At 36.9% G+C, this 72089-nt stretch overlaps 1 protein-coding gene and 1 non-coding gene across 2 annotated transcripts; both read left to right on the top strand.

Moving 5' to 3' along the window:
* The first annotated feature begins 6278 nt into the window (after positions 1-6278).
* On the top strand, positions 6279-6384 carry LOC145618810 (small nucleolar RNA R71). The gene has a single exon (XR_014108050.1). It is a non-coding gene; the product is annotated as a small nucleolar RNA R71 (small nucleolar RNA).
* Positions 6385-30497: 24113 nt separating this feature from the next.
* Positions 30498-51081, top strand: LOC145618133 (thioredoxin O1, mitochondrial-like). The gene is made up of 7 exons (XM_081672926.1): positions 30498-30779; positions 33880-33948; positions 34039-34089; positions 38925-39004; positions 42099-42143; positions 46269-46363; positions 50652-51081. Exons 1-7 carry the CDS (start codon positions 30554-30556, stop codon positions 50659-50661), a joined length of 576 nt encoding a protein of 191 aa, XP_081529052.1. The 5' UTR covers positions 30498-30553; the 3' UTR covers positions 50662-51081.
* Positions 51082-72089: the final 21008 nt, after the last annotated feature.

The raw sequence follows: 72089 nt of genomic DNA on the forward strand, positions 1-72089 counted from the left end.
AACTTGTTTTGAGACGTTTTTGCATATTAATTTTTGTTAAACTTTGTAATCAAGAGACTTTCTCTCTCTACCATAATCTTTGTGATTATCTTGCTTTCTTTGTGATTGCATCTCTTGTAATCTTTGTGGTTACACCTTAATCTTAGCTTTACTTGGTGTTGGCTTTGATTAAGACTCCTATCTCATCTATCTTTGTGAATTTGAGATAGGTTATCTTGGTTTGTTGGTTTGAACTTGTTGTTACTTGATTTCTCCTCCCTTTTACTTGTCTTTTCCTTGGTTATTTCATATCAGGAACTAGACATCACAATCCACGTTCATCCCAAACGATCTTACCGCGTTCTCTCCACTAGTCTCAAATCTCCCCTTAGTGAGCATCCCAATGATTCCTCGAAGGAACCGAAAAAAGAGATTTATTTAGGCTACTTGATAATCTTGACTATGCATCCCCTTTCCTTAGGTAATGACCCATGATTCCCTCCCCCGAATAGTGACTCAACTTTCTAGGTCGAAAGGTCTTTCCCCAAGGTTGTAACGTAAGGCATAAGGGGTGAAGGTAGGCTAAAATTTAAAATTTGGCGCTTTTCCTAAAAAAATGAAGCAAAAGGGTGATCAATCCTTGACAACACGATCAAGAAATCACCAAACAAAATCAACACCCCCAAGCTTATTTGAAGCTATACTCACAAGAAATATATACAAAAAGCGTAAACGCTTCTCCCCCAAGCTAAAATGAAGCATTGTCCTCAATGCTTAGAAGGAGAAAAGAATACATTAAAATATTTTTGAATTTTCACTTTTTCAATTTTATCCTTTTTTTATTTTCTGCTTAAACTTGCAATGTCCTTGCCTTTTTCTAAATCCAGAAGGCTTTTTCAATAATGCAATTTATTTCTCCATGCCTTTTATGATATAGGACTGCTTTTACTCAAACACTTGCCATTATTCACAAAGAAAACATAACACAATCTTGCATTCATAAAAAACCAAACATTCCACTTCTCCACCACAAACTCCATAAAAAATGATCAATTTACTTCACAAAAACCAAGAAAAGAAAGAAAATGAAACTAAAGGCCAAAGAACTAAAGATGTGGTTTGAAAAGAAGGTATAAGGCTCAAATGGTTGCAAGAAAGCAAATGCAAACCTAAAAATAAAGATGAAACAAACTATCTTAAAAATGAAAAAAACCACCCCGAAAAAGGTGCCTTTGTCCTCCCTAGATAGCTCGGTCTCGGGTTTAAGAATCATACATCAAGCTTTATAGATTAGGTTTGCATAGTCAAGGATCCACGCCGCTCATACAAAATAGGTTGAAGGCTTGAAAAACGTGGAACCTCACATGGATGTAGCAAAAACTCACTAGTGGTGTCAAATCGACTATAGGGAGCAACTACCAACCATGCCACAAACAAGTAGAATCCGGCTTCATGATTCTCCTAGTTCAAACCAACTACCCTAGCATACACCTATCCTAGAGTCAACCGAACATAGTCTCAAACCGTGCATACCTTTACCACCTAGGAAAAAATCATGCAAAAGACAAAGTCTAATGTACAAAGTCCAACTCATAAAGAAACAAAAATGAATAATAAGCCTCATAATGAAACCACAAACAAGAATGAAAATAAAAGGAAAAGAAAAATAAAAGAAAAGAAAAGAAAAGGAAACATAGATAAAGGAGAATAGGAGAAAAGGACTAGAATACAAGTTAAACACATATATCCCAATCGACAAACAAGTGATCAAATGACAACATCGTCATCGATCCCAAACACATTACGTGTTAACAAGCATTCATCCTCGAACCATTCAACTTCCCCTAAACTAGTCCTAATCTATGCAACTAAAGAAAAATAAAGAGAAAATTAAAAAGGTCTCACCAGGCTATCCATGCTTAGCATAATAAACGAAAGCAATATAGAAACCACCTCCATCGCGTTCCAAGATCGTAAGCATCTTCAAAAAAACCAAGTGAGAAAAGGAAAAATAAAAGAAGCTATAAACAAAGAAAATGGTTAGTAACTTCAAAACAAATAAAAGAAACTACAAAATAAAGGAAAACTAAGCTAATAAAAAACTATAAAGAACTAATCAAAACTAGAACTAAACTATCAAAGAATAAAAGAAAGAAAGAAAAGAAAAACTAAGAAAGCAAGTAACCAACTATCTAACTAAAGAAACTAAACTAAACTACAAGATTTGGATTCAAGGAATTTAGAGTAAAGGGTTTTGGATCAAAGGGATTTGGATACAAGGGAGCTAAAGCACAACAACATCATCATAATCAAATCATCACAACAACAACAGCAAATCAAGCATACCGGGCAAGCAAACAAGCAACAAGAGGACAAGAGATCAAGAAAATAAAACTAACCAAACAAGAAGTGCATAAAAACCATACAAGCAAACAAAATATGTAAACAAAAACAAGTATTGGCAACTGAGTCATGAAATTAGTTCCCCCAAGCTAAACAATGATACATCTCAACATCCCAACAATACAAACCAAGCACATAAACATAAGGGATGGAGGCAAAAAGCACAAAAAATAGGGAACTAATGACCACTACCCACCACTACCACTCGGCCTGGCCCCATTGGGGTCATTGTTGCCCATGTGGTCATCAAAGGTTGGGGGTCTTGTCTTCGACCTAGCTTAGGCATATAATTGGAAGCACTTAGGCATTACCGTTCCTTTGGGTTCGACCCTTGACTTACCTCTATACTTGTATTTAGGTTTGTTGAGTGTTTATAAATTTTGTTTGGCTTATGGAGAATTAGCCCAACGACCTAGTTTTCCCCACGTCATTATCTCCTCACACTTTTTCTCATCATCCTTCTTTTTCTCTTGCTCTTCCTCACAACTAACACCTTTAGACATAACTCTCTCATCTTCCTTCCTCAAAATACTCCTCTCCTCATCTTCCTCAATGGACCTAGAAACTCCCTCATTAAGAACTCTTCCACTCCTAGTGGTGACGGAATAAACGGGTTTCTTAGGTTCCACTCCTTGAGAAGGCAAAGAGGAAGGACTAGCATAATCCTTAAGAGTGTTTGCAAGTTGGGTTATTTGTGTCTCAAGCATTTTGTTATGAGTCATCATCTCATTAAATTTCTTATCACTAACAGCCATATAGGTGTTAATGATCTTGGTTTGATTATCAATCAACTCTTCCAAATTTGACTTAAATGATGATGGTTGGGAATAAGAATTATCACCAATAGCTTGGCGCTTTGGAGCAAAACCGGAAGGGTGTAGGGAATATTTCAAGCATTATGACCCCAAACTTGAACCCCACTGTGATCATACACTAAAGTATGGTGGCGTTCCAAAGGGAAGAAAAAGAGAGCAAAAGAGTCGCTAACAAGTTTTAGGAACTTGTAAACCCAAAAGACAATCCAAAAGGACCATCAACTCCATAAGGTCTTGAACCAAACAGGGTTCGGGGATGAGGGTACGAATCCAATCTACAAAAGAAAGGACCCGCCCTATAAAATAGGCCTCTACTTTGTTCTGCTCGTATTCATGTGCGCTTTTCGAATAACATGCAAACATTATATTAAACCTAACTTGTTTATCTATGTTGGTTGAATATTAATGTGCAAATAAAACTATTATTGGCGATCACTTGAATTAAAATCACATTAGACTAAACCAAATTAATAATTATCTTATTAAGCGTGATTTCAAGTACCAATTCCCTTTAACATGCATAAAAGGTATTATCAAGCAATAACAATAAAAATATAAATCAAGCAACATAATAATAAGCAATAATATTATCATAATAACAATAATTATAATCATGATAAGGCATAATAAATCTTAATAATAATAGCAAGATCCTAGGCATGATACTAACAAGATTTATAACAAACCCTAGCATGTCACTAAGCAATAAAGATCAAAGCTTTAAACCTAACATGGCACTAACATGATATTACAAATAATAAAGGCACCAGAAATCATTAAAAAGATCCTAACATGGTACTAGGAATTAAACATCCTAACATGATACTAGGAATCATAAAACAATAATAAACATGCTTTATACATTGTGAAAGAAATAGGGAGTAAGCTAATCTACTTACTTTGAAGCCTCGTACCTCTTTCTAATAACAAAATACACAAGTTAGTAAACTTCAATGAAAATAATAAAGAATAATTAAAGAATTAAACCAAAATCAAATTAAATAAAGTTTTGACTAGATTTGGACCAAACCCTCAGAAAATATTAAACCTTGCACGTCTAGGGCGAAGGCAACTTCGAACTTGGCTAGGTGACTCTAAGTCTTGTGAATGCGGAATATTGTATTTGATAAAAAGGTTGGTTTAGAAAGAGAGAGAGAGAGATTAAGAAAGAAAGAAAGAATTAAGAGAATTAAGTAATTCTTGAGAGAGAATCGAGAGAATTGATGAGAGTTGATAGTAAGAATTGATTATTGATTGAGAGTTAATGAATAAAAACAGAGGTCGAGGACCCTATTTATAGGAAAATAGTCCGGAAAATCATAGAATTTGATAAGGAATAAACTCCACTCTGTCGCCAGAAAACAAGACCTATCGCCAGAAATTTATCTTGTCGCCAGGCGACAGAGTCTGTCGAGAGGCGACAAACTTGTCGTTTGGCGACATAAACAGTTTTTGTGGATTTTTTTTATCATATCTTTTGATCTAGAAGTCCAAATAAGTCATATAATATGTCGTTGGAAATCTCTTGAAGTTTAATTTCTAATGCAATTAGAATCAGATTAAAATCTTTTGTAGATAAAAAGATATGGCCGAAATAGTGAAAGGGTGTCAGTTTTGGATAGAGTTTTGTATATCTTTATATCTTTTTCGTTATAGCTCGGATTAAATATTATAAATATCATTGGAAAGATAATTTCAAGATCTATCCAACTATATTAAATTTGGATAAAAAATATGAGGCACGAAAATAATATCTGACTATCTTTGAACATCTTTAAATCCGAATAGAATTAGGAAAGTTTTTAAATCCTTGATCTTATCTTTTCAAAAAAGGATAATTAAGATATTTTAGAAACTTATAGAAGATTCTTATCAATCCTAATTAGTTTCGAAATAGGATTAAACCTTTGGACCCTCCTCATGATCATTGGGTCGTAGGTAAAATCCAGTTTGGGCCTAGTTTAGTGTTTTGGCCATAACTTCCTCATTATTCATCGGAATTGGGCTTATAATATATCGTTGAAAAGGTCTTTTAAAACCCCATACAAATACACCATTATTGGACCCTTATCATGGACCAAACTAAAGTGGAATGGATGTTTTCATAAAATAGAGTGGGTTTTCAAAAACAAAAAGAAGGATTTTAATAAAAACTAACCGCATCACTAGAATTTTCACACTTTCACCTTATTCGATTATGGTTTGACGTGACAGGTATACATCACTGGGTTTGGTTTTGGGGAGACACAAATGGGTGTCTACAGAGGGGGTCCCCTTTGATTGTTGTTATGAAAATTTCCCCTATTTTGGTTATTGTTCCAATTCCCTCGGCCTTGACTATTGCCACCATTATGGTAATGGTTACCAAAACCTTGAGATTGGCCTTGATTTCCATACCCATGGATTGAGTTTTTATTATTATAACCTTGGTTGTTATAGTTCCCTCAGAATCCTTAGTTTCCTTGGTTCTTATATCCTCCATTGTTATAATTATCGAAACCACCTTGAGGGTGAGAATTCCTATTACCAAAGTTCTTAGGTCCTTCAAACCTTTGACCACCATTAGCATTAGACACAAAGTTCACATGTTCACATTCATTATTTTCAACATCATCACATCCATCAACAAAAGCTTGTGAACACATGGAAGAATCATGATCATAAGAACCACATGAATCACAAAATAGACAACCACTTGGCATGTTATTAGAAGTAGAAGGAGAAGAGTTAGAGATTGTACCTCTCCCTTTGGGTTAGGAGGAAAGACTCAAAGAATTCGTAGACACACTCTCAAGCTTCGCTTTGATTGATGTCATCTCTTTCCCTAGGTTTGAAATTTGGGATGACAAGTTGTTGATTGCGTTGTGATGATCCACGGAATAGACCGTTGAGCCACTCTTGCTCGTAGACTCTCTCTCTCCTTCTTGCCAATCTCTATAGTATCTCACAACATCCTCAATTATGGCAACTACCTCTTCTTCCGTCCTATTCATTATAGGACCACCGGCTACTCCATCTAGGCATGACTTGCCTTGAGCACTCAAGCCTCCATAGAAAATTTGGATCACTTGATAAGTAGGAATCCCATGATGTGGACATTCTCTTTGGTACTCCTTGTACCTCTCCCATGCTTCATAGAGATTTTCATTGGGTCTTTGCTTGAATCCTTGGATTAATTCCCTAGCCTCCGCCGTCTTCTTTTGAGGGTAAAAGCGAGACAAAAAAGCTCTAGTAACATTATCCCATGTTCTAAGCGAATTGGGCTTAACCTCTTTATCCAACCACTCTAAAGCACGACCAATGAGAGAAAAGGGAAACAAATTTAGCCGAATGAACTCTTGAGAAATGTCGTTCACCTTAATGGTATTACAATACTTCTCAAATTCCTTTAAGTGATTCAACGGACTCTCACTCTTGGCTCCACTAAATTGTCTCTATTCTATCAAAGTAATCATGACCGGTCTTTTCTCGAAATCATTCGCCGATGTTGTAGGTGGAGCAATGCCACTCTCAAACATATAAGCACCGGGAATGCCCAACTCCTTCAAAGCTACCCTTGGATTCTCTCCCATTCCTCCTTCTTGCATCTCTTCCTCAAACTCTTCTTCACTTGAAGAACTATACTCCAAGGATCGATTAGCTATTCTTCTCCTTGAGTGTCCTTTCGATTTCCGGGTCAAAAGGCACAGTAGATCGATCACGAGCGCTATGCATGCAAAATCTCAAAAGAAATTGTTAGTAACACGGCTACAAGTGTAGCCTAAAAGAAAGAAATAAAATCTTTTTGTGTTTTTTTTTTCAAATTAATGGAATAGACTCAACAACAATACACAATCACGACACCATTCCCCGGCAACGGCGCCATTTTGATCGATGGTGAAATGGTAGGTCGTCGTCCACCCTCCCCAACCGGTCAAACAAAATTTATAACACTTAACCAAACCTTATACAAGTATAGAGGTAAATCAAGGGTCGAACCCAAAAGAATGGTGAGTAATGGTCTATTGTCTAAGGCTAAGCTATCTCGAAATCAATAGGTAGGGTTGTAAATGCTAAGACTAGACGAACACAACAAATAAACTTGTAGAAATCAAATATGATAAACACTAGGGCTAGGATCCATATGCATTCATAATGGAATTAGCTAATTGGGAGGTTGTAGACACCTAAAAATGTCTCCCCAAAACCAAACCCGATGATGAACAACCTTTCACTGCCACTATTGGTCGGGTTTAGTATTTAATCCCGAGGGTGCTTAAAAATCATATTCATATTTAATTAAATTCGTATTTTTGAATAGCCCGTGGATCAGTCTTGATGTTTGGTAAAAGCATAGTTTTAATTTTGGCCCAAACCTTTTATTTATCTCTTTTGTAATTATTTATTATTTTAGCCCAATTTTAATAAATCAGAAAAATGGCCCGAAATTATCAATCGGCACCTAAAAATGCTGATTAAAATTAGGGTTAAAAATGAATTTAGATGGAAAACGGACAAAACTGTCCCGTGTCACGGCATGGAATCCCGCGCCACGGGAATCTTTCCCGTCTGACGGCAAAGAATCCCGTGTCACGGGAGACCTGATGTGACACGGGTACAGTACGTGTTCCTTCCGCGTAAACCCTAACGCGTTTTCTTCCCCCGTGTGTTAAATATATCCCGTGTCACACAAAAGTGTACCGTGTCACGGGAATTTCTCCTGTCTGACGGTATTATGTACCGTGTCACGGTACAGTTTGCCGTGTCACGGGATACAGTTTTAGGGTTTCTGTCATTTTAGGGTTCCGTGTGCTCCCTCAGCACATTTTCCCTATAAATAACCCCTCATTTCTGATGTACGGGGCATCAAATAATCTCTCATTTTCTCTTCTATGCTCTAGCCTAAACACTAGCCTACCCTTCTCTTTCAAAATACCTTCCTTAAGCACTCCCAGGAGTCCGTACTTTACCCGAGGTTCTGTCCTTAAGCCACGGTGTGAAAGGTAGAACTGTTTGAGGGTTTGGCCCCAAATCAACTCTCATTTACTTTAATTTAATTTCATTTTAATTATTGTTTATTTATTTTCCTTGAAGTTACTAACGCGTTTATTGTTTTTATAGTAGCAAGCAAGCAAAATCAAAGTAAGAATCATGTTCCTTTTATTTCTATTATTATTCTGACGGTTTTATTTTGTTGGAATTATTGTTATATTGCTTCCAATATTAATGTTTATTCTATTATTATTATGATCACCATATTGCATGTTTAAAGGGAATATGTATTTGAAAATCACGACTAATAAGATAATTTGGACAACCGGTTTAGGTTCCTTTTTAATCTTGTTGTTTAATCGAAGTGATCACTAATAATTAGAATTATGTGTTGCATTAATATTAAACCAATTTAGCATAATAATAGTTTGGAGCGAATTTGAATTTTGTTTGTATGCCTTTGAGATCACAGGAATGCTTTTCACAATAAGAATCGAGTAGAGGCCAATACGGGCGAATGTGACTCCATGACTCACTTCGTACCATCATCCCCGATCCTCCTTTCGTGGTTCCGAACCATATGGAGTTAGTAATCTCATGGATTATGAATGGGGTGTAACCTTCACGGGTCAATCGTTGTTGCCTATCGTTGTCCCTTAATCGTGGTTGCCTTTTATGATCCGTGAACGGTTTACAAGTTCCTTAAAAACTTGTTGGCGGCTCCCTACTTTCCTTGTCCCTAATCGTGTCCCTAATCGTTATGTCAATTCCCACTTCCTATGAGTGCCAAGCATATTCACAACATGCTTTAACGTAGGCGCACTTCGAGCGACGCCTACAATTTGGCGACTCCACTGGGGAGGATTCTCGGTTATTTATCGATTTGAGTGATCGGTATTTAATCGAGATGAGTGGATGAGACTTGAAAGATTCTTGAAAAATATTCCTGTGATTAATTTGGCATTTTTGCATAAGCATCGACGTTTTAACGTCGAATTTGGATCTGTCCCGTAGGAAAAAATTGAATAACTTGATTGCGTACGAAGAAAAATAGGGCACCAGTCAGATTTTCTGACTGCCGTGTCACGGCAGAGTCTGCCGTGCCACGGTACAATGTACCGTCTGACGGTGCACTGTGCCGTGACACGGGAAATTTTGCCGTGTCACGGCAGTTCTAAAATCAGTCCGGTGGCTTATTTTCTCTTCTCACAGTTGACTTCCTTCGATTTTTCTGAAAAACCGTATGTGTTCTACATACGTCTTAGCCCCGGGGGATTTAAGCTCTATCAACCCAAAAACGCTCATGGCAATAAGGGTTCATCCGAGTTATTAAATCCACCCAAACCATGGAGTCGAGTTCGATTTCATCACGAACTCGCGGAGCCGCCCGTTGGCATACACCCTCAAGGGAGGCTGCCTTGCTAACGCGTCCAAACTCTTAACCATGGTACCCTGTTGACACCCAAAGCTTGACCATAGTCGAACGTAGAACTTGACTTTAGGTTGAGAACTTGACCATAGGCTTGCATCATCGTGACTAAATGCTACGTGGTTTATTTGATACTAACCCACATGTGTTTGTTCATTTTGTTTTTGGACTAATCTATGACCGAGGGTTTTTATTTCCACTTAGTAATTAGAACGGACTATAAAATCAATTAAAATCTGGAAAAATAAGCCTGGAACTGAGAACCGTGTCATGGCCAGTCTGCCATGACACGGTGAACAGTGCCGTGGCACGGTACCTTCTGCCGTCTGACGGTAGACTGTACCGTGTCACGACAGTCAATACCATGACACGGTGCCCAGGAAAATGTCCCGTCTGTCTTTTTTTTGGTTCTGTGTGCGTACGTATCGAGTTTGGTATCAAGTATAGTTGTACGGTCATAACACGTGTCCATAACCTCACATAATCACTCACGAGTCGTGTCGAGTTCACACACCTTTTCCTCGAGTCTTTCACTATTTTGTTTGTGACCGTACATTAGGAAAGTCTTGCGTCTTTTTTTTCCGTTTTTTTAGGAGTAAGTCGGATGGTATCCTCCCATACATACTTTCTTTGTTTTTTTTTAAAACTCTTTTTCTTTCCCTTTTTATTTTCCGGATGGGTCAAGGATAAGTCTAGTCATTAAATGTGCGTTCATTTCAATGTCACAGCACTTGGTCAAGAAGCAGGGGTAGACTGTTACGATTTGAGTCGCTACCTCAACAACCTAAGAGGGGTGCAAGAAAACCACCACAAGCATCTCCAAGAAATCCATCTCCCATTTACTTTCAACCAATGGCCACCAAAGAAGATATGGAAAACCTTAACCATGCCATTGACAGGTTATCTGTTATGATGGAAGCGCTCACTACCAGGGTTCACACGGTAGAACAGAACAATCAAAGCAATACCGCTGCAGCTGCGATAGACAAAATCAGAGAACAAATGAGTAAGATTTCTGAGGAGTTCACCTATGTAGAACAACCTGCCACTTCTCTGAACATAAGGGACAAGCTTCCTGAGAAGTTTTCCACTGCTGACATTCCTAAGTTCAAGCCTACTGATAACCCTATGTTTCACTTGAAGGCCTTTTCTGCAACTATGGCTCTTAAGGGGTTAGATGTAACACTCTTCCCTACTGTGTTCCCTCTTTCCCTGGAGCATGCCTGTCAACAATGGTTCTACTCTTTGGAATCCAAGCATGTTGCAACTTGGGAGGACGTTACTGAAAGTTTCATGAACCGCTACAGGTGTAACATCCAAACCAAAACTTCTGAACGTGAACTCTCCATTCTCAAACAAAAAGAGAATGAAGGCTTCACGTACTACTTATCTAAGCAGGTGGAGGGAAACAGCTGCACTCTTGGTGGATCCTCCTAAAGAGAAAGAGATGGTTCGCCTGTTTATTGCGAATCTGACTCACAAGTATAAGCAACATTTGAAATTCCTGCCGCTGAACACTTTTGAAGCTGTATACGATATTGGAATCAATATCGAAGATGAACTGATGAAGACTGCTAGAAACAACAACAATAACAACAACAATACTTGGAAAAACAAGAAGAACGACAGTCCTTCTTCTTCGTCTTCCAAGCCCAATAATGCTACCAACAATGTCAACATCAATGATGTGCTGGCTCTTAATGCTCCCCTCAGAGATTCCAAAGGCCAAGGAGGGTTTACACGCCTTTGGGAATGACTTATGATGCGGCTTTCGATCGCTTGCATAGTCAAGGATTGATTATGCCAATTGGACCTTTTCCAGAACCTCGACCAGAGAACAGAACTGCTAGCTATGACCCCAATGCTCATTGCAAATTCCATCAAGGCAAAGGTCATACTACTGAAAAATGTTGGAAGTTGAAGGATGCGATCCAGGACTTGATTGATGCTAACCAACTTCTTGTCCCTCCAGGGGGCAAGAAGCCTAATATTCAAACAGGTCCTCTTTCTAATGCTTTGGCTATCATGGGAGATGAAGTCTCCTTTGATCCGTCAACACTCATCCAACCTGTGGATGAACCCTTACCCAAAGTTATTTACATTTCAAGCTGTGAAGAAGTTAACGGAATTTGGGATAGTGATGATGAGGACGTCTATCTCAAAGACATAGTTTGTTCATCTCTCGGCGTTGTCAGTTTGAAAGATAGCGAAGATGTTTGGGGAGATCCTGAAGTCAAGGTTCTCACCAGAACTGGAAGGTTACAGCAACCTACCCCATCCACACCTCCACCGCAAGCACAACCAACAGTTGATCGCATCGACCCTGTAAGCAACGATGTGATCAAACAATTGCAGAAAACCAAGGTGGAAATGAATGTTTGGAAGCTGTTGGCTACGTCTCATGAGCATCGGAAGGCTGTGATGAATGCTCTTGTGAAGATAGGAGTTGATAGTGACATGACTCCTCAAGGACTAGTCAGCTTTCTCACTACTGAGTTGCCAAGTCCTAGCAACTTGATTTCCTTTTCTGACAAGGATTTGCCCCCGGAAGGGGATCAACATAACAAAGCCCTACATCTTACTGTGGTATGTAGGCAAATGAATATTCCCATGAGCCTAGTCGATAATGGCTCAGCAATCAATGTATGCCCGTTGCGCACTGCAAGGAAGTTGGGCATAAAAGATGAAGAATTAATTCCCTCCACTCAGGGAATCCGAGCTTATGATAATACTCGCCGTCAAGCCGTGGGTACTATCATGTTGAATATCACTATTGGAGCCATTGAACGTCGCACCAAGTTTCAGGTGGTGGACATCAAGGCTTCTTTCAATCTACTGTTAGGTCGCCCTTGGCTTCATGAGTTGAAGGCGATCCCATCATCACTGCACCAGAAAGTCAAGGCCATAGTTGGAGGAGTTCCAATCACCATTGATGCTTCTCCCATGCGTATCCAAGTCATTGATACCCCTATTGTTCATGTCGAGCATGATGAGGAAGATGAGGACCTCTGGGGATCTTCTTTGTGCTTATGATCGAGGAAGACGAAAAGTGCCACCTCGAGTTTGACCCTTATTCTAAAGATAATATCAATGCAATCATGAAGAAACAAGGGCACTTCCCTGGAATGACCCTTGGCATCAAGAAAAAGATAGCTGAACTATGGGGGCATCAAGGCTCGTTGAAGAAAGACACCTTTGGCCTGGGATTCATACCAACAAAGGAAGATGTAAAGCAAACTGTGATCAAGATGGTTGCTCGGAACGCAGCTCGAAAAGAGAATAGGGAGATGGCTATAAATCCCTATCCCCTTACGCTCAATGGTCAATTCGTCAAGGAAGGAGAGAACTTCCCGTGCTATGAATTTCCTGAACCTTTCGTCTACAAGGGGAAGCGTGAACCAGGTTTTGAGATGTTCATGGATTGTGACTTCATTGACGAAGGTGATATCTCCTCAACAGCTGAAGAGCCAACCAGCCCAGGTTCTGATGATATGAGCATTAGTCTTCTTTTCGGGTTGGAAAAGAATAAATCTAGGCCCACCAACAATGATGATTCTGCGCTCATTCAAGCGGTCATGTCAAGCAAGGATTTTGATCCTTCGGAGTTAATTGCCCCAGCTGATGGTGCTTTGAAAGGATGGAGCAAGACGGTGAAGGTCACTATGCCAAATGGAGGAAAACTTGAAGTAACCGCTGGCGAAGGCCCCATGTTTGATGAACCTGAATCGTCTGAGTCCGAGTTCGAGTTTGAGTTTGTTAATGAAGCCTTAGGATCTAAGGTCAACCCCCTTTCTGCTATTGAGTCTTTAGTTTCCTCTAGTGCTGAGCCTCTTGTTGAGTTTTCTCTTTCTTTCGCAAATAATTCTGGCGAGGTCGCAGCTGACCTTGCCCTCCTTGATGTAACAACCGATGAGTTCAATAAAATGAGTACCTTTGCTTACGATGTGTGTCATTCCCCTAACCCTGATCAATATTGCTTTGCTAATGATAAAAATGACAAAGAAATAATAAAAGCAATGGAAGAACATGATAATAAAACAGCAATTATCGAAGATACAGAAACAATCAATATTTCCAATGATACGACTACCAAAGAAGTAAAAATTGGATTAACACTAAGTCAAGAAGAACGCAAAGAGTTAATTAACTTACTTAGTGAATTTGTTGATGTATTTGCTTGGTCTTACCAAGACATGCCAGGTATTGACAGGGATATTGCACAACATACTATACCACTCATTCCAGGTATGAAGCCCGTCAAGCAAAAGTTGCGTCGTATGAAACCAGATGTAGCTCTTAAGATCAAAGAAGAAATCAGAAAACAATTAGCTGCAGGTTTCATCAAAGTGTCCAAGTATCCGGAATGGATAGCTAACGTGGTTCCAGTCCCAAAAAAGGATGGAAGGGTCCGAATGTGTGTTGATTACAGGGATCTCAATAAAGCAAGTCCAAAAGATGGGTTCCCTCTACCTCACATTGACATTCTGGTTGACAACACAGCAAACCATGCACTCCTTTCCTTCATGGATGGTTACGCTGGATATAACCAAGTGCTCATGGCCGAGGAAGACATGGAGAAAACCACATTTATCACACAATGGGGAACATACTTGCTATACGGTAATGCCATTCGGGTTGAAAAACGCGGGTGCCACCTACCAAAGAGCAGCCACAGCATTGTTACATGATATGATGCATAAGGAGGTGGAAGTCTATGTTGATGATATGATCGTCAAATCAAAAGATCGCCCAGGCCACATCATTGCGCTTCGCAAGTTCTTTGAAAGACTTCGCAAGTACAATATGAGGTTAAATCCAGCAAAGTGTGCATTCGGAGTTACATCAGGCAAGTTGCTTGGCTATGTGATCAGTTCTCGAGGGATTGAAATAGATCCCACGAAAGTCAAAGCAATCATGGCCATGCCACCACCCAAGACTGAGAAGGAGATTCGAGGCTTTATTGGAAGATTGCAATACATAAGTAGGTTCATATCCAAACTCACAGCGATATGCGAACCTATATTCAAAAAGCTCAAGAAGAATGTTCCAGTGACATGGGATGATGATTGCCAAAAAGCTTTTGATAAAATCAAAGAGTACCTGTCGAACCCACCTGTGCTAGCACCAGCAATGCCTGACTTTCCTCTTCGACTCTACCTTACGGTCACAAGAGAAACGATGGGGGCAATGCTAGCGCAAGAGATTGAAAGCAAAGAGAATGCAATCTACTATTTGAGCAAGAAGCTTCAAAGGATATGAGACACGATACACATTACTTGAGAAGTTGTGCCTCGCACTTGTGTGGGCTGCACAGGAATTAAGACATTATATGCTTACTCATACAGTACATGTTGTGTCCAAGATGGATCCTCTCAAATATTTGTTCGAAAAAGCAACACTCAATGGTAGGTTGTCAAGATGGATAGTCAATCTTGCTCAGTTTGACTTAAAATTCGTACCACAAAAGGCCATCAAAGGTTCTGCGGTTTCTGACTTCCTAGCAGACTTTCCACTGGAAGAAGTTGAGAAAGAAGAAGATGAATATGATTTCCCTGACGAGGATCTACTTATGACTGAAGATGATAGATGGACGCTCTACTTCGATGGAGCTTCAAACCAAAGAGGGTGTGGTGTAGGGGTTTTGTTGGTATCACCCAGTGAAGAACACATCCCAATTTCCATGAAACTCGACTTTGATGTCACCAACAATGCCACAGAATATGAAGCATGCATTTTCGGATTAGAAACAGCGGTGGCCTTAGGAATTAAGAAGCTCAGAATTTACGGTGATTCATCACTAATCATTAACCAGATCTCTAAGAGATTAAAGGTGAGAAGTGAAAGCCTCGCTACGTATCAAGCTCATCTGGAAACTCTCATGGAGCAACTAGATGAAGTGGAATATACGTATTTTCCTAGAGAAGAAAACCAATTTGCTGACGCACTGGCAAAGTTAGCATCAATGGTGCGCATTCCGACAGATACGATTAGGATGCCGTTAACTATAGAGCGAAGATATGAGCCAGCCTATGTTCACGCACTTGATGATGAACAAGAGTCACAAGAAGAAGACGAAGAACCATGGTATATGGATATCCTTAATTACGTGACCAAGGGTGAATATCCTTCTAATACTGATAAAAGGGCACGCCGTGCTTTGAGGCTCCTGGCCTCACAGTATGTGCTCATCAGGGGAGAACTCCACAAAAGGACTGCACTAGGGAGAAATCTCTTATGCATAGCCGGGAAAGAAACATATAAGACCATGGAGAACCTTCATGCTAGAATATGTGGAACATATATGAATGCTAAGATGTTAGTCCAAAAGATTCAACGACAAGGATATTATTGGACTACTATGGAAAGAGATTGTCACGAATACGTCAGGAAATGTATGAAGTGTCAAGTCTACGCAAACCTACAGCACGTTCCACCTTCGCTTCTTTACACATACACTTCCCCATGGCCTTTCTCTACTTGGGGTATCGACATCATTGGCAAAATAACGCCACCAGGGCAAGGAGGACACGAATTCATCCTCGTAGCAATCGATTATTTCACTAAATGGGTCGAAGCTGCCTCATATGCTAAGTTAACGGCAAAACATGTAGCTCAGTTCATTGAGAAAAATATCATATGCCGCTATGGGGTACCTCACGAAATGATCAGTGACAATGGGACACACTTCCAAGCCGAGTGTGCAGAATTGCTACAAAAATATCATATCAAACATCACAGATCGTCACCCTACAGACCACAAACAAATGGTGCAGTCGAATCGGCTAACAAAAATGTGAAAACCATCATCGAAAAGATGACGGAAAACTATAAGGATTGGCCGAGCAAGCTACATTTCGCCCTTTGGGGTTATCGAACTTCTGTTCGTACATCAACGGGGGCTACCCCATTCTCTTTGGTCTATGGAGTTGAAGCCGTACAACCAATAGAGCTTGAAATCCCTTTTCTACGCATTGCACTGGAAAGCCAATTAGATGAAGTCGACTGGATTAGAGCAAGATATGACGAACTAGTCTTACTTGACGAAAAACGCTTGGCAGCTTTGCATCACGTCCAAACCTACCAACAGCGTATGGCACGACATTTCAATAAAAAAGTCAAGACTAGGAATATCAAGGAAGGTGATTTGGTGCTTAAAGTGCTTCGCAAAAACGTGCTTGATCCAAGAGGAAAATTTAGACCGAACTGGTCAGGTCCATACATCGTTAAATCTATTTTGTCTGGTGGAGCGGCACAATTAGTAGACATGGATGGTAACGAGTTCCACAACTTAACCAATTTGGATCAACTCAAGAAGTTTTATGCCTAATTGCATGGGTTCATGACCCAATAGAGCTACGTCTGGCCTGATTCCTTTTTAAGGATACGTAGGCAACCCCTCAAGGGGGCCCGGCCACTTTAAAAACAAAAATCCCTTCTTCGTCGACTAAATATGGCACATAAGGCAGAAAAACGCAACAAATTTACAACGGAAAGTCAACCGTGACACGGTAGAAGCCACCGCACCACGGTAAAATCCACCGTGACACGGCAGACCTCACCGTGACACGGCAGATGTCAGCGTGTCACGGCAGAAATTGCCGCGTCACGGCAGACCTGTTCTTTGTTCATTAACTCAAACTGATTCCGCGGCGCACCATATTTCATCGTGACACGTTATTTTTAACCGTGACTCGTCAGATTTCTCCGTGACACGGCAATTCATATACTGTAATTTTAATTGTTTTTTCGGATATTCGGTAATTATTATTATTCTTCCATTGCGTCCGACTTCTAGACTCGGATTAAAAAAAAAAAAAAAAAAAAAAAAAAAAAAAAAAAAAAAAAAAAAGAGGTCATTGTAATTTTTAATTAAGGCAAAAATAAACATGCTATTATTATTGAAATAAATGTGCCTACACTTATTGGCATCATGCGCCTTATTTAAAAATTAAACGTAAAACAGCCAAGCAATATTGATCTAATCCTTCTTCACCTTCGAAGCTTCATCTTTCTTGTCCACCAAGTCGGCCTTCACCATTAGTGTGTCCCTAGTAGCCCGAACCGTCACACCCCTTGTCGAACTCTCCCCCCTTTCATCCCTCTTATAGTTCTTAGGTTGCTTTTCCCTATAAACCATCTTTTCTTTACCCTTTCCTTTCACATAAGTCTTCTTCTTAGGCATTATAGGAGTTTTAAATTCAATTCCTTGTGTTCTCGGACCAAGACGATCTTTAGGGGGCGCCTTCTTACTTCCAAGTCGTTCTTTCATATCAAATTTACGGGATCCAAACCTCTCCCTTCTACTTCGGGGATTCAACCATGCCTTGTATGCACTAGATAAGGAGGGAGGAGCATGATCACTCGCAGAAACGGTCCACATCGGTCTTGCAATCCAATAGAACTCGTACTTGTGAACATTACTTTCATGCAATGATACTTCACGAGGACTATCATTATAGCGCGGAATTACTTGTTCAAGTCCATATTGTCGCATCACTCGAGAAGGACAATAAAAAGTCAGCTTTGAAGTACTAGGAATACGACAATACGGTGTATCATGTGTCCCAACCATCCTAGTAAGTCTCCACCACGGTACCACCCATCGAATGGAAAATTCCCTCTTTGCAAAGAACACCTTCCAATCATCATACGACATGTTTGCAGAGTAATTTTTCTTCCTTCGGACTAGATCATTGAGACCATATTTTTCAATATCGTCGGGGGCTTTAAAGAGTTCTAAACGCTCCATCAACCAAATCTGCAAAAAAAAAAAAAAAAAAAAAAAAAGAAAAAAAAGAAAAAGGAAGTCAGTTCCGTAAAAAAAAAAAAAAAAAAAAAAAAAAAAGAGCAGATTTCCCACCGTGACACGGCAGGTTGTACCGTGTCACGGGAGAGCTTTACCGTGACACGGTGCCTGCCAGGTGTCACGGGAATTAATCCGAAGCCATCTTTACCTGCAACAGTACTAGAGAGCCCTTCCTGATGGCTTTCCGGTCAGATTTTGCTTCGTCAAGGCCGCGCAAAGTTTCTCCAAGGCAAGTAGGCATAGGGGATCTTTCAGATTCACAATGTTCAAGCACAGACGCTAAACAAGCATGTCCTACCCTACCGTTTGCAAATAAAAGCTTGCTAAACATACAAAAAATATACGCCCTCCTACGGTATACGTGATATGACTCAGAGACAGGGCGATTAAAATATAAATTTGCAAACTTTTTTAGATCTACTTCATTACCGCACACAATCCTATTCAAATCAGGATCTCTCAAATTCAGATAACGTTCAAAATCCTGGTAATAATATTCGCGCAGAGTAGGCATGGCAACGAGATTCCTAGCAGGAAAGCCAAAGATGGCACCAAATTCCTCCGGCAGAGGACATAGTTCATCATAATCAAACTTAAAGCAATGGGTTTCTGGACTCCAGTAATCTAGGGCCGCCCTCAGAAAATCATGCTCAATCGCGACATGTCTCAGGGCTAATAAACCTCTCACATAAAACGACTCCAATTCTCTTTTGTCAGCAGCGGTCAAAGAATACGACCAATCACGCAACACGTTATCAAAATTCTGAGACATTATTATCGAAATATAAAATTCTTTTTATTTTGTATTTTGTAATTATGCATATCATGAATTATTGGTCATATTTATAGGCGAAAAGGAGCAGAACGTGTAAAAATTTATCAAGTTACACGCGTATCAAATACGGCTACAATTTATTGTCCCCGTGCCACGGGAGTCTGCACCGTGACACGGGACATTCCGCCGTGACACGGGAATTCCCACCGTGTCACGGGACATTTTACCGTGACACGGTACAATATTACGTGTCACGGTGCGCACACGCTTTCCATTTTTTATCCCTGACCTATTTTTCCGGATAATTTTGTTTACCGTTTATCTTCCGCTCTTATTCCGAGAATTTTATTCCCAATAAAATTCCCTTTATTTTATTTCTTTGGGGAAGTTTTTTATCTCCTTTTTATTTTTATTTTCTTTGCTTTATTTGCTCTTTTTTATTTTATTTTGTTTTATTTTGAGGAAGTTGCTAAACTTGCTCTATTTTTTTCATTTTATTTTGGGGAAGTTATTAGACTCGCTCCATTTTTATTCTGGGAAAGTTGTTTTATTTAGCCTTTGCATTCTTTCGTTTTTTTTGTTTTTTTTCTTTTGGGAGAAGGTCGGTACCCTCCACTTACGAAAAATAACGGTATTTTTTTTGCGTCGTTAATAAACACACAGCACACACAGTTAGTCTCAAGCACACACTAACATACACATTGAATAAAATAAAAAGAGTGGGAATAAAATATACAAAGTAAGTCATAGTACATAAATAGTGTCAAGTGTCATCCAACAAAGTACAAATATAAACCCTCGGTCAAAAGTCTCTAGAACTACTCTCAGTATCATCTCTAGCCTTTGTATCCTGAGTATACGGGGGCTGAGAACCAAAGAGTCCCTCCATCATCCGAGTACGAGGAGTAGTATCCCTACTAGTCCCAACAACTCCAGTAGAAGACATGGTCAGAGCAGGGCCCGTCCAACTGATAAACGGTGAAGACTGACTCCATGAAGTAGGAAGTGTCGGTGAAGGCATCGTCCCAGACAGTGGAACTGAAAACAAGCTAGACACAAGTGGAGGTATCCCCCCTGATAACGGAGCTGAATATAGGCCCCGATCCACAGGAGTGATGACTGGAGTAAACTGAGGCTGTGAAGGCTGTGAAAATGAATGCTGCTGCCACTGACCCGGAAAATGCTGAAAAGGCTGGGAAGGCGGAGGCGGATGCCATTGAGCCTCACGAGACGACTGAGAAAGCGGCGTCTCTCGCTGAGACTGAGAATGCTGACGAACCTGTGGAGACCGTCTGCCACGACTAGGCTCCCCCTCGTCCGAGTCTCTATGCCTCGAGCGCGATCGGGACCTCCGTCGCTCCTGAAAAGACATGTAATCAAAGATGTCAATGGTGCAAGATAAAACAAATGGCAAAAATAAAAAAGGTGAATATACCTCAAGGACGTCACTAGAACCGCCTCGACAACTCGCGCCACGCTGAAGCTTGATGATGCAATACTTCAAGGCGTCAACCAGCTTCATGAACCCCATCATCTCCGGGTGGTTAGGCTGAGAACAAAGCAAAGGAAAATCAGTAATAAGAGGTCTTAAAAAGGACGAACAATATATCAAAAAGCTTACCGGCTGAAACACGTCAGGCAAAGACTCCTGTGCCTGTCTGTAACCCTCTGGAGCGTCAGCAATGTGGTCCTCAGTGATACCAATAGGCCCCGGGTAACGGACAGACTGAGGAGGTATCTCAATCCTCCCCACAGGGAGAACAGTCGTCTGAAAATACGATCGAATAATCAGGTTATTCGACTATTTAAACAGAGACTAGTGATAAAATGCTCAAAAGAAAATCATACCTCGGGAAGACGGGGTGGAGGAGCCAAAAGGGGAAGCACGTCCCGCGAATAATCACCCCCCATGTGCACGAGACCCTGCCAAGGGAAAGTGAACTGCTCTCCACTGTTTATCAAGTCCCTAAGCAGACGTGAGTCCAACATCGACTCTAGTGGAGGCAAAGGCACCACGAAGCGATCATCGCTGTGTTGGCGAACGACACGCTCTCCAAGATACCAAACAAAGCGACCAGTACCAACAAAAACAGTACGGCGCGCTGAAAGCTGCAGGGCCTCAAGAAGGTCAGTCATCCTAGCCCAAGGCCGATACTGGACGTCAATAGCCACCTGAAAACCATAAAAAGTTGCGATGAGATGATGAAAATGACGTCAAGATGAAGAAGGGTAGGCTACAAAAATTAACTCTTACACCAACAGAAGTAGTGCCTCGGCGTAACAACCCACGCAACGTGGAGACAGACTCCACTCGTGACTCGCCTCGGTCACGCCAGCTATCTCCAACAGGAAAGTCGTGAACCGCTCCACGACGCCGACGTGGGGCCAACCCTGGGAAATACTCATAGAACCAAAGCTGCAATAAAAAGGTAATATCTGAGCGCATGAATCGAAAAGATTCGAATAAAACAAACAAAGAAAAAATCATTACCTCCATGACTCTCCATAAGCCGTAAACAGTCACCGGGGACTGGTCATTCAGCTGCCTGGAGCCATGACGCAACGATAGAAGAAGATCCGCATATCCAATGCCAGCCCAGTTAAGAGATCCTATCTCATTGATCCTAACTAAAGAAGGGAGATAGCAGACGAGCGCGCGTGAACTCCTATCAGGAGAAAGTGTCATAGAAATCAGAATCAGAATGAAGATCCGCACCCGCTGCTCAAGAGACGTCTCCTCCATGTCAAAACCCTGGGCCAGAACGGAGGCCAGCTCCGATCGCCCGCTTCTCGGACCACCTCGAGATACCGGTCGAGTCCTAATGTACTGAACGACCGGACCTAATAGATCCGCTACCTCAGCTGCCCCCCAAGTAAGGTTAGGAAGCTGTCGTACGGCCTATTCGGTGAAACGCAGACCGGTGATCATGCTAAAGTCCAAAGGGGTCACTGTCATCTCCCCCCAAGAAAAATGAAAAGTGTTGGTAGTATCCCAGAAATACTCCAACAATGCACGAACAACTGTCGGGCCACAACCCCGGGGGCTGCGAAACCCTACGACCGCATAATAGAAATCCACTAAACCAGCAGAAATCCACAAGGCATTCGTAACAGGATCACCCGCGATGATCTCATGCAGACGAGGGATAAGATCTCCAGCTCCAGATCCATGATGGCGAAGCGTGCCATCGACTATGCCGGCCAGCGGACGGTGAGAAACGTGGTTCTCACGACAGAAAACCAACTGATCAGGCGTCCAGGGAGGCGGAACCCACCTACCTCTACTCGAAGAAGCGCGCGGCTCGGTATCTAGGGCGTCGTCCTCCGCACCCTCGGGAACCGTGGGAGTATCCTCCCGAAAAGCCTGACGCCGACCACGTGTGGAAAGATCGCAATCTCGCCGTCTAGGCATGCTATTTCAAAAATAAAAATCTAAAGGCTTAGCATCATTTCCTAAGTTATTTAGTTATTTATTATCAATTATCTCCAGTTGCATTTGCTATTATACGCTAAATTTTACCTCAAGGCTAAAAATTAGCAAAATAATAGAATTATTCCTAATATTAAGTTTCTCCATGACAAACTAATACTACAGTTCTCCTAGCCGCATGATACTATGTTCTCCATGACAATATAGTACATACACAAAAATAAATTGTGCAAAAACAATGGATCAACACATCATGGCATATTCTGCATGATCTACCATCATTTCAAGTGCAAAAAAACAACATGAGCAACAACAACATTATTTCATAAAAAGTAGTACTCAAAAATGGTGTTTTGTTCAATTCTCCACCAAATCATGCAATTTTGTCTCTAGTTTTTCACAAAAACATACACATACATACCCAAGTAAATTCATGGCAAAAAAAAAAATGTGAACATAAAAAACTCAAAATTAAAAACCCCCAAATTGATTTTTAAGGGTTTTTACATCACTCATTTGAAATTCGAGGCAAAGTAAGAGGAACTTACATAGATCCTTGATGGAGAATCGCAAATGAGGAAAGTAGCAAAAATTAGAGCAAAATTGATGGAGATTTGAGCTCCAAAAGCTCGGAAAAAACCGTGAAGACCGCAGCTCTTCACCGCGGCTCGGAGCAGCAGCGCCGCGACACGATGGCGCAAAACCGTGTCACGGTTCTTTCCAGATTCGACGGCGAACCTGGGGCCCTGGTGGCGAAACTCTGGCGAAGTGCAGGCAGCGGAGACAAAAGACCTCGCGCAGCCGCAACAGCAACACAGCAGCAGTACAACACAGCAAAAAGGAAAAGAGGACCACCGTTACACGGCTACCTTACCTGTGTCACGGTGACGGTGGATGTGCACCGGTGATTTTAACCGAGGCTCGGGATTTTTGTGAGGACGAAAATGAAAAAAATCGAGAAGTATGAGCTGCAGAAAAATGAAAATGGCGACATATGAGCTTGAATTTGAATTTAAAGTGAAAATAAATTTAGCCGTTATGCCTCGTTCACCGTGCCATGGAGACAGTTACCTCGTAACGGCACCTTTCTTACGTGGCGCGTCATTTCTGGCAGTCAAAGGTACAGAAATCCGAGCCAATTTGACCAATTCTGCAACAGCCAAAATCCCGCGACACGGGAATTAATCCCGTCTGACGGGATGAGTTACCGTGCCGCGGCATGCTGCCACGTGGCATGGTGACTCTTAGTCTGCGCTGCACTTTTTTCGAAGCGTCGGCGAATATTCCTGGCATTTTTCACCAGTTTGAACAACTTTTTCCGAGGTTTCTGGACAGTTATTTTCTCACGGAAAAAGCGCGAAGGCTCTAACTGATATTTAAAAGGGACCAAAATTACTATTTTACCCCTAGCAAGCGTCAAAGTCAATTCTTCGATATTTTTAATACCTAATATGGTCGAAAAGTCGACTTGAAGGTAAATCATCTACGACCCACGGACAATCAAACCGCTATTATTTCAGCACAAGGTTCTCGATACACAGAGACTTGTAATTTTAATAGACAAGTTTTTCCTCAAGCATGGAAAATTGTCGGTCGTTGCCACCTCTCAACACGAAGAAGTCAACGATTATTTCATTCGTCACATCGGCTTTCCTCAAGCGTGGAAAGTATTCAATCATCGGCTTTCCTCAAGCGTGGAAAGTATTCAATCATCGGCTTTCCTCAAGCGTGGAAAGTATCCCTTCAATCGACTTTCCTCAAGCATGGAAAGTATTCATTTGTCGGTTTTCCTCAAGCATGGAAAATATTCTCGCTGGATTTCTTCAAGCATAGAAAACCGCCAAAATCATCTGTCGATTTTCCTCAAGCATGGAAAATGTTCTCCGGTAGATTTCTTCAAGCATAGAAAGCTACCAAATTCATCAGTCGGCTTTCCTCAGGCATGGAAAGCATTTCAGCGAAACATGATCCGGTGGATTCCTTCAAGCATAGGAAGCTGCCGAATTTATTTGTCACCGATACACTGGTGTCAGATACGTATTCTATCCCTTTACTCTTTTATCTGTGGAACTAATGTTTTTCTGCAGGTATCGGCGTATACAGAGTGATTTAGGATCGCAGAACATCTTAAATCATTCTCCGTCCCTATCGAATACTTTGACTATCGTTTTCGAAACTTACGTTTCTACAAACTCAGTCAAAGTGGGGGCTTCTGTAGACACCTAAAAATGTCTCCCCAAAACCAAACCCGATGATGAACAACCTTTCACTGCCACTATTGGTCGGGTTTAGTATTTAATCCCGAGAGTGCTTAAAAATCATATTCATATTTAATTAAATTTGTATTTTTGAATAGCCCGTGGATCAGTCTTGATGTTTGGTAAAAGCATAGTTTTAATTTTGGCCCAAACCTTTTATTTATCTCTTTTGTAATTATTTATTATTTTAGCCCAATTTTAATAAATCAGAAAAATGGCCCGAAATTATCAATCGGCACCTAAAAATGCTGATTAAAATTAGGGTTAAAAATGAATTTAGACGGAAAACGGACAAAACTGTCCCGTGTCACGGCATGGAATCCCGCGCCACGGGAATCTTTCCTATCTGACGGCAAAGAATCCCGTGTCACGGGAGACCTGATGTGACACGGGTACAGTACGTGTTCCTTCCGCGTAAACCCTAACGCGTTTTCTTCCCCCGTGTGTTAAATATATCCCGTGTCACACAAAAGTGTACCGTGTCACGGGAATTTCTCCCGTCTGACGGTATTATGTACCGTGTCACGGTACAGTTTGCCGTGTCACGGGATACAGTTTTAGGGTTTCTGTCATTTTAGGGTTCCGTGTGCTCCCTCAGCACATTTTCCCTATAAATAACCCCTCATTTCTGATGTACGGGGCATCAAATAATCTCTCATTTTCTCTTCTATGCTCTAGCCTAAACACTAGCCTACCCTTCTCTTTCAAAATACCTTCCTTAAGCACTCCCAGGAGTCCGTACTTTACCCGAGGTTCTGTCCTTAAGCCACGGTGTGAAAGGTAGAACTGTTTGAGGGTTTGGCCCCAAATCAATTCTCATTTACTTTAATTTAATTTCATTTTAATTATTGTTTATTTATTTTCCTTGAAGTTACTAACGCGTTTATTGTTTTTATAGTAGCAAGCAAGCAAAATCAAAGTAAGAATCATGTTCCTTTTATTTCTATTATTATTCTGACGGTTTTATTTTGTTGGAATTATTGTTATATTGCTTCCAATATTAATGTTTATTCTATTATTATTATGATCACCATATTGCATGTTTAAAGGGAATATGTATTTGAAAATCACGACTAATAAGATAATTTGGACAACCGGTTTAGGTTCCTTTTTAATCTTGTTGTTTAATCGAAGTGATCACTAATAATTAGAATTATGTGTTGCATTAATATTAAACCAATTTAGCATAATAATAGTTTGGAGCGAATTTGAATTTTGTTTGTATGCCTTTGAGATCACAGGAATGCTTTTCACAATAAGAATCGAGTAGAGGCCAATACGGGCGAATGTGACTCCATGACTCACTTCGTACCATCATCCCCGATCCTCCTTTCGTGGTTCCGAACCATATGGAGTTAGTAATCTCATGGATTATGAATGGGGTGTAACCTTCACGGGTCAATCGTTGTTGCCTATCGTTGTCCCTTAATCGTGGTTGCCTTTTATGATCCGTGAACGGTTTACAAGTTCCTTAAAAACTTGTTGGCGGCTCCCTACTTTCCTTGTCCCTAATCGTGTCCCTAATCGTTATGTCAATTCCCACTTCCTATGAGTGCCAAGCATATTCACAACATGCTTTAACGTAGGCGCACTTCGAGCGACGCCTACAGAGGTCAAATTGGCTAAGTCAAACAATGTGAGGGAAAATCAATCATGCAACCAATAAAGCATATCAAACTATTCTCCTAGAGGTCTAACTAGCGTCAACTATGATAAACTCTAGCTAGGAAACATCACAAGACACCTCAATCGTGTAAATGCAAGCCACAAATCAATGGTCCGTATCAATGTGAACTTATTACAATGCAATCTAGTGCAACAATCAAAGTTGGCCAATCTTCAATTAATCACACACATGCACATGATTCATCAACCAACTTTAATCACACTATCAACTCCATCAATTATCCCCAATTAGCACTAATCCATTACTTATTGCCTCACCATTGCCCTAGCAAGTAAATTACTCACTAATCATGGTAATTAAGATCAAAACACGACTAATCAACACATTCATCATGTTCATATTAAGAAATCTAAAATCAATACAAAAGTCAATCAAACTTCAATCAAACCCAAACAATCAACAAGCATATGAAAACCAAATGAAATCAACTAAAATCAAACTATATATTGAATCAAAGAAGAGTAAACCTTACAATACTTGATCAAAGATCAATTGAAATGAAGAAATCTTGAGTCATCAACAATTCACCATGAATTTCTCTCCCTAAAAAGTATGATCAAAAGTTCTCATTCTATTCTCTAATGATTTATCTAATTACTTTCTCTCTCTAAAAATAGAAAGAAAAACTATATATAGCAAAGATACAAAGGAAAAGTCGGTTAGATCGTCCAAAAATAGACCTCGGGAGGCGCGAGCGCACGGAGAAGGGTACGGACAGGGCACCCAGGTAGGTGCGGCCGCACCTAGCAGGTGCGCGGCCGCACCACAGCCGTGCGCGCCCGCACCTGGCAGGGTCTCCCTTCTCCTCTTCTTCGACCTTGCTCACCCTTGTGCGCATGTCTAGGTGATGGCGATGAACATCAAAGTATGCAGTCTTGAAATGAGTATTTTGGTGGGTTTGTGGCAAAGACGACACCCCCATCGCATACGTGCACCGGTCTCTAGACTTGCCCCTTGAGTTCCTTCCAACTTGAAGCTCCAAAGCTAACACAAGGCATCCATCATGATGAGAAATGTAGGAGGAAAGCTCGGAAATTTTTGGAAACTCGATCGCAACCTAAAAACAAACGAAAACAAACAAATAAAAGAGAAAAATAACAAATAAACAAAGAAATGCACAAAATAAAGAAACTAACTACGAAAAGCACAAACTAACAAAATAAAGAGCAAAACTAAGAAAAACAAAGGTAAAGAGCTATAAAATGAAATGAAAATCATCCTAAAAGAGATCAAATGAGTGCCATAAATGTCACTCATCAATTTCTCAATTAAAAAAATTAAGGTTTATGGTTAAAAATTAAACTAAGGGCTTTAAAAAATTGAGGGATTTGAAGCAATTGAAGTGTATTATTTAATTTAGAGTTAATGTAGAGCAATGTTGTCATTTAATTTGGGTTTTTAAAAGGAAATTTTATAAAATATGCCCCAAAAACGGAGATTCTTGCCGGAAACAACTAATGTGGTAGGTAGTGCTACTCGAATTTTTTGTGTTTTTGTTGTAGTTTTTTCAAAAAACTTTTTTGAATGCTAGTTTTTCTCAAAAGTGGTCCTTTAAATGGTAGTTGTTGGAAAAATTTCCCAATTAATATAAATAATTGAAGTAGAGATTTGGGACCAAACCCTCAGTACCTCAACCTTTCACATCTAGGGTGAAGGCAATTTCGAGCTTGGCTAGGTTTCTCCAAGTTCCATTCGGCTTTTTCACAAGAACTACATTGGCTACCCAATCAAGGTAGTAACATTTCGAATGAAACCGACGTCCAGCAGCTTTTTGACTTTAGTTGCGGCCTCCTAATTCCTCTCTTCTCCATGATTTCTCTTTTTTTTTGGCAAACGGTTTTTATAGCCGGATTCACGACCGACTTATGAACGGCCATGAGATTGTTACCCCGCATCTCATGAACTTCAAAAGCAAACACATCTCCGAATTCTTTCAATAGATTTACATAGTCATCTCCAAGCAAGCCTATGTTGTTGTTGGAAAATCAAAATGGGTAGTGCAAGTCATACTTTTTAACTTTAGTGGGTAGTTTTTTTGATAAAAAATTTAAGCGAACAGTTGTTGACAAAATGACTTATTAGGCGCGTAATTCCCGACAAATTTTCCTTTTTTTAATCGAAATTTCCAAAAAAAAACCGATTGTCAAACAAGATATTAGTACGAAGTAGTTTTTAGACTAGTATTAAAGATGGGCACGGACCGAGCCGGCTCAGGCCCGACACGACTCCGGCACAGCACGGCCACCAGCATGGCGGCCCACTTGTGGGCCGCGGGCCGTGGCGTGAACAAAAAATCCGGCACGGGCACGACATGGTCATGGCGGGCGGCATGTCGACCCGTGGGTCGGCACGCCGGCACGGCCCATGCCCAATTATATAAACTTATTTAATTAAGTTTATTTATATAAACTTATTTAATTAAATAAACTTATTTAATAAATAAATAATTAAGTTTATTTATATAAACTTATTTAATTAAGTTTATATAAATAATTTATGTTTTAGTTTATATAAACTTAAACATAAATTATTTGTATAAACTTAATTAAATTAAAGTTGTTCAAAAAAAAAATTTATATATATATTTATATTAACATTAACATAAACATAATTAATAACATTATTTATATAAATTTAATTTGTTTAAAAAAAAATACATATCGATATTTTTTATATTCATATATATTTATATTAAAAAAAGGGAAATTCTCAATGGTGCTCATAAACTTTTTATTCTTCTCAATGTTAAACACTAGAATTTTCAATTATCTTTGGTAATCATAAATTCTTAATATATATTAACAATAGCATTAATGATATATTTTAGGATATAATATTTAACTAGGGTTAGTTTTATATTAATAATTAAATAATTTTTTTTTTTGTAAAAAAAACACCACCTATCCCCTTCCAACCAATACTCCACCGGCGCCATCCCTCGACCCACCACCCAATACTCCACCGGCGCACCCATACCCCTTTTCCTCGGCGCCGTCGCCGTTCTAAACCCCCTCCCCAATCGCATCTCCCTTCTTGAAACCTCCCTCCCTCCCCTACGAATTCTCCTAAAACCATCACACCATCCCTTACAAACCTTAACCGGACCTTCCCAGCCATGGCTAGGGTTCCGATTGGGGATTTTTCGAGGGATGGAGATGGTTTTTGGAGTATTTCGCGGGGATTGGAGGCCGTGCTGATGGGCTTCAAGGTTTGGACTGACCGGCGTTGGGGGTTCAGCGCGACCGACGCTAAGGGAGACGAATCGGGGCTGGCTGTCTGAGCGTAGGTGGAGGCGGTGGGTTGGAGCGGTTGGGGTTATGAATTGGGGGAAGGGTTTCAATGGGTTTCGGTGAGAGAGAGGGGGTTTGGGGGGTGGGGCGGTGGTTTAGGGGAGGGACGACTAGTGGGAAGGCCGGCGCGTCGGCGAGGGTGGAGTTAAGGTTTGGGTGTCGGTAGATGTGGCGTCAGTGGTGCCGAGGGTGGCACCATGGCAGGGAGGAAGGTTGGCAATTGGTGGTGGCTGACTTTTGTTTGTTTCTTTTTTTTTTTTTTTCTATTTTTTTTTTTAATTTTTAAACTCTTATTTAATTGTAAAAAATTAAAATAAACCTAACCATAGTTAACTTTTAATACAAAACTATCATTAATGTTATAAATAACTTTATGTAATAATTTCATGATTACCAAGGATAATTTGTTTTTTTGCTGTTAACCATGAGAAAAAGAAAAACCTCAAGAGCACCATTGAGAATTTCCCAAAAAAAAAATATTTACAAGTTGGCCCGCAACCCAGCCCGACACAGCTCGCTAGATACGTGGGCCGTGCCGTGGGCTAGGGTGTGCCAAAATTTGGTACGGCACGAGCCCCACTTAGGACGGCCAGGCACGGCCTGCGACGGCTCGGCACGGCACAATGCCCACCTTAACTATTAAGTCTTCCAAAAACTAATAACCCCAAAAGAAGAAAAATAAAAGCAAAACGAAACACCTATAGAGGAAGATGGCAGCGAGATTATCTGCTCTTCGGTCATCGGTGCTGCGGCCATTGCTACGCCGGCAACAGCTTCAGTCATTGACATCTCTAATTGCTCCTCAGAATTCACTCTCTTCAATTTCTCAGTTCACTCTTCCCATCCCCATCCCACTCTCCAACCTCACCATTCCTTCCGCTGCCTGTGTCTTCTCATCCTTCTCTTTGGGCTCTAGAACCTACTCTTCCGACTCAGGTACTCCTCTTTCTCATCATTATGCATATATTAGAACAAATGATTTATTGTTTATGTTGTAAATTTGTGTATTTGTTGCCTAAATATAATACGGGTATTGAGAGATTTAAATAATAGTTAAAGATTTACACCATTGAGGAGAAAAATGTGGATGTCCATGGATTGGGTCGGTTTGGTGCTGAATTGGGGTTTTGTGGGATGAGTCGTGGGTTGCTGCAGTTCTTGCGGCTGCTTGTGAGCCAAATTGGTTGTGCTGGTGTTTAATTCAGCGTGGGAGGTGCTGCAGGTGAAGGAGGGTGCAATTGGTGCTGAATGGAAAGGTGCGCTGCTATGGGTGTTGTGTGGTGGGCGAGTGGGTGTTGTGTGGTGGGCGAGTGGCTGTTGTTGTCCTTGTCGGTAAGTCGCTGCTGTTGCGCGGCTGCAGTTGAAGTGGGTTCTGGGCGTTAATATTGGCATGGGTTTGTGAGATGGTTGTGGCTTGTGGTGCATGAGTGTGACTGGTTTTGGTGAGTTGAGTTGCTGTGGGTCTGTTGGTGGGTGCTGCTCTGTGGTGCTGATTGTGGCTGCTGTGGTGGCAGTGGGGTGGTGGAGTTATTGTTGGTGGAACAGGGGAGCAGGGGATGGTGATGTTGGCTAGTGTTGGGAGCAGGGGAGTTGTGGTTGTGGGTAAAGGCACTCGCAAACTACTTGGAGTTACACATTTGACTCAAACCCGGAACACCGAACATGACCTACGACAAAAACACAATAAAACTTGGGAATCATCAGGAAAATAAATAGAATAAAGAGGAACAAAATATAAATAAAATGAAAAGCTATAACACATCAAAAACTTAAATAATGTAACTTATAAAATAGAGAGAGATGAGATCAAAAAATTAACTAAAACTAAGACTTAAAACATTAGAGATTAAGAAACATAAATAAAATACGAAATTAAAATAACTAAAAAAATACCAAAAATACTCAAATTAAACGATAAAAGACGAGAATAAGAAAGTAAGAGAAATAAGGGTTTAAATGAGGGAAATTATAGGAAAAATTACTACTCCCTTTGTCCAGTTTAATTGCAACATTTTGACTGGACACGCTTGCCGATGCACGTGTTTGACCGTTGATATCTTTTATTATATATTTATATGAGTTATAAAAAGTTTAAGACCAAGATTGTAAGTCATATATATAACTAAACACATTTATTATTTAAAGCAAAGTGTAAGTATATTTAAATTTTGTTTATCATAAACTGTAAATTCCCCCCTGCTGCCAATAGCTCCGCAACAGTAAGGCAGTGTAAACCTACTGACAACAGCACTAGCAACAGTAGAGTGCATGTATCTTGTAATAAAGCCTAACTCTATGAATAAAGCCATTGCTAATGGGATTAGGTCGTGTAGGGAAATTCAAGTCATACCTGCTGAATTGTTAAGAACCTCTTCCTCTACAATAATCATGAGAGGTCATTCCATGTCACTAAGCCTAGGCAAAAGCAAAATAATTAAACTTTGTCATGGCATGGGAACTAAACCACCCTGCTGTTGTCCCTGCACCTGCAAGCTTCCCTTGCCTGCACAGTGCACACTGCTCCCCCCCTCCCTTCTTCCACGCCACTGCTTCCTCCCCTGCCATTGCGCACCAGTGCCCCCCCTCCCCTGCAATTGAACACCAATGCCCCTTCCCTGCCTGCACACCTTCCCTGTCCCTGCCTGCACTTACCTGCCCCCTCCTTGCTTGCACACCTGCCCTGCACTATTTTCAGAGTATGTTTATTGTTTGCGATATCTCAGATACGGCTGGCCAAAAATTGTAGCTGATGGCACTAGAAAGTATAGAACATAGATAATAATGTAAACAATTTTGATGTAAAACATAGAGGTAATGCTATAGGCATGAGAAAATTCAGTGATGTGGTACGAGAATTTAGGAATAGAAACTGTTTAGTAGTGAATAGTATTATAAAAAATTCAATTCTAGGCTGGCAAACATGAGTGTTCCCAAATTCGAGTTACATAATGTATGATGGATTCAATCACATGATACCCCCATCTCCCTTCAAAGACTCTACCCCTTAAGGACGATTTCTTTTAACTGTAGAATTATGTTAGCTGACACAATCTAATATTCTATACTAAGGAAAGCAAATCAAAGTTATCCAAATGTGGCACATGAGGATCGTATTGATAACCTAGTCTAACCTAAAGTGACTCCTTTTATGACATCTATACATCAAAAGCCAAGTAATAAACAAATTAAGACATGATGCAGTTTAATAGTAAATCATTTCATACATTAAATCATTTTCTAAGAGGCGGGCCAAATAGAAAATAACATAACAAAATTAAATGAAAGATGAATAAAGTCTTTAAATACAGTAACCAGATTTAATTTTTGTACCAGATAAAAATATAAGACTAATAATCACACAGTCGAGTTTCATTTGATGCTAAAGCTTTATTTAACTATTAAATAACTCTTGCTCAATTGTCAAATAAGAATGTTAATTGCTACTTGTAATTAGGAGACCTTAATCTCACAAATCCAATGGAAGTTCACAGTTCAACCAAAAAACTGTAACTAATTTAATGTGAACATTGCAATTAGCTAGAATTTTCAATTTTTGCTTTTGATGCATGTAAACTGCTAACAAGTGTCAATTTGTTGTGGTGTTATGAAATAAACATTACAAGGAAATGGAGGAAATTAAAAAACTTTGAAAGTTGGGGGAATTTTGTGTGAAAAAAGGGAAACATAGAATATATTTAGTATCTATAATAATCAAATATTAAGTGGATGTTAGTATTTGAGTTAACAAAGAAAAGTTAGCTTATGATCTCCAAAAACTTATTAACACCAAGATGTTAAGTTAATATCCGTGTCAAATATCTTACTCTATTACATCCCTGATTTCGTGCTTATATAGTTTTGTTAATGTTTGAACTAGTTTATTCCCTTATGCCTTGAGGGTCATCCGGTCATGGTAATATCTGGTTTGTGAATGATTATTAGGATTAACTTCAATGACAAAGTTGGTATCCTGTTCATGGACATTAATTTTATTTTTGAACCCTGTTATTGGTTTTTAAAAATTTTTTGAATACAGAATCATATTCAAATGTGGTCGTCGTCCAGTCTGATGATCAGTTGAATGACTTTCTTAAGAAGGCAGAAGGTATTTCATTTATAAGCTCTCTCTCTTCCACACCTCTCCACCTTTATTTATTTTATGAATATTCATGCTGAAATTGTGCATTTTTTCTAGATGAATCTTCGCAGGCAATCTTCTACTTCACAGCAGTATGGTGTGGTCCATGTAAGTTAGAGTATTGTCTAAACGTTTTCATTCAATTTGTATGGATTTTGAATTGTTGTAGATTTGGGATATTTATTTAATAGGGATGAGTCAGATTTTAGTGTGTGTATGTTTTGAATCAAACTAGTTGTTGGCTTGTGCACCAACGTGTGCAATCCTTTAAGTTTATGGGGCATAGTAACTAGCAAGAACAGCTTGAACAAAAGAAAGTTCACTTTTTTAAATATCTACTCTTCCTATAATCAAATAGAGCATATTGTTTGTGGATTCTTTTTTCAATATTTTGCCTACCATATAACTGTTCATGAAGGTTCTTTTACCATGAAAATATGTGCATATTCGTTGATTTCAAATCTTTCTCTGTAGTCATAAAACAATAATGAAATATATTTGGTAAGGCTGCTGATTTTATTGTATTTTTTATTTTTATTATTATCATCAAAATTTATTTTTAAACATTAAGAAAATCATACTTTAAAATAGCACAATTCTAATTACATCAAGAGGTTAAGATGTCCTCACCAATCTACTAAAAATCACAATTCATCTTAGTCCAATTCCTTTGTATCTCCCCAAGAGAATAGTTTGGGAAGCCCCAACTGCCTTTGCTCATAAAAAAGCTAATGGGTTGACTTTATACCACAGCAAATCATTGCGTTATCATTTCCATCAAAGATTTACTGATTTTGCTATTGCTTGATACCCAGATACTCCAAACAATAGCCAGCATTGAATTTCACTATATCAACTTCTTCTCCTTTTCCCTACTAAACCCCATATAACAAATCTATAATAACTTTCTTGTGTTCAAAAGATTTACCCAAGCCTCACTAGACACCACAGAAAGTCTTCTCTAAGTGACAAGCCATATCACAATAAAGAAAACACATGTGATCATGTAAACATGACTTACCATGAACTCAGCAAAGCGCCAAAGCACATAAGTCTCCACATACTTTGATCACGGGGACAAAAATACTGCTGAACTTAATACTTTGAGGATGAAACTGGTCTGCTTAGCTTTTGTGTACCTGGTTGAGGTTGCCTATCCTAATGCATTTTTTTCTAGGATGATAATTATTATTTTTTTTTGAAAAAAGATAAAAAATATTATTAAAACTCAAACTTTACGCATCAACAAGCTGCCAAACTAGCACCAAGCCAAACACAAAACTGCAACTACCAGTCCTAACTATACATCAGATTCTTAAACCAATTCACATTTCTCCTACTAGTTTTAGTAGGCATTACATACTCTATTCTATGCTTAATATCTGTCAGAAGCTCCACAATAACTCTCTCAGGCCTTCTGATGCACTTATCCCACACAGCTCGATTTCTCTCCTTCCAGATAACATACAATAACCCTGTATATAAGGACTGAAGCACTTGTCTTCTGAACCTGCCAGGGATCTGTGTCAACTTGTCATTTCAATCTTCAAGAGAACTAGGGTACAACTGCACATTAAGCCTCTGAACAAGGATCTTGCTGCACTTCCTAGAGTACTAACATCCGAAAAACAAATGCTCAACTGATTCATCAGCATTATGACAGAGAGGGCAACTAGCATAAGAGCTCACACCAATTCTGCAAAGAAAGTCCTTCATTCTAATTTTCTTCCAAAGAATCATCCAGCAAATGATTTTGTGCTTTGGTATGTTGAACCTATTCCAGACCCCCATCTATCACACTTTTAGGCAAAAGAAAAATAGTAGCCCATTAGATGTGCATAGACATCAACACAGAATTAACTACCTGAGCTTTACCAGCATAAGAAAGAAAGAGTCCTGCATCCCCAAGACCTAATTCTTCCAGTAATCTTGTCAATAAGCAACGGGCAATCATCCTTAACTAATTTCTTAGCACTCACATTAATGCCTAGATACTTGAAAGGAAGAGTTACCTCTTTAAAACCAAAGGATCTAGTTATGTCCTCTTTCACATCATGCTCCACATTACAACAATAAATGTTGGACTTCCCTTCATTAGCCACCAAACCAGAAGCAGCAGCAAAGGTAGCCAAACTCCTCAGAATAAGATCATTAGAATCCTTGTCACCTCTACTGAAAATAATCAGGTCATTAGCAAAAACCAAATGACTCAATCTCAAACTTTTACATCTGTGATGAAACTTAAACTTTGCAACTTGCCCCAAAATCCTAGACAAATACTCCATACAGAGAACAAAAAGTAATGGAGACATTGGATCTCCTTGTCTCAACCCCTTCTTGCCTTTAAAAAAACGCGAGGAAGTAACACAACTCATAACTAACAAAATGAACTTTCGAGGGAACTTCAAAGCTCTTAACTTTTCCTCGAGGAAATCCAAATCCCATCTCACAGAGTCATTTCTGATATCAACTTTTGGCAAGCACCCTAGAGGAGTGTTCTTCCTACCATATCTTGCCACAATATCTTGCACAATAGTTATGTTTTGTACAATTTGTCTTCCTTCAACAAACCCAGCTTGATTATGAGAAATAAGGCATGCAGACTAGCTTAAGCCTATTACAAATCTGCTTAGTTATGCATTTGTAAAGTTCATTACAACATGCTATAGGCCTGAACTCATTGATAGAATTTGGGCTATCCACTTTAGGGATCAAAGTTAAAGTGATACAGTTAATCTCTTTTAGCATCTTTCCATTACCCAAGAACTGGAAAATAGCATCTGAACTTCCTCTCCAATGATGCTTCAAGAATGCTTGAATAAATTACTACTATAACCATCTCCTGGGATAGAGAACAAAACTTCTTCACTTCTTGCCTGCCAAACGCGGCACTCAAGAGCAAAGCTTGATCTTCAGAAAGTACCTTGCCATGATTCACAATTTCATCCTGCACATTAATCCTATAGCCGTCATCAGTCCCAAGAAAAGACTTATAATGATCCACAAAAGCATCTGCAACCTTATCAAGATTGTCACACCAAATCCTAGCATTGTCAGTAATAGCAATCACCTTCGATTTATACTGTCTCTGCTTCACATAATTGTGAAAAAATTTAGCTTGGCTTTTTGAGTGAGAAAAGAAAAATACTTCCTTTTCACCAATTTAAACTCTTGCAACAACTGTCTCTCAAGCCCCTTCATTCTCTTGATCATTCTGAAGAACAAGCTGCACCTCCTCAATTTCCTGCATAAGCTTTAAATATCTGAGCTCAATTACATTGCAATCCTTTCTATGTAATTTTCTCAACTCAGATTACAGCATTTTAGGTTTCTTCACCACTCTATACATATGCACACCATGAGTATTGCTGTTCCAAATTTGCTGAATTGTTTCAGAAACTCGGGATGCATAGACCACATATCCAGATACTTAAAGCTTCCCCTCTAGACCCATCCAACTGAATAATAGCCGGACTATGATCAAACCAAGACTTAGGCAAGTAATTCACATAAGAATCTGCATAGCATTGACCCAACACTCATTAACCAAAGACCTATCAATCCTGCTCACCACTCTATGGCCACCATCTTGCTTACTGTTCCAAGTAAAAGAGCATCCGACTTTCTTCATATCATAAATTTCACACTTCTTGACATACTCTCTGAACTGAACAAGCTCAGAATGAGTAATAGGGTGTCCAATCCTATCATCATAGTTCAGAGGGCAGTTTAAATCTCCATCCATGGACCAGACATACCAGCCCCAATCCTACAAATATCAGCCCACATCAGCTCTCTCTCCTTGCAGTCATTCATACCATATACAATAGAACACCAAAACTCTTGCCTCAGGGCAATATTAGTAACTTTCAAGTGAATCAACTTCAACTGAGAAGTAGCCATTAACACCAGCACCTGGACGAAATGGGAGGCTCCACCAAAATTCTTCCCCCCCTTAACCAAAGAGAAGTTTGAAGTCATACACCATCCTTTCAACATCCCAAGTATAAATGCTAGGAGAATTACTAGATTTTATTTTAGTCTCCAAAATACCACACAAACCAACCTTCTGCTGAAATAGGAAATCTTTTATTTCCTTCTATTTTGAGAGGCCATTCAGACCTCTCACATTCCAGATAAGAATTCTATCCATAAAAAATGGAATCACCCCCAGTAGGAGGTACCGCAGAGTTGAAGTTAATCTTTTGATTTGGTTTAATTTTATATTTTTATTTGATTGAATCTTATATTTCTTTTGAGATATTTGAAGTTAGAGTTCTGCTAGGAATTAGTACCGCTTTTGGGTTCGCTCCCTCTACTCTATGCGGTCGGCCAACTGCATCTCCAAAAACTAGAGCATCATCTCCTTGCAATCTCTCAAAAGAATTGCAAACTTGCACTACATCATCATCATCATCATCATTTTCTAATGATAATTATTTTGCATTTGTTAATTTGTATACAACTCTGGAGTAATGCTGCCAAACTTCTTTTGTGCTCTTGAATCTCGATATATTTTCACCTGTTGTGGTTGTTTCATGGTTGTGTCTCTTGGAAATTGGAATGCCTCTACCCATGAATTTCACAATATGACAATACATGAAGAAAAGAATCAAGGATTTTACCAATTGAACCGTTGGAGTATTAATTATTATGATTTGCCTTTACAGATTGAGATGCCACCTATTCACCTGTTCTTTAAGACACTAAACCTGATTTTGCCTTTGTTTAAACTTTAAAGGCAAAGCTGCTAAGAAATTCAATTGGAACTCCAATTGATGGAAGAAACACCATACATATCCCAAACTCCTTGGCCCCACAATCCTTTAAAATGGTTTCTTTGTAAAATTATTTAGTAGGAGAATGTCATATTCTATATGATTTGGGCTTATTAGCTTTCAAAATGCTGATTGGTTAGGATTGGTCTTGAATATGTTTTGCAGGTCAATTTCTGTGGCCAGATATGAAAAGGCTGATTGATGGTTTGCCTAATGTAAAGTTTTACAAGATTGATATTGATGAGGTAATGATACATATGTATAACTCCTTTTTGTGAGCTTTACTGTGATGAATGATAATAATTAGGTTCTTTGCATACTGTCTGTGGAAAGGAACATGGCTCCTTTTGTCACCATATGATGTGTCACACACATGTATTATACAAGTCGATATATATGAGATCCAAAATTTGTGAGCCTTGTGACTTATTTCGAAGAACATAAAGTGTTGGAAAATGATTTAGGTATATCTTGATATGTGCAGTGATGTGTTTGAGCAAATGTTCGATTCGTTTTGTAATTAGATTCTATTTAATATGTTTTAATGTTTTTTTGCATGCTTACTTGGAAATAATATTATGTTTTGTGTACAGTTCACTCATCTTAGCTCACCTAACAATGATTTTAGCTTTTCAGTGGGTGTAACTTTGCATGGTTAAATGATAGTAAATATTCGTTATGACTTGTTAAGAGCATACTGTTAGTCTGTTAGTGACTATTCATCAAATAGCAAGTGAGGCTACACAATCCTTAATTAAGAAATAATACTGAGTGGGTTACAAAAGTTGTGTCAATTTCTGTCTTTCTAGCAAAATATGTAAAATTTTCATACTATGCACCTAATACAAACTTTTTTTCATGGGGATCAAGCAGTAGCTAATGCATCATGTATCATCAATAATGCAATTGTAGTATACTAAAACTCCAGGTTTTGCAATGTTGAATGCTTGTTTGGCCTTACTGAGAGCTGAAAAACAGTCCCTTGAGTTCAATATGTGACATATGTATAGGGAGCTAGGCAGGCTTAAGGCAAAGTAATGCAGAAGAAGAGGAAGCCAAGAGTGATGAGACATGGTAGCTAAAATTGAAACTAGTGAGGTGAGCAGGAGATAAGAGAGAGATTTAGAGAGAAAATTAAAGCATTGAGGAGAGACAAGAGAGTAGAAGCAGAAAAGTGTGAAGGGGGGGGGGGTGTATTTTTAACTAATCTAGAAATACATCGAGTCAAGATAATCCTCATCTTCTTGGGAGGATATTATTCTTAATTTCTACTAATAGCTTGCATGTATTATGAACATCGTTTATTTCATTGCAAGCCGTATAATGAGAGAAATAAAGGGTTGTGTTTTAAAGAACTTAGTACTCCCTTCGTCCCATAATATAGTTCCTGTTTGTGTTTTGTCACTGTATTTAAGAAATAGGAGGAGAAAGTAGATGAAGTACATTAATAAAAGTGAAAAGTACAATTATAGACAAAAGTTAAAAAGAGAAAGTGGAAAAAAGTACAAGGCATGTGCAAAATTCAAGGGTAATGTAGGAAGTATAATGAATAAAGTAAAAAAAAAGAGGGTACAATGGTCTTTACATATTATCCAAAAATAGAAACAGGAACAACATTTTGGGTCTCCAAATTAGGAAAAAAGGAACTATATTATGGTACGGAGGGAGTGTATGTTTAACCCTTGGACTCGCCTCTAACCACATCAATTTTCCACTTACATTTATCTACACCTATAGCAAAGTTATCAAAATCTCTACTATTGAGATTCTACTCTAAATCTTAAAGGTCTTTTAGAATCAAATCGTAAAATCTCGAGTAACACTCAAATTTCATTGAATGTATTTATATTATGGGGGTGTTTGGTTAGTTGTTTTTTGGAGCAAAATGATTTTTTTTATTTATTTTTATTTATTTATTTTTTTGGGTATAAATGAGTTATTTAATCATTTCAAAAAGCTCGTCGGGTTGTTTGGTAAGGAGCTTTTAGTTTTTTTTTTTTTTTTTTTTTTTTTTTTTTTTTTTTTTTTTAATTATTTATTAGTTTTTTCACACACTAAAACAACTAATAACTAACCACTATTTACCAAACACTTTAACACAAACTGTAATTTAAAATAGACTAGAATTGTCAGATTATAAGTTCTGTTGAACAAGAAATTTATTACTAAAAGCTTGAGTATTTGATTGATAATGGCAGAATTTTTGATAATAGCTTTAGGCTATTACTCTCCTTGATGACTTTAGGTTATTACTCTCTTAGTAACTTGAGGTAACCATTTTCTCTCATTTCTTCAATACAAATCTCATACCTTCTATTGTTATACTAATACTCCATATATAATCAAGCAAGTTACACTAGACAACGAGGATAACCTAATATTAACTTTGTTACTATGTTACAAAGTATCAAAACAGCAGGCTTTTGTTACTCCTCCCCTAAGTGTTTCATTGATGAGTTTTGTCCAATAGTGCCTTGCTTTCCTATGCTCCCCATTACACTTAGGGGGAAGCCACATTGAGCCTGTCACATTACTCACCACCAGAAGTTTCACCTTGTCCTCAAGGTGGATTGTAATCGGCACTCGATTCTTGACCTAGGCAACAATGATTGCTAAAGTGATTCTTGAATAAATCAAAATTGAGGATGGGCATCAATGATCTCGAAAGTAGTTATAAATCAATTAGTCAAAACAATTAATACAAACAGCTTGATCAATGTTTCCAAACAGGGCATAAAAGTTAAAAATCTAATTATTGATAGAAAGTAGTTCTTGACCCACTAAGCAACCAATAATTGACAATATATTTATTAATAACTTTGTAAGAATGTCTTAAATTTGTATGGTTTTCTCTAGGTAGGATAAATATGTAAAATCGGGTAGAATTGTAAATTGAATTGTATGACCATGCAAAAATCGTATATTTGTATGATTCAAAGTCTTGAATTGCGATTTTAATAACAATGACCAATAGTGAGACTCCTAGACAAATGTTACACTTTATCTCACATGACTCACAAAGTGTCTTTGCCCACGACCTTGCATGTGATGAACCTACCCTTATGACATTGCAAATTTTCCTCCCCCCCCCCCCCTCCGCGGTTTTTGGTATTAATTAATTGATATTTTCAGCATCAAAATTTTGTTTATTTCTAGAATTAAGCTATTGAAATTTGAAAGGCAAACTATTATATCATTATTTCAATGTAGTGGTACTTGCATAATTATAATTAAGTCCTCCTTTTGTTTTCTCGTAGCAGCAGTGAGTTTTAGATATATGAATTTTCTTGGTTATCATTTATGGCTAGGATGTTATTTATGGTTGATGTTTGTTATTAGGTGGGAACTGGACCTACAATAAGCAAGTTAAATATATGCTCTGTGGTAAGATTTCTGTCCCTTCTGGCTCCTTTACTTTGTATTTATTTGCTGATATTATCGAAATTAGTTTATTGTGTTCCTTTACTTTATTGTGCTCTTTACATAACCACTAATTTTATCATTGAAATTTGATACCAATTGACACATATGGATATGGGGTCACTTTAATTAATCTAGGAAGAACTTGAATGGAATATTTTTATTTTGAAGTATGGGATTATAGGCATCACATAAGCCATTGGTTTGATTCCTAACCCTGCAGCTTATAGCAAAAGGTGATCCAAACTCACCTTTTGTGGATCTCTTGGATTAAAATTTCTAATTCAAACTCTTTCTTTGGTTTGATTTTGAGTAGCATCAAGTGGGTTATTAACAAGAAAAAAAGGTACTTTGTGCATATTAAATTGGTCTATTATGTTTTGGTGAAGTGATTACTTATGTAGTTATGTTTTAACATCTATAAAAGATATCAGTTCAAATTCTTCATTAGTGTTCCAGCCTTGCTCTCACCATTTTAGAGGAGCATTTTTACTTGTGAGCTGTATATGTTTTGTGCTTATCATATGCTTTTGGAAATTAACTAGTGTATTAGTAGTTGCACAAATCCAAATGAAATACAACGAGAAAGATTTAAAGCATTTTGATTGAATAAGAACACATTTATTGGCTTACAACATATATTGTGATTAGATTGATTGTTTGTTTGATAGATAATAGATATTGGGTCAGGGTTATGTAATACTTCTTCTATTTCTTTTTAAACGTGACCTATAGTCCCATGGCACACAATTTAAGGAAAAAATAAGATAAGATAAACAATTTTTTTAATACAAAAAAAAAAAAAAAAAAAAAAAAAAATAGAACCACCTATATGAGGGATGGATATATTGGGGTTTTATGGTATTAGTTTATTTTTATTTAGTATATGTTTTTTTTTTCTTTTAATCTCTTTCTTGTTGGGTGCTATATGCCTAGGTAGTAAAAATGGAGGAAGTACATAGTACACTTTCTTGTTTGGAACGAGTATAAGGCAACAATAAACTACCTATACATGTTAAATTAGCCTAAAAATGTTCTAGTTTACCAATACATAATTCGTGTGAGGGGAACTGGAGTATTAAGGTAGCTATGGTGGCAACGCCTAAAATCTTTTTTCGAGGTTGAGACATTTAAAAAGTACTAAGAAGATACACTCTAGAGTGAAAGCTTTTTTTAAAGAGGTAGAAGATTAACAAATGTGGTTCCAATCCTTCCAAAATTTAAGATGAGCGTTAACAAGTTGTCATAGACAATCAACGTTACTTTGGGTTTTTGGGATTACTTTAAATTTTGAAACTCTAAAGAAATGTTTCTTTAATCCTTTAGGGTTTTTAAAATTTCAATGATATGAATATACTACGTATCATACTTTAGTTACTAGAGTTATTGCATACATTAGAATCAATAACTATGTACTAAAAGACACCCCAGCAATAAAATTTTCAATAAAATATTAACCCCACTATCTTTCTTTTACAATTTTTTATCACTCCAACTGCCTCACTTACCTCTTTTTTTATTTAAGTCAATTAAATTGCCTAAAACTATGTGTCGGTCAAACTGTAACACTTAAAAAAAACACGGAGGGAGTACGTGGCATTTATTTAATATCCATTTGTAGGTTAAATGTTTTTTTTTATTACTTTAAAAGAAACCTTTTCATTCATGTCTTTTCATCATATAGTTTCCTATTTTCTCGAAAAATTGTACTCTTTCGATGCTTACTCCTATTATAGTTATCGAAAACTTCAGTTTCTAATTCTCATCCCAAGATGATACTCATTATAAATTAGAAATTCTCTTTCTTTCCTAATTTTATTTTCATGTCTAAAATTTATTTGTCTTCCTTCTTATTTCTCTAATTTGAATTATACAACCTTACACCCAATCTTGTTGATTTCCTTCCTTCTTCTTATTTGAATTAAACAATCATACATCGTAATTGAGTCAATTTCATAGTTTTGTAAGATAATTTGGCGAGATTTTGTCTTCAGTTTCATACTTTCATCAAATTTGTCACAAAAAGGTTTGTTTTCTTTAAGTTTAACTTCCTTTCTTTTCTAAAAAAAAATGTGATAAATTAAATTATTTGTAGGGAGTATTCAAAATGATGTTATTGTTCAATAAAAATTGAATATTGGTTGGGTCTTTAAAATCAATGAATACTATTATTACAAAATCAACCATGTGCATTAATTTTTTCGGAAAATTCTTAAATACTATTTCGCATATAGCCAAAATTCCTAAATACTATTTCGTATATAGTAGTTGGTCAAATCTAATTATACTACTTTTACAATTTGAAATTTTAAATTTGTGGGTTTTCAAGTTTTTGTTTTATGTTATTGGTTGTTGGATTTTTGTTTTTTTTTTTGGAGTTCAAATTTGCTAACTATTGGATTTAAATTTATGTTTCAAATTTCATTTTCTATTCATAATTTTACATTAACAAAGCTTTTTTTTTTTTTTTTTTTTTACAAAAACCTCCCAAACGTTTTCAATCTCCTAAAAAAAATGACTAACTTTTATTTGTGTCTCTTCACCTCTTGGTTCTCCTCTATGTCCCTCTGATTTTTTTGGTTGTTTTTAAATATAATTTTTGCTAAAATTTGAAATGAATCTGCGAAATAAATTTTTATTTATTGGCAAAGGTGTATTTTTCTACTTGATGCAATTTGTATTACTTAATGTTATATATGATATGATGCATTTTACAAATGAACTGAACTGATAATTTACAAATATACATACATACAATTTTGGTGTTTTTGAAATTACATTAATGCTCTCTAAAATTTACAAAAATAATTAAAGTTGTATTAATACATGAGAATTACATAAAATCAACCAAATACAAAACATAGGAGCTTAAACCCGTGCGATTAAATGTTTTGGCTAAAAAAAACTTAATTTACATTGATTTGAATTACATACTTTAAAAAAAAATATGTTCAAACTTGTGACGAAAAGGTAGGAGAGATGGTGGTGATGGCGGCCGTGGTGATGGCAGACCTCGACGACGACACGATCTAATAAAAAAAAAAAATTAGATTCCCAAACTTAATTCATCCATCCCCAAGTTGAATAAGAAATCCACCCACCATAGCTTTGACTCTTTGAGGATGATGAGCACATGAATAATGAAATTTGAAGAATGAATGAGAGGAATTTTATTGAAATCTAAAGCTTGAGTGTGAATTAACAATGGAGAAAGGGGAATTTCAAATCCACCCACCGTAGCTTTGACTCTTTGAGGATGATGGGCAATGTATAATGAAATTTGAAGAATGATGAGATGAATTTGATTGAAATCTAAAGCTTGAGTGTGAATTAACAATGGAGAAAGGGGACTTTGGTTTGGACGACAATATCGAGGAAAAGAAGAGAGAGAAAGCTAAGAAAGTCAGGTTTTTTATATGAAGTAGCGGTTTTGCCAAAAAAATCGAAAAAAAAATTGATGATGTGGACAGTAGATTGGAATTTTATAAAAAGTAACTGTAATTATGTTATTGTAGCTCTTTTCAACATTATTTAGGGAAAACACTTTGCTAAATCAACAATTAGTATTAAAATATACGGTGCATGGCACGACATCTACTAATTTAGGTAAAATCAAAACATAAAACATTTCTTTAAAAACATAAAATATATCTTTAAAAAACATAAAATAAATAAAAACTGGGTTATCAGTCCGGTCCGGATTCTTCTGGGTTTTGACCTGACTTGACCGAAACCTGAAATTAAAAATTTTACAACCTTGAGACCGACTGGTTTCAAAAGGGTCTGTCTATTTTACCGGTCTGAACAACCCTAGCAGTGCTGCCTTTGTCACGTGAACACCTCCATTTAACGTGCATCTTAATCATCAATTAAAGTTTAGGGTATGGGGTATGTTGGTAAAATTCTATACTTGCCATACTCTGACTGCTCTATTAGAGTATTATTTGTTCTTCAATTTATTGTGAAAGATTCATGAATATTGTTGACATTTTGAATTGGGAAATTTCCTTGATTATTTTATAGTAAAAATCGTCTATTTCCTTGCGATTTCATAATTTTCACCTTGGTTTCTTGCTTTTCCATCTTAAGCCAACACTCCACTTTTTTAAGAATGGAAAGAAGGCTGCAGAAGTGATTGGTGCTGATATTAGGAAGATTAAGGATTTATCTTCAACATTGTACAAGTAAGGATCATCTTTTCTCTTGCACCCATGTTATGTCTGTTATGATTCATCTTAGTTGGCATGCTTGAGTGCTCTTTTTGATCCTGAAAAGAAGATCAATTTCTTACCTATTGTGCAATAACACTAGGTGATGTGGTCGTTGTTGTTGTTTGTATCATGACATGTAGAATATAACTATTGTGAAGTTATTTACAATCTTTTCAGCTGAATCTTATGCCTTTTGCTTGGCAAGGGCGCTTGTTGAGAAAAATTGTGACCTTGGTCTATGAACCATGGTATTTACTGCCACCTACACATTTAATGAAATTTTTGTGTCAAATGAGCGAAATTAGTTTTACTTTCTAAATACCTAACATATTAGGCCTTGCCTGGATTAAGAGGAGGAGCTGTTAGGGGGGTAATGATTATGACGGAAATTTTAGGGTGGACTAATTGAAGGGGGTAACAATTAAGAGGAGCTAATTAGAAGTAGGTTTGGTAAAAGGTAACTTATTAATGGGTATTATTAATCTTTATTTTTTTTTTATAGAACACTATTGCTAATTTGCTCTGCTTCGATTCAAACCGTCAATAATTTTTTTTTTTTTTTTTTTTTTTTTTTTTTTTTTTTTTTTGAACAAATCAAACCGTATACAATAACTCAAGTTACTCCACAAGCATGAAATTTATTCCCAAAATTATGAAGCAATTCAGTTACAAGATGAAAAAAATCAATAAATCTGGTTAACCCAATTGTAACACCCCAATAATTCTCCCTTTTCCAAATCACTTACTTTAAATAAAATAGTGGAGAACTATTAGTATGTTACCGCCACGTGTTAAAACGTTAAGACTTTATCAAAGTATCGTAGCGGAAAATCAAACTTAAGTCTTTAAAATAACATAGTTTAGAAAAGGAATAAGTCAAAGCTTACAAATTGGAACCATAAAGGCCCTTATTTAAAACCAAACCAATAATCAAAATCTAAAACATAAATGAAATAGCAAAGCACAAGTAAGTTCAACACAAGAATCGAATACTCTCAATCACTCCAATCCCTTAACAATGCGTATGTCAGAACCCCCGAACTTCACATCATTAAGCTAACCTTTAATACCATTAAACTTTCAAGTTATCCAAAATTGTTGAACATAGTCAACTTACCTAGCCATTTCGGCTTAATCCACCTTTACTCAACATATTAACAAGTCATGTTTGAGTAATAAATAAATAAATAAATAAATAATAACCTTGTGGAATATTAATATATTCATTCCACTTAAACCATTCAATTCTAATCCTTTAATAATCCAAATGTGGTTAACAAACCAATCAAATAAAAATATGCCTATATAAACATTTGATACAAACAATTAACCCAATATAATTCTACATGCTTGCATCCATAATTCTATACAAACACAATCAATTCACCAACATGTCTCATAAACATAAGCACATGAATTAATTCAATGTATATAACCAAACAATTTCCATACAAGTGTTCCCTAAACATGAAACTAAGTTATTTTTTTTTGGTACCTAAACATGATATTACAATGAAGTAGACATGTACATACCTCGTGTAAACAATCCTTTGTGCCACTTTTAATCACTTAAAAGTCTCCTAGAGAATAATCACTTCCTAGAAAACAACCAACAACAATAAATTAATACTTAACCAAAATTCCGGCAATATAAATTAGATTAAAAGTCCTTAAAACTTCATTAAAAACATGTTTTAATGCTTAATTAATCAATAAAAATTGACTAGGAACAAAAGCCCCAAATTAATTAGTCAAAAGAACCCTAAAATCCCAATATAAATAAATTGAAATCCTAGGTTTTATAATCACAAAATCTGAAAATTTATAACATAATTAAAATCTGAAAATATAAGTTTAAGCTATCAAAAACATAGTTTTGATACTAAAAATATAATCTTTATACTATAAAATCAAAGCCCAAAACAGTTTAATAACAATAAGCAAAAAATAAGACAAAAGAGGAAGGAGGAAAAAGGGGCGGCTGCCGGTCAGGCCGGCGCTCCGACAACCAGTTGCTGACGGTGAACAGTAGCAGCAACAGTAGTAATGTGAGAAGTCTCACGTAAGGAGGAATAAGGGGGAAAAAAGGAAAGGAAAAAAAATAAAGGAAAAAGGAAATAATTAAAATTAAGGGAAAAGAAAACAGTTGTAATAGGAGAGAATGTTGTTGGGTAAGTATGAATATTGGACTTCATATAATTAATGGGCTAATTAAGTAAGTAAAATGAGGTTGACTTTGATTGTTTGGACATGAATTATCGAATGAAGGTACATTTAATAATTGTACCAAAAATAATTTTTCGACCCAAAATAAAAATTTAAAACTTTTGAAATTACATTCAGGAAAAATAACAATAAACTTTATAAATGAAATTCATTTATAAATTATCTAAAAATACAGGGGGATTACACCAATATAATCATAAAATAAAAGTCTGATTAAAAAAAAATTGAAATTGATCCCAATCCTCTCAATCTCTCATAACAAACATCTTGCAATTTTTTTTTCACCATTTTTTTAATCAACGAATGAATAATTATAAAACGTTATATTTTTTTAAACAAATGGATCACAATAATCGTATTATGAAGCATAATTAACCATGATTTACTAGCTATTGAATAATATAACTAAAGCTCTTCAACAAAAAAAAAAAAAAAAAAAAAAAAAAAAAAAACAAAAAACAAAAAACAAAAAACAAAAAAACAGAAGCAATTAAATCTGCAAAGAATTGAAAAACATTAATTATTACCCAATCTAATAATAAAATCAGCAAATATTACAGGCGCAATTCATGAATGGATGAATTCCATAGATCTGCAATTACAAGAGGAGAGAGGATGAAGGTTGAAGGATGGGTAAGTTTTCGTGCTTTACCCCGGAAATCATTACACTAGGGGGGGCTAGAGTAATACATTACCCTTGATTTGAGGAGAAAAAAATTGGGCCAAATTTTTTAGCCTAATCCAGGCATATGTTTTTAGCCCATAAATTTTACCCCTTTAATTATTCTGCCCCAATACCCTCAATCCAGGGGGGCCCTTAGGGTTGATTTTATTCTTTACAATTATTGAAGTAGCAATGGAAGTTCCAGGCTTCCCTTGAGAAGATAACTCCATAGTATTCAAAAATCGAACTTAATTTCGTCAAGTTAATTTTATAGTAAACATGATTAAAGTTGCACTTGTTCAATATAGTTTTCTTCTCATATTCTCATTTTTTTTCTATCCACACAGTGGCACACGCACACATGGAGAGGTTGGATGTAGGGAGTACATACATTATCCATTATCCATAACAAAGCTTAACCCTTTGAAACTAAATCAACTAAGCTTCAGAAAATATGAGCCTTTTAGCACAACAAAGATCTTTAAGTTCAAAAAAAAAAAAAAAAAAAAAAAAAAAAAAAAAAAAAAACCCTTAGAAATTGACTTTTAGAGCAAAAGAAAATGAACCTTTATGTTAAATTTAAATAAATAATGATTTAAAAACTATGAACTTGGATTTCATAAAAACTAAACTGCCTCAAAAATATGAATTAAATATGATTCTTCAATAGAAAAGGAACATTTAATTTTATAAGGTGAATTTCATTAAACTTGAATTCAAGAAATGTGGAATTCTTGAAAATGTATCGAACTCTTATCTACAATTGCTACTCCCTCTTTCGCCTTGCTTTGCCATTGCCCATCTGAAGGTAGAGCCGGGACTCTCAATTTTTTGCACGTGAGAGTTTAAGATTGTATACTCAAAGCTGCATTTTGGTTTTATTGCATGGTAGGATGTATAGTGTGACATATTACATGGAAAGATTGGAAACACACTTGATGTCCATATAACTTATGTTCAGATTTGTTTTCCATACTATTCATTTCTTAGGGTTGTGTAGATATAGATTAAAATGAACGTTAGCATCTGTTGAGTGACATTAAAACGTTGTAATGTTATGGCTCTTGTGAGAAAGGCATTGCTCAACTACCATATATTAGGAAATGGTAAAATCTGTAGGTGGTGCATCTTTCACTTGATGCTAAATTTCTGTGGATGATTGTACACGAGTGAGGTTATTTTGGCAAACATCCATGGGTTTAGAGTGCATGAATTGGGAATTCTAAGGTTCTTATTTGACATAGTACAGTAATGATTTGATTGGAAGGAATTGTAAGGTTATAATTTGAGTTATTTGGCATAGTCCAGTAATGATTTGATTAGAATTTATTGTAAAACTTTCTCATGTTCAAATTTTTTTGTTTACTTCAGGAATGAGTAGAAAAGATCTCTTACTGTGTGAAATGTATCCATGATGCTTGAGACTGGATGGATTGCGGTGTTGTCTTTTCAGATAATTGCACAAGTTTTACGTACTTTCTGAAGATCTTTTTGCATATGAAGAAGTTTATTGATAATGTCTTGATTAAGTGGACAGCCAACAATATATGTCATTGCATCCTCTACTTTATGTACATAGAAATTCAAGGCAGGTGTTCATATAGTACTTTAAATAAGTGCATTCAGTCAATATGTCAAATGTCAGTTTACAGTGTGAACCTACCAAGCCATGATGGGTTGAGGCTCTACCTGCTAATGTTCGTCCATCTTCAAAGTGATGTTTTGTGTATGCTAAAGATAGCAAGAGGTCGAAGTCAGGTTGAGCAAGCTTTGATTTGCCTATATTATTTTGGAGGGATTACCTGATGAGTCTTCCCTTGACGCGTCTCTTCATCTTAAAGCTTCAGTAATAGTTTGCATAACAAATTAACAAGTAGGTTATGCAAAAAATCCAGGAAAAAAAATATGAACTGAAATTGCTGTTAAGTGAACTAAACTAGTAGGATAAATATTCATAAAACCCATACATCGACTATCATCAAAATTTTCGTAAATAATCTTACTAGTTAATATTTACAATAAATTGTAGTTGTTTTACAACAAAGGATTTCTAAGGATTCAAAAGAAAGCTTTTAGATACTCCTAATCGAGCATGAGGTTTTGAGTGGCAATATTTACTCTTACATGGAAAGCTAAGCGGTGATGTTAGGCGGTATTTTTGATCCTTTCATATTATGCATAATTGCATACGATGCGAATTACCACACTTCCCCTTGAACATATTTTTATAGGATGACTACTATCTAAAATTCACATTTATGTGAAAACATGAATTAGAACTATTGTACCTATATGTTTGTTTGCCTCATTAAAACCTTGCCAAGAAAAACCATTTGGGATAAAAACTTGAACGATGGAAAAAGAGTACAACACATATAGGGCTTTCCTTAAGTTTAACACAGATCACAAAGACGACACATGCTGGCCATATGCACGAGTTCTTGAAATTTGCTAGGTGGTATTCTCTTCGTGAATAGATCAGCTAAGTTGTTGCATGATTGGATTTTCTTGACATCAATTTTGTCCTTTTTCCAAGTCATGTGTAAAAAGAACTTAGGGTCGATGTGTTTTGTTCTATTTTTTGATGTAGCCTTCTTTAATTTGTGAAATGCAAGCAGTGTTGTCTTTAAAATTGTATTTGTGGCTTCTTCGATTGTTTTGATGCTGCTTTGAGTATATGTTGGGCCATGGATTGCAAGCATATACATTCCTTACCAGCTTCATGAAAGACAATCAATTCAACTTAACTTGATGAAGTCACTGTAAGTGTCTGCTTGGTTAACTTCATAGAGATCGATGTGTTTCGGGGGTTTTTTTGGAATTGTAGACACCCATTTGTGTCTCCCCAAAACCAAACCCATTACCTTTTGCGTCGAACCATAATCGAATGAAATGAATGTGTGAAAAGTCTAGTGCTGCGGTTAGTTCTTATTAATAAATCCTTCTTTCTGTTTTTCGAAAACCCACCCTATTTTATGAAAACGTCCAATCAAGTTTAGTTTGGTCCATGATAAGGGTCCAATAATGGTGTAGTTGGATAGGGTTTGAAAAGACCTTTCCAACGATATATTATAAGCCCAATTCCGATGAATAATGAGGAAATTATGACCAAAATACTAAATTGGGCTCAAACCGGATTTTAACTACGACCCAATGATCATGAGGAGGGTCCAAAGGTTTACTCCTATTCCTAAACTAATTAGGATTGATTAGAATTTTCTATAAGTTTCTAAAAGATCTTAATTATCCTTTTTTGAAAAGATAAGATCATAGAATTTGATTTGAATAAAACTTTCCTTTTTTAAAGTCCTAATTCTATTCGGATTTAAACATGTTCAAAGACAATTAGATATTATTTTCGTGCCTCATATTTTTTATCCAAATTTTATATGGTTAGATAGACCTTGAAATTATCTTTCGAATGATATATTATAATATTAATTTCGAGCTATAACGAAAAAGATATGAAAGAAATACGAAACACTATTCAAAACTAACACCCTTCCACTATTTCTGCCATATCTTTTTATATACAAAATATTTTAATTTTATTCTAATTGCATTGGAAAGTAGACTTCAAGAGCTTTCCAACTACATATTATATGACTTATTTGGACTTCCGGATCAAAAGATATGATGAAAACAAAATCCGCAAAAACTGTATTTGTCGCTTGACGACAAGATGAATTTCTGGCGACAAGGTCAGTTTGTTGGCGACATCGTGGGGTTTTATTCCTTATCAAATTCTATGTTTTTCAGGATTTTTTTCTTATAAATAGGGTCCCTGTAGACACCCATTTGTGTCTCCCCAAAACTAAACCCAGTGATGAATACCTTTCGCGTCGAACCATAATTGAATGAGGTGAAAGTGTGAAAAGTCAAGTGTTGCGGTTAGTTTTTATTAAAATCCTTCTTTCTGTTTTCGAAAACTCACTCTATTTTATGAAAACGTCCAATCCAGTTTAGTTTGGTCCATGATAAAGCACAATAATGGTGTAGTTGGATGAGGCTTGAAAAGACCTTTCCAACGATATATTATAAGCCCAATTCCAATGAATAATGAGGAAGTTATGGCCAAAATACTAAACTGGGCCCAAACCGGATTTTACCTACGACCCAGAGGGTCCAAAGGTTTAATCCTATTCCTAAACTAATTAGGATTGATTAGAATCTTCTATAAGATTCTAAAAATATCTTAATTATCCTTTTTTGAAAAGATAAGATCATGGAATTTGATTTGAATATAAACTTTCCTTTTTAAAACTTTCCTAATTCTATTCAGATTTAAAGATGTTCAAAGATAGTCACATATTATTTTCGTGCCTCATATTTTTTATCCAAATTTAATATGGTTGGATAGATCTTGAAATTATCTTTCCAATGATATATTATATTATTAAATCCGAGCTATAACGAAAAAGATATGAAAGGAATACGAAACTCTATCCAAAACTGATACCCTTTCACTATTTCAGCCATATCTTTTTATCTACAAAAGGTTTTAATCTGATTCTAATTGCATTAGAAAGTAGACTTCAAGAGCTTTCCAACGACATATTATATGCCTTTGACAGGCTAAAGTCGTATCACCTAGTCAAAAGTATTACCTAAATCCTCTAACTAAAGTAGATAGGGAAGTAGGGTCGAATCCACAGGGAAACTGGTCTTTTTACTCCTAATTAATTAATATAATCTAAATTATTAAGGTGACAAATTGTTGTTTATAATGTGAAACTATGCTACGGAGATCAAGTTTAGGGAGAAAATCAATAATAAGAAGGCCTTGGGTCACAGGTTCACCAACAATTAATATTCCGGGATAAAACATAACAATCAATAAATCAATATCGCATAAATAACATGATTAACAGGCTCTCGCAATTTATTAACCAACATAGATCTAACAGGCTCTCGCAATTTACTAGATCTAAGTTCCTATTGAAAATAGCCTCTAATATCAAATTAACATCTGCTCGATTCATCAATTCAATATTGCTAAACATTCACATGCAATCAAATTACATCTGCTCGATTCATAATCCAATTGCAAAGAATTAAAACAATTCAATAAGAAATTTGCAAAATCAATAATCAACAACAATAAATTATCCCTTCATATTAATTATGGATTCCCTTAAACCCTAGATATAAACTACTCAGACATAACTAAATCTAAAACATGCATAATAATAAAGTAAGCCATAAGGGAATTGAAAGGAAGAAATTACTGAAATTAATTGAGATAGAAATCGTACCAAGACGGCGAAATTACAAAGTAGTCGAGATCAAAAGTAAAGTAGAGAGAAAAGTCTAGAGAGAGAAAATATTAAGTAGAGAGAGAAAGTGGAAAGAAAAGAGTAAGTAAATATTACAATCCTAAACGTACTTAAACGAAAATAATTAACAACTCCTAATTAGAACTAAGTGCCTTCGACAAAACAAAGCCACCCAGAAACACGCGCCCGATCGGGCGCGCCTTTTGCTCGCATTCCCTCGCAGCACACTCCGCCCGATCGTGCTAAGCTTACACGATCGGGCGCGCCTTGCACTATCCTCACTTGCTGCTGCATCGCCCGATCGGGGCTATGCTTGCCCGATCGGGCCCTTGTGGCTCCACAAGGGTTTGGACTTGTGATTAGGCTCGACTCCTCGGCCCAATCCGGATCTCCTCTTCGGGTCTTGAATGTTCGGTCCAAACCTCGGTATTCCAAATACCGAGCCCTTAATCACCGGCTCGATGGCTTCTAGCCGGCCTTGGGCTTCAATGACGGTCAAACTCCTCCAATGCTCGTATTAGCTTCATAAAATCTCGGGAAAGTGCTCCAAAGGTGCAATTCCCTACAAAACTCAACAAACACTACGAAAACACTAGAAAACGCATATTAGTAATAAAAGTGGCTCTAAGGAGCCAAAAACACTACTAATTATGACCAAGGGACGGGGGTAAAACACTATATAAAATGGACATATCAGCCTTATTTGGACTTCTAGATCAAAAGATATGATAAAAACAAAATCCGCAAAAAACTGTCTCTGTCGTTAAAATAAATTTCTGGCGACAGGTCTAGTTTTCTGGTGACAGAGTGGAGTTTTATTCCTTATCAAATTCTATGATTTTCCGGACTGTTTTCTTATAAATAGGGTCCTCGACCTCTGTTTTTATTCATCAATTCTCCAATCAACTCTCATCAATTCTCTCAACTCTCATCAAGAATTACTTAATTCTTACTTTCTCTCTCTCTCTCTCTCTTTCTAAACCAACCTTTTTACAAATACAATATTCCGCATTCACAAGACTTAGAATTACTTAGCCAAGTTCGAAGTTGCCTTCGCCCTAAACGTGCAAGGTTTGATATTTTCTGAGAGTTTGGTCCAAGTCTAGTCAAAACTTTATTTAATTTGATTTTAATTTAATTATTTAATTGTTCTTTATTATTTTCATTGAAGTTTACTAACTTGTGTATTTTGTTATTAGAAAGAGGTATGAGGCTTCAAAGTAAGTAGATTAGCTTACTCCCTATTTTATTACAATGTAGAAAGCATGCTTATTATTGTTTAATACTCTTAGTATCATGTTAGGATGCTTTTAATGCTTTCTAGTATCATGTTAGGATGCTTTTTATGCTTTATAGTATCATGTTTAGGGTGCTTTTACTCTTTCTAATAGCATGTTAGTCCCATGTTAGGTTTAAAGCTTTGATTTTTATTGTTTAGTGACATGCTAGGATTTGTTATTAATCTTGTTAGTATCATGCCTAGGATCTTGCTATTATTATTAAGCTTTATTATACCTTATCATGATTATAATTATTGTTATTATGATTATTATTATTTAATATTGATTATTATTATTATGTTGCTTGATTTATTATTGTTATTGTTTGATCACGCCTTTTATGGTTGTTAAAGGGAATTTGTACTTGAAATCACGCTTAATAAATAATTAATAATTTGGTTTAGGTTAATGTGATTTTAACTCAAGTGATCGCGATCGCCAATAATAGTCTTATTTGTGCATTAATATTCAACCAACATAGATAAACAGGGTAGGTTTAATATAATGTTTGTATGTTATTCGAAAAAAGCGCATGAATACGAGCAGAACAAAGTAGAGGCCTATTTTATAGGGCGGGTCCTTTCTTTTGTAGATTGGATTCGTACCCTCATCCCCGAACCCTGTTTGGTTCAAGACCTTATGGAGTTGATGGTCCTTTTGGATTGTCTTTTGGGTTTACAAGTTCCTAAAACTTGTTGACGACTCTTTTGCTCTCTTTTCTTTCCCTTTGGAACGCCACCATACTTAAGTGTATGATCACAGTGGGGTTCAAGTTTGGGATCATAATGCTTGAAATATTCCCTACTGTCCCCGACCTCCGTTTTCAATCATCAACAATCAATTCACAATCACCCAATTCTCTATATTCTCTCTCTAAACAACATATCTTATTCTTTCTCTCTCTCTCTTTCTAAACTAGCTTTTTACAAACACAATACCGCATTCACAAGATCTTGAAACACCTAGCCAAATTTGAAATTGCCTTCGCCCTAGACGTGAAAGGTTTATACTTTTCTGAGGGTTTGGTCCCAAGTCCAGTCTAAACTTTTTAACTCTTTCTTTCAATCATTTAATTTAATACTTTGATTTATTATTTTCATTGAAGTTTACTAACACGTGTATTTTGTTATTAGAAAGAGGTACGAGGCATCAAAGTATGTAATCTTATTGCTTTATTCTTGTAGAAAGCATGCTTATATTGTTTTAATATTTCTAGTATCATGTTAGGATGCCTTTATTGCTTTCTAGTATCATGTTTAGGATGTCTTTTATTCTTTTAAATATCATGTTAGTACCATGTTAGGTTTAAAGCTTTGATCTTTATTGCTTAGTGACATGCTAGGATTTGTTATTAATCTTGTTAGTATCATGCCTAGGATCTTGCTATTATTATTTAAGCTTTATTATTAGCGTGATTTTGGCTATTATAATGCTTGTTATGATTATTATGTTGCTTGATTATATTATTGTTATTGCTTGATCACGCCTTTTATGCATGTTAAAAAGAATTTGTACTTGAAATCACGCTTAATAAGGTGATTAATAATTTGGTTTAGGCTAAAGTGATTTTAATTCAAGTGATCGCCAATAATAGTTTGAGAAATGACGAGCTTGGAAGAGGAATTTCGATCACTCCTGCTGAAGTGCTTTTTTTTTTCTTTTTTTTTAGGGAGGGAACCGTATTTGCATGAGTGGGACACGTGTTGATGATCCGGGCGGTCAGTTTGATTTTACTGAAGTGACATGGCGTTTTGGCTTTGCCTTGTGTCTAACAGCCCATTTACTCCGTATTAATTTTACTGTCCCCCTTTTCACTTATTTCCTTTACTCCTTTTACCTTTCATCTTCCCTTCTTCATTACTCTGTCATTTCAAAATTTTCGCTCTTTGTTCTTTCCCTTCCAAACGCTCGTAATCCTCCATTGTTGCAGTAAGTTTTTGCTTCCTCGTCTTTGTTTTTGCCTTAGTTTCTACTTTATTTGTTTTTCCCTCCTTAATTCTTGTTTCTTTAATGACTTGTTTCCCCTTTGTTCTTCTCAATTGCAGATTTGAACTTTCGTCTTGCTCGGGCTTTTGTGTTCGCCATTGTTGTTGTACTATGTTACTTCTGCAACTTTTTCTCTTAAAGGTACTTACTTTGTGCCTTTTGTTGTTTGTATTTACCCAATTTCGCTTCTTTTTGCTTTTCCTTCACAAGATTGTGTCTTTTGATTCTTCCCAATTGTCGTTGTTCAATTTCTTCTCCTTGTTGTTGTAATTGCATTCTTGATTTTTTTCTCCTTATTCCTTCGTTGTTCTTGTTTCCTAAACTGATCTTTGACTTTCGGTGCCCCATTGCTTTTTCTTCTCTTTGTGGGCTTGTATTTCTTTGTAGATTTCATAATGTCTGACGCTTCTGATAGTCTGAACATGAGTGACCCTCAAACAGCCACTAGATCGGATTCTCCTTCCCGATCCTCTCTTTCAGGTGAGCGCCCTGCGCAAACTTCCCCTGGTTCTCCTTCTTCTTCTCCTATTTCTGTACAAACAGTTATGCCTTCTGACTACAACCCCGCTGCGAGCGGGATTGTAACACCCTAAAAATTCCTTTCCTTTAAATACACACTTTACTCTTTGAAAATACGTTTAGGAATATCTAAGACATTACAGCCACCATGAAAACGGCTAAGCCAACCATCAAAGATACACAGCGGAAGACTTGAAAACCAAAACTATTTAAATAACACAATTCAAAAGTCAAACCAACGAAAGTAAAGTTGAAAATCAATAAAACCAAAGTCAAATAAAATCCAGTACAACTTGGAACCATTTAAGGCCCTTATTCAAAACCGAATCAACCAAACTTTTGCATTAGTCCATAAAGTAATGTAATAAAATATTTAATGCATAAAACACATCATATCCTAATGGAAGCTAGCATGATTCTCTCTTCACTCATGCCCCGTCATGAACATGTTTCAATACCTGAAAAGTGTATCATTACTTGCCCCCACTACTCTCCATTAAAATGGATTATCGTAGGGCCAAGATAAAGACATGGCCAGACACAAACAATACACACAATCAGCAAAGCTGAGTACATAAGCGTAATCAAACACACTAACATGCATTCTCCTATCATCACACACACTTACCTCATTGCACCTGTTTATAAGCACACACAACATTCAACAAGACACTTTAACTGGACACTAAATAATTCATTGAGCGTTGATTACGCATCGAACGGGTTTCCAACTATACCTCCCCCAATAAATTGAGGTTAACTGACACGGGAACTAACCGTGCCAGCGACAAAACCACTCAAAGGTAGCGGAATTCGTGCGCATCATAATAAATAAAAAGGAATGTACAACGTCCTGTATTCCATTAGAAGTTATGGTTAAATATAAAACCCCATAACTCCCCCCATTGTTCATACTCAAGGTATGTATGTTCCAAGAGTTTTGGTGCGTAATCTCTTTCACTTTACGTTATTTACATGTTATTGGACTTGGTGATGACTCTCAAAGCATAATAAATCAGTCATCAATAATAATTCAATCAATCAAACATACCCATTAAATTCTTGAATATTTAGTGATCACATAATAATTAATGTTGAACCCTTTTTAATTCTACCTCAGTGTCAAAGACACCTTAAACGCATAAAGCGCCAAAAATCCTATCCCTCGGTGTTAAAAACACCTTAAGTGCACAAAGGCACCAACATACTTTTTATTTCTTGTGTACATAGAAACTTATATAGCTTCTTCCTCATGCTTAAAGCATCAATAAAATTATATGAACCTTAATAAAATTCCTTTTCAATATTCCAAACATAATTAAACAATTAGTTTGATTAAACATGCTCTCTATCATGCCATAAATAAACATGTGGTTCATAAATAATATTCCAAACTATAAAATTCCATTCAATATCTCATCACAAATAAATCATACATCTCAATTCCATCACTAATAACATCCAAATCACAAATTTCCACTTCAAATCTAGCATGATACTATTTTAATTAATCAAACACCTGGCCTCAAAAAAAAAAAAAAAATCAAACACCTTTTTCATGCTACTACATCAATCATAACTATGCTAAAGTACGCGAACGTACCTTGAATACGATCTTAAAATCGCCACGACTAGTAAAATTTGCTCACTTCGAAGTCTCCTACACATTAAAATTATAATAGAGCATTAAAATCCACTCTAAACGAATTTCCAGCAATATATACTATTTTAAAACCCCTCATAAATTAATTAGAATAAACTGAAATTATATTTAAAACACCATAATTAAGTCCCACTTAATGGGTAATTAAAATTTTCTTCAAAAACATAATATTTAAGGGTTCTACATAAAATTCCAGCACTTTATTTCTAATTAAAACTTGCTGTAATTTGGTCTTAAAACACTTAAATTGAAGATCTAAACATATACTTTCATAATTTCATAAGTTAAGAACCTAGGGTTTCAAAAATTGGGGCTTTTTAATTAAAAACTAAATCTGAAAATTAATTAACATAATTACTATAATCAAACATCAAAGATACATCCCAAAACCCATAAATTACAATTAGATCTAGTCATAGATTAAATTAAAATAGAAAATATTAAAAAAAAAAAATTCGAGGACCACCGATGGCAACAGCAGCCACCACGGCACGGCTGGGCTGCTGCCGCCACGGCTGCTGGCCGTGTGCTGGTGACGCGCGATGGTGTGCGGTGGTGGTCCGGCCACGTGTGTGGTGGTGGTGGTGGCCGACCGTGAAAAAAGGGGAAAGGGACGAGGAAGAAAAAAAAGAAAGAAAAGTGAGGAGAAAAGGGGAGAAGCTTACCTTGGGTTTTCTCCACTCTAGGCAAAGTTGATTTGCCTCATAAGTGGGATATTTATACCCCTTCTCTACTAACCCTTTACCCTAAACTTTCCTCTTTTAGTTTTTCCTAATCCCTTTCCTAATAAAACTTGTTAAAATTAAACTTTCTTAAAATAAAACCCCAACTTTTAAATAAAATTATTTAATAAACTTTCCTTTTATAATAATATTAATTAAAATACTTTAATTAGAATAATTACAACTATTTAAATACTTTATAAAATACATACTTTAAATAAATTACGTATAAAAATACGGGGTATTATAGTCTACCCTTAAATCCCCAAGTTTCGGGACGAAACTTTTTTTAAGGGGGGTAGACTATAATACAGTAAAGAAGACACTCCTTTACTGTTAGACCAAAGTATTTCGAGTTAGATCATAAATACTCGAAATACTTGTTAGACCAAAGTATAATATTGCTGTACTTTTTGTCACTCCTTTACTGTTTTATGTCTCTTTGAGAGCATAAATACTCGAAATACTTGTTTAAATTCGTGCAAAGAGCACAAAAATAATTGAAATCTAGGGAAAAAGCGCTAAATTCTACCGCATTCTACCCCCCTTAAAGAAAACGAGTTACGCCCGTAACTCTACATACCTGAAACAACTCTGGGTATTTCTTTTTCATTTCATCCTCTGACTCCCAAGTGGCTTCCTCATATTCTTGGTTAGACCAAAGTACTTTTACAATCTTAATGTTCTTGTTGCGTGTACTACGCACTTTAGTGTCAAGAATCTTGACAGGTCTCTCTTCATAGGTTAAACTTTGATCTAACTCGATGGTTTCGGGTTGTAGCACATGGGATTTATCGGGGATGTACCTTCTTAATTGGGACACATGAAATACGTCATGTACTTTACTAGGCTCCATAGGTAAGGTTAAGTTATAAGCTACTTTGCCTATTCTTTGTATTATTTCATATGGACCGATGTATTTTGGACTGAGCTTTCCTTTCTTCCCAAATCTCATTGCTCCTTTCATTAGTGACACTTTTAACAACACTTTATCGCCAATTTCAAATTCTTCTTCCCTTCGCTTTAAGTCTGCATAACTCTTTTGGCGATCTTAAGCTGCTTGGATTTTAGCTTGAATTTCCCTTACTTGCTTGACTGTGTCTTTAATCATTTGAGGCCCAAGAATCATAGTTTCACTAATGTCGTTCCAACAAATTGGACTGCGACATTTTCTCCCATACAAGGCCTCAAATGGAGCCATTCCAATGCTCACATGGTATCTATTATTATAAGAGAATTCAATTAAATCCAAGCTATCCTCCCATCCTCCCTAGAAATCTATAACGCAAGCTCTCAACATATCTTCCAAGGTTTGAATGGTTCTTTCAGTTTGCCCATCTGTGGCAGGGTGGAATGCTGTACTCATTTTAAGTGTTGTACCAAAATTTTGTTGTACACTTTTCCAAAATTTTGAGAGAAACCTGGAATCTCTGTCAGATACGATATCTTTTGGAACCCCATGCAATCTCACAACGTGTTTGATGTAAGCTTTCGCGAGTTGTTCCATTTTCCAAGTTTCTTTCATTGGTATAAACACTGCTGATTGTGTTAGTCTGTCCACCACTACCCAGATGGTGTCATTGCCACTCTTTGATTTAGAAAGGTAGGTCACAATAGTCCATTGAAATGCAATCCCAAGATATCCCACATCCATCCTAGGATTTCTAATGACTGTACAGTCCCTTGAGGCCTCTTGTGTTCTATTTTCCCCTTCTGACAAGTTAAACACCTTGCCACAAATTCAGCCACCTCATTTTTCATTCTAGGCCACCAAAACATTTTCTTCAAATCCTTATATAACTTGTCTCCTCCCGGGTGTACTGAGTAAGGTGGGGTGTTGTGGCCTTCTTCCATCAATTTTCTCTTTACTTCCTCACATTTCTGTGGTACACACCATCGACCTTTATACCTCAAGCTCCCATCTTCGTGAATTTTGAAGTCTGTAGCTTTTCCTTGCTTAATTTTCTCACGAATCCTATCCAACTTCACATCTCCCTCTTGGTTCTCTCGAATCTCGTCGAATATTGTTGGTTGGACACTCAGATTCGCAAAAATACCTGCTGGTACTCCCCATTCCACGACTTCTAAATTCAATTTCGCCATTTCTCTACATAACTCATTAGCTACTACTCACGAGTTTAATCCATGACTAGTTTTACGACTTAGAGCATCCGCAACTACATTCGCTTTCCCTTCGTGGTATTGTATGTCTAGGTTAGCGCGGGGAAATTAGGTCGTTAACTAACCTCCTCACGGCTAAACAAAATTTATTATAATCCTAAACTAACCCCTAAACAAGTCTAGTGGTAAGTTCGGAGTCGAACCACAAGGAACGGTAATGTTGGATTGTTCTAGATCTAATGCTTAAGCTACACCGAAGTCGGTTTATGGATAGTGGACACTAAAACTACACTAACACATATATAAAGATCAAGATATTATGAAGTCTACTAGGGGCAAAGATCCACTTTGAACAATTAACAAGTTAATGGGAATCTATTTGATAATCAATCATGCAAAGAAAGAATTAAAATGAGAATTAATTACACTCAAGAGCAATCTCTCAAATTCCTAGCCTAGATCCCTCATTGACTAGGTGCATAGAAGAAATTTACCCAAAATGCAATCAAATATATAAATTCTAATTCACAATCCCTTGTCAAAATAGAACTAACATGCAATTAAGTTTGCTATCTTGGGAGATCAATCCAATCTAAAACAAACAACATGCCATCATCAATTCAATCAATTTAATCACACAATTATCATCAAATTTATCTCAGGTAACTCAATTAACCATACCAAAGCTTCACTCAACACCTAGTAGAATGAAATCTACTCAAACATGATTAACAAAGCAATTAATAAAGCATAAAGAGAGAAGAGAGTAAGAAATGCTCATTGATATAAAATGGAGATCTTCAAATCATCAAATTCCTCCTTTGATTATCCAAAATCCATGAAAACCATTGTTTCTCTCACTTTCTCTCTCCAAAATTTGAGAGTTTCTCTCTCTAAAAACCTAAAACTAACCTAAAACTACTGAAAATATGAATTCCCCCCTCTAAAATGAGCAAAAAATCTATTTATAGCCCTTACTAAATTGCTTAGGAAGCTCCGCAAAAAGTCGAGCAGCGCGTAGAGGAGCGGGCGTTCACCCCTCAAGAGCGGGCGCTCCAAACTTTCTGCCAAACTTCAAAATTGCACACCCTGTGAGGAGCGGGCGTGCGGCCTTGAGGAGCGGGCGCTCCTGGCTGCGGACTGGGCAAACTGCTCAGCTTCAAATGAGCATATCTCCCACGTTTTACATTGGAATTGAGCATATGACCTGTCGTTGGAAAGCTCTCAAGATAAGCTTTCATCTCCAATTAGAATCGCCTCAAAATGTTTTGTAGATCAAAAGATATAGGCGTTTGAAGTATGATCTTTGCAAATCAAGTGCACATTTCTTCATTACTTGTTCTTTTATGTTTTATATTTCTTCAATCTTGAGCAATGAACTTATCCAAGTGTTCCTAAACATAAGAGTAAACCAATAAAGTTTAATCTAATGTCATAAGCCACCAAAATATGCAAGAAAAGCCAAAATTGAGCAATAACGACATTTCACACATAAACATGACAAATGTAGTAAAACGTTATTAAAACCAAGTAAAAAGATAGAAAAACTATGAAAAACTAACTAGAAAACTCCTAAAAAATAGCGACATAAATGACACTTATCAAATTTCCCCAAGCTTAACTTTTGCTCGCCCTCGAGCAAAACAAAAGAAACACGAGAGAATGTGATGCATTTTATACAAACAAAGAAAACTAGAAGGGAAAGAATATACACTAACTCACTTTCGTAGGAATCACGAATACATTTAGCGTATGCATCAAGCACTTTAAACCCCTTAGATTGCTCTAGAGGACGAGTAAGCTCTTGTAAGGGTGTCCTAAGAGTTTAACCCATAACTCTTGACAAAAATCAAGGCAAATCAATAAATAAATAAAATAAAATAAATCGAAGTAAGAGAAAAGTTACAAGCGTTCTAGAGTGGACTTTTATGATGGAACAAACACTAATGAATGTCAATCTTTCTAAAATAATAAAGGTATGCACGGTCTAAGATGTCCAAGGTTGATTTAAACATAACATATGCTAAGTATAGAGAACTAAAGGAAACACATTCCACCTTTGTTTCAACCAATCAAACCACGTTCTCTCTACTAGTTTCAAATCCACTTTCAAGTTAGCTTCTCATGATTCCACGAAGGAACCGAAAAATAAATAAGAAATTAAAAACATTGAGAAGGTTACCCGACATCTTGGCTATGCAAACTCGCTCTATAGGCTTGATTCCTATTTCCCGCCATCATTGAATGACTTAACCCTCTAGGATTAAAAGGACTTTCAAGGTATTAACATATAAGCTAGGAGAGTAAAGGTGTGGAGAACTCTTGAAATTGGTGGTAAACCTATGTCAAGCACGGGTGGAACTTCTTCCACAAGATCCAAACGATTCCAAAACAAAAGTGCCAAGTATGCTTATTAAATAACTTTCCCCCAAGCTTATTTAACACAAAATAACAAAAACAGGGATAACAACAATAACAAAACCTTTTTTTTTTTTTGCTTTACATTCTTCTTTACTTTTTTTTTCAATAATTCCTTTTTCCAAGCTTTTGGTTTTTTTTTTTTTTAAATGTCCTTGTCTCTTTAACTTTGGACGGCTTTTTCTCAAAATGCATTTAGTTTTATGCACAAAATTATATACAACACATACTTGCTTTGCAAATGAACTCATAATTCTAAACTTGCACCATAAACAATAAAACAAGCTCCAAAACAAAATTGCTTCACAAAACTAAAGGTAGAAAGTAAAGTGAAACCAATTCAAGGCTTGAAGGCTTGTATATGGCTAAAGAAAAGAATGAATATGGGTCAAAGGGGCTAGCAAGAGGGGCAAATGTAAACCAAATCCAAAGATTGAAAATTTATCCTATAAAAAGATAAATGCCTTTGTCATCCCCTAAAGTGGCTCGGTTGTGATCTTGGGAGCTAAAAGTCAAGTTCTAGATATGAGAATGCAATAGCCAAGGATCCAAAAATGCCGCTCAACAAAATATGATGAAGGCTTGAACAATTATACCTCACTAGGGATAGCAATAACTAACTCTTAATTTCATATCCACTATAGAGAGCAACTCCATCTTACCACAAGCAAGTGAACTAGAGCTTCATGGTCCCAAAGTTCTTAGCCAACTACCTTAGCATACCATATCCTAGAGTCAACCTAACACATTCTCAAACCGTGCACACCTCTAAAATTTAGGAAGAAAGACATTCAAGAATACAAGTCCATAAGTATTTTGTCCAAAGCAAGAACAAAAGAAAACACATTGCAAATTTGCCTTGATGAAAACAAAAATCTTTTTGTGATTTTCAAGATAAAGAACATGAAAATACATATACAAATGTGCATGGCATATATGAATCAACGTCCCACCAAACATGATGGAATACCCTCTCCGAAGCTTGAATGAAACACTACACTCAATCATAAATCAAATAATCCATGGGAGGGGAAAACAAAGAGATCAATCCAACAACCCAACATATGTCCTGTTTCAAAGCCACTTTGGGTATCAACCAATGGAGAAAGAGCAAGGAAAGATATTACCGGATTTTAGGTGGGTGTATATACCCGCAAATGACCCAATTAAACTTTTCAAAGCCACTTTTCTCAAGAATTGAATCTTGTTTTCCATATGCTAGCAATTGTGGTGCCAAACTTCCTTGATCCTTGATCCTTGATCCAAACCAATGCACCAAAGTATATCAAGTTATGTACCTAGAAAAAGGCACACAAACATTTCCATGAGAGAAAATCTATTCTAAAAAGAAAAAAAAAATGAAAGCAATAAAACACAAGTTACTTCCCGAGAAAGGCTTGCTTAAGGGTCAAGCTTGACCGCTCTAGTAATAAGTAGGCAAATGATATAAGAAGGGCATGCACCAAGATTAGGGCACGCAAAAGAAAGTGAAGAGGGAGTTGCCAAGAAAAAGAATAATCAAAAGAAAATTCAAGAAAATAAGAAGAAGAATAGAAAGGCAAACCAACGAAAGTAAAGTTGAAAATCAATAAAACCAAAGTCAAATAAAATCCACTACAGCTTGCAACCATTTAAGGCCCTTATTCAAAACCGAATCAACCAAACTTTTGCGTTAGTCCATAAAGTAATGTAATAAAATATTTAATGCATAAAACACATCATATCCTAATGGAAGCTAGCATGATTCTCTCTTCACTCATGCCCCGTCATGAATATGTCTCAATACCTGAAAAGTGTATCATTACTTGCCTCCACTACTCTCCATTAAAATGGATTTATCGTAGGGCAGGGGCGGATCTATGTAGGTGCATGGTGAGTCACGTGACTCACCAGCCAAAAAAAAAAAAAATTGATTTTTTTTTTAAAAAAAAAATATCAAAGAGACCGCCTATTCTTTGCTGCTATTGCTGCCTAACACTTTGTCAGAGTTTTATAAATAACAAAGAGACCTGTTATTTAGATAACTGGTCTCTTTTCTGCTGACATTGAATATGAATCTTTGTTGCGCTGCTTTCTTTTTTTCATTAAAGAGACCAGTTATATTTAATAACAGGTCTCTTTAAGTTATCTCACTGTTTTATTTTTTTTGTACTCCGTATAATTTTTTAATAATTCTTGTTTCTATTTATACTATATTTGCACAACCAATTTTAATATTTTCCCACAAAGCTTATCAATTAAGTAAAAAATCATAAAGTTAATTTAATGTAATAATTTCATAGTACTATTTGTTTGTAATATGTTACTTATTTAGAGTACGTACTTTCGACTTGTAAGATTGAATTTTTAAATACTTTGTAGTATGGATTTTTATGTCCTATTTTTGGATTGAAATCATTTGGGTGAAATATATATATATATATATATATATATATATATATATATATATATATATATATATATATATATATATATATATATATATATATATATATATATATATATATATATATATATATATATACTTTTTGGATTGAAACAAGTGATCAGTTATTGATGGTGACTCACCAGTTCGAAAATCCTGGATCCGCCCCTGTCGTAGGGCCCAGATAAAGACATGGCCAGACACAAACAATACACACAATCAGCAATGCTGAGTACATAAGCGTAATCAAACACACTAATATGCATTCTCCTATCATCACACACACTTACCTCATTGCACCTGTTTATAAGCACACACAACATTCAACAAGACACTTTAATTGGACACTAAATAATTCATTGAGCGTTGATTACGCATCGAACGGGTTTCCAACTATACCTCCCCCAATAAATTGAGGTTAACTGACACGGGAGCTAACCTTGCTAGCGACAAAACCACTCAAAGGTGGCGGAATTCCTTCGCATAATAATAAATAAAAAGGAATGTATAGCGTCCTGTACTCCATTAGAAGTTATGGTTAAATATAAAACCCCATAACTCCCCCCCCCATTGTTCATACTCAAGTTATGTATGTTCCAAGAGTTTTGGTGCGTAATCTCTTTCACTTTACGTTAGTTACATGTTATTGGACTTGGTGATGACTCTCAAAGCATAATAAATCAGTCACCAATAATAATTCAATCAATCAAACATACCCATTAAATTCTTGAATATTTAGTGATCACATAATAATTAATGTTGAACCCTTTTTAATTCTACCTCAGTGTCAAAGATACCTTAAACGCATAAAGCGCCAAAAATCCTATCCCTCGGTGTTAAAAACACCTTAAGTGCACAAAGGCACAAACATACTTTTTATTCCTTGTGTACATAGAAACTTATATAGCTTCTTCCTCATGCTTAAAAGCATCAATAAAATTATATGAACCTTAATAAAATTCCTTTTCAATATTCCAAACATAATTAAACAATTAGTTTGATTAAACATGCTCTCTATCATGCCATAAATAAACATGTGGTTCATAAATAATATTCCAAACTATAAAATTCCATTCAATATCTCATCACAAATAAATCATACATCTCAATTCCATCACTAATAACATCCAAATCACAAATTTCCACTTCAAATCTAGCATGATACTATTTAATTAATCAAACACCTGGCCTCAAAAAAAAAAAAAAAATCAAACACCTTTTTCATGCTACTACATCAATCATAACTATGCTAAGTATGCGAACGTACCTTGAATACGATCTTAAAATCCCCACGACTAGTAAAAATTGCTCACTTCGAAGTCTCCTACACATTAAAATTAAAATAGAGCATTAATATCCACTCTAAACAAATTTCCAGCAATATATACTATTTTAAAACCCCTCATAAATTAATTAGAATAAACTGAAATTATATTTAAAACACCATAATTAAGTCCCACTTAATGGGTAATTAAAATTACCTTCAAAAACATAATATTAAGGGTTCTACATAAAATTCCAGCACTTTATTTCTAATTAAAACTTACTGTAATTTGGTCTTAAAGCACTTAAATTGAAGATCTAAACATTAATACATCATATACTTTCATAATTTCATAAATTAAGAACCTAGGGTTTCAAAAATTGGGGCTTTTTAATTAAAAACCAAATTTGAAAATTAATTAACATAATTACTATAATCAAACATCAAAATTATATCCCAAAACCCATGAATTACAATTAGATCTAGTCATAGATTAAATTAAAATAGGAAAGATTAAATTTTTTTTTTCGAGGACCACCGATGGCAACAGCAGCCACCACGGCACGGCTGGCTGCTGCCGCCTGTGCCGCTGTGGCTGCTGGCCGTGTGCTGGTGGCACGCGGTGGTGTGCGGTGGTGGTCCGGCCACGTGTGTGGTGGTGGTGGTGGCCGGCCGTGAAAAAAGGGGAAGGTGAGGAGGAAGAAAAAAAGAAAGAAAAGTGAGGAGAAAAGGGGAGAAGCTTACCTTGGGTTTTCTCCACTCTGGGCAAAGTTGATTTGCCTCATAAGTGGGATATTTATACCCCTTCTCTACTAACCTTTTACCCTAAACTTTCCTCTTTTAATTTTTCCTAATCCCTTTCCTAATAAAACTTGTTAAAATTAAACTTTCTTAAAATAAAACCCCAACTTTTAAATAAACTTTCCTTTTATAATAATATTAATTAAAATACTTTAATTAAAATAATTACAACTATTTATATACTTTATAAAATACATACTTTAAATAAAATACGTATAAAAATACGGGGTATTACAGGGATGGGTACTGCTGCGACCCCTGCTGCTGCGTCTGGGTCAGGCAGTAGTCATCCCACTAAGAGTAGTGCTTTTCGCCCTTTCCACCGCAAACCCCGTCCTGATTTCTTTGATCTTTATTGCAAGCAGGTGCTCATGCTGGATGGGATTCCTTTATCCCATCTCATGCTGAGAGTAGTGCTTTTCGCCCTTTCCAGCGCAAACCCCGTCCTGATTTCTTTGAGAATGCATGCAATGCCCCATAAAATGTTAGCTGACGCTGTTAAGGCTAATTCCCCTGACGTGTCTCTTATTAGCCCCATTCCCCATGTTCAGCCTTTAAACAGTTTTTCTTGGATTGATGACATGGCTGACGTGCATCGGTTTGACCATTATGTAGTGCGTGTTGGTTAAAAAATAGATTGTTGGTTAAAAAATAGATTGGAACAACAAAATATACAATGGATCTAGGCGTGTACGAAGAACACTTTCCTAAAAACGTTATTCGCCCCACCGTACTAACAAGGCTATGATGAACACGTTTTTGGGATACAAAGATTGAACACTCAAGAGCGTTTAGTACTAACGATCTTGAGACCCTAGACTTTTTGAGGAAAAACAGAGAAAAGGGGAGAAAAACTGATGAACGTGAATTCATCCAGTAATGATCTTAAATAGATCAAAATTGGCAGTTAACGAAAAGATAAGAGTGAACAGTTATTATAATTGTAACTGTTCAATTTTCATTTAATTAAGTATTAAATAATATATAATTAAATAATCAGAGTTAAAATAAACTGACAAAAATTAATTATCGTTTTAGGCTTTAATTCCCGTGTCCGTGTCAAGTGGCCAAGTGCTAAGTGCTAAGTCTTTGATTATAAATATATATAAGCCACTTAGCCCACATGTCCAAAAACACCACTTAGCCCATTTCATAACTCATATCTAATTGTTTACAATATAAACAATACATTCCCTTCTTATTTTTTCCATGTGGGATAACCTCTCACACATAACATTATTATTGGAAATATTCCAACAGTGCGAGGTGGCAGCACTGAGACTCTATCACCGTCTCCTTCTCTAGCTGTTCAATCGGGCAGGATGACTGAGTCTCCCGGTGACCGCTCCTACTATGATTGTCAGCCTACTTACGTTGTGAAGCCCGTAAAGGAGGGCAAAATCGAGTTTTTTCCGGATGAAAAATGTTATGGGCCTAAAAATTATGTGCTGGACTCTAGCTGGCGTAAGGATGCTAAGAGGCTGGATCTTGCTGGTGTTGGGCATAAATTCTATGGTTTTGGCGAGGGTTACGAGCTGGTTCTCCCTACTGATGGTGTAAAGCTATCTGCTCCCCTTGCTGATCACAATGCTGTGCTTGCTTCACAGCTGGATTTGGGCTTGAGGTGGGTCCCGTGGTTCCTATGCCGCCGCGTTTCCCGGTCGGATGCTTGAAGGCCCCGCTGACCCGAAGTGCCGGCCGATAGCCCCCCTGTGATCGTTGTGTTCAACCTCGGTCGGCTCTTCTTTCATCTGGTCCTCTCCTTGCTTTCAGGCCCAGCGGGCGAACATGCCGGGCTCCGGCTCCGCGCCCCTGCTGACACCGAAATCAGTTTCCAGTTGCAATTGACAAAAGAGTATTTCATCCACAAGAAAGCCGCCCCCCTATCTCTAAAGGGGCTTGTCACTGGCCACCTTCTCTTGTTGAGCCAGCCTGACGAGGCAAGGCGCTAGACAGCCAAGTGAGTTTCAGTGTTAGTAAGAAGAGCAGCCGGGGCCTCTTCTTTGGTCTTGCCTCTCCCCATGGCATTTCGCCTCTGAAAGCGTGTTTCCTCTAGACCCCACCCTAGAGAAGTTACTACGTGTCTTCAATATCTGTATATCTCTGGTGCATCCTGCTTCCCTTCATACTTTAATCTGCTTACTGTGTTTTTTGAGGTTTCGAAGGTATCCTAAGACCTTACATCTGTTCAAGTCTTTAATGAGCCTGAAGAGATCTGCTTCTGGGACTGAGTCAGGGTGGTATTATGTTGCTCCCAAGGAGAGCATATCCTACCCAAAACTTGGTCGTTTCAGGGACTAGACTGGCAAGTTTTTCTTGGTGAAGGTGCCTTCT

The sequence above is a fragment of the Chenopodium album genome, chromosome 26, assembly GCF_948465745.1.
Source record: "Chenopodium album chromosome 26, dcCheAlbu1.1, whole genome shotgun sequence".
NCBI classification, from domain to species: domain Eukaryota; kingdom Viridiplantae; phylum Streptophyta; class Magnoliopsida; order Caryophyllales; family Amaranthaceae; genus Chenopodium; species Chenopodium album.

Coding starts and splice junctions, on each gene's coding strand:
- LOC145618133 (XM_081672926.1), top strand. CDS start 30,554: ATGGCAGCGAGATTATCTGCTCTTCGGTCATCGGTGCTGCGGCCATTG. Junction 30,780..33,879: donor AACCTACTCTTCCGACTCAG/GTACTCCTCTTT, acceptor TTTTGAATACAG/AATCATATTCAAATGTGGTC. Junction 42,144..46,268: donor AGTTAAATATATGCTCTGTG/GTAAGATTTCTG, acceptor TTCCATCTTAAG/CCAACACTCCACTTTTTTAA.